The sequence below is a fragment of the Taurulus bubalis genome, assembly GCF_910589615.1.
Source record: "Taurulus bubalis genome assembly, chromosome: 11".
NCBI classification, from domain to species: Eukaryota; Metazoa; Chordata; class Actinopteri; order Perciformes; family Cottidae; genus Taurulus; species Taurulus bubalis.
In genome coordinates this window covers 24446460-24517179 of record NC_136599.1, presented here as the reverse complement: position 1 = coordinate 24517179, position 70720 = coordinate 24446460, and the positions used below count along the sequence as shown (strand labels likewise).

At 44.4% G+C, this 70720-nt stretch overlaps 7 protein-coding genes across 8 annotated transcripts in view; 1 reads left to right on the top strand and 6 right to left on the bottom strand.

Annotated features, from left to right (window-relative positions):
* Window positions 1-184, bottom strand: part of sars1 (seryl-tRNA synthetase 1) — a gene marked incomplete at its 5' end in the record, with an annotated part of 7429 nt that extends 7245 nt beyond the window's left edge. The window contains one exon of the mRNA XM_079226386.1: window positions 49-184. Coding sequence (XP_079082512.1) covers window positions 49-184 — 136 coding nt within the window. The remainder of the gene's footprint in view (window positions 1-48) is intronic.
* Window positions 185-10670: 10486 nt separating this feature from the next.
* Window positions 10671-22156, bottom strand: LOC306743276 (interleukin-17 receptor D; the record flags this gene model as incomplete). Its single annotated transcript, XM_079225781.1, has 12 exons — window positions 10671-12655; window positions 13363-13535; window positions 13710-13859; window positions 13998-14064; window positions 14645-14719; window positions 14841-14986; window positions 15086-15124; window positions 15200-15323; window positions 15853-15971; window positions 16358-16516; window positions 17777-17861; window positions 22034-22156. The coding sequence occupies 12 exons, from the start codon at window positions 22154-22156 to the stop codon at window positions 12104-12106; spliced, it is 1812 nt and encodes a 603-aa protein (XP_079081907.1). The 3' UTR covers window positions 10671-12103.
* A 391-nt stretch (window positions 22157-22547) lies between these two features.
* Window positions 22548-33712, bottom strand: fam50a (family with sequence similarity 50 member A). Of its 2 annotated transcripts, none has more exons than XM_079226146.1 (13): window positions 33488-33712; window positions 33137-33221; window positions 32729-32828; window positions 31705-31844; window positions 31396-31472; window positions 30468-30534; window positions 30315-30376; window positions 30124-30200; window positions 29095-29149; window positions 26524-26572; window positions 26271-26341; window positions 25337-25447; window positions 22548-22834 (listed from the first exon to the last, which is right to left on the bottom strand). In XM_079226146.1, exons 1-13 carry the CDS (start codon window positions 33596-33598, stop codon window positions 22826-22828), a joined length of 1014 nt encoding a protein of 337 aa, XP_079082272.1. In that variant the 5' UTR covers window positions 33599-33712; the 3' UTR covers window positions 22548-22825. The 2 variants fall into 2 exon arrangements, with proteins under 2 accessions (XP_079082272.1, XP_079082273.1); XM_079226147.1 differs by having other exon boundaries at window positions 30468-30531.
* Window positions 33713-34126: 414 nt separating this feature from the next.
* Window positions 34127-36316, bottom strand: cav4b (caveolin 4b; the record flags this gene model as incomplete). The annotated part of the gene is made up of 3 exons (XM_079226487.1): window positions 34127-34511; window positions 34927-35114; window positions 36074-36316. The coding sequence occupies 3 exons, from the start codon at window positions 36314-36316 to the stop codon at window positions 34328-34330; spliced, it is 615 nt and encodes a 204-aa protein (XP_079082613.1). The 3' UTR covers window positions 34127-34327.
* Window positions 36317-38816: 2500 nt separating this feature from the next.
* On the bottom strand, window positions 38817-56721 carry arhgap4b (Rho GTPase activating protein 4b; the record flags this gene model as incomplete). The annotated part of the gene is made up of 23 exons (XM_079226377.1): window positions 38817-40526; window positions 41272-41374; window positions 42165-42272; window positions 42513-42602; window positions 43652-43823; window positions 44020-44075; window positions 45384-45611; window positions 45697-45802; window positions 47469-47597; window positions 47749-47826; window positions 47920-47980; window positions 49344-49440; window positions 49709-49736; window positions 50844-50928; window positions 51070-51255; window positions 51365-51466; window positions 52067-52288; window positions 52527-52655; window positions 52905-53078; window positions 53172-53234; window positions 54601-54763; window positions 54888-55059; window positions 56652-56721. The coding sequence occupies 23 exons, from the start codon at window positions 56719-56721 to the stop codon at window positions 40311-40313; spliced, it is 2838 nt and encodes a 945-aa protein (XP_079082503.1). The 3' UTR covers window positions 38817-40310.
* Window positions 56722-65165: 8444 nt separating this feature from the next.
* On the bottom strand, window positions 65166-70172 carry LOC306743112 (U8 snoRNA-decapping enzyme). The gene is made up of 5 exons (XM_079225595.1): window positions 70113-70172; window positions 69348-69479; window positions 69059-69099; window positions 65565-65799; window positions 65166-65491 (listed from the first exon to the last, which is right to left on the bottom strand). The coding sequence occupies exons 2-5, from the start codon at window positions 69477-69479 to the stop codon at window positions 65255-65257; spliced, it is 645 nt and encodes a 214-aa protein (XP_079081721.1). The 5' UTR covers window positions 70113-70172; the 3' UTR covers window positions 65166-65254.
* A 207-nt stretch (window positions 70173-70379) lies between these two features.
* Window positions 70380-70720, top strand: part of gss (glutathione synthetase) — a 10484-nt gene continuing 10143 nt past the window's right edge. Inside the window, exon 1 of the mRNA XM_079225601.1 lies at window positions 70380-70482. The gene's annotated coding sequence lies outside the window, so the exon portion shown is untranslated. The remainder of the gene's footprint in view (window positions 70483-70720) is intronic.

Genomic DNA, 70720 nt, shown 5'->3' with positions numbered 1-70720 from the left:
CATCGTTAGCATCGTTAGCCGCCGTGACAGACACGAAGGGGCTCTTACATTTCCTCCACTCCGTATCGGCGGCGACCAGTTTGTCGACGAGCGTCACATCTTTGAACCGCTTCCTTTGGGTCTCGCGGATGGCTTCGGGGTCGCCACCTTTGTCGGTGCGAAACTGGTCCAAGTCGAGCACCATCTTTAGTCCACGCTGACTGTCAGAGAGAGCGAGCCTGACTGCGCTCACCGTGACGACTCCTCCAGCCGGGTTGCCAGGTCTCGTTGCTCTGGTCACTAACCCGTAATCTCAATTGTAGTTATTAATGATACATAAATGCAAGGTTCGTTATAAAGAAACCAAACAGTCGGTTAGAACGACAATTAAATTGTATTCAGATAAAGTTTAACCTATTTTTAATTTGTTATATTACTCTTTTAGATACAAAAATACGGGAGCTTTTCCACTTGCCTGGCAACCCACAGCATCAGCAATACCTGCAAACCTCATTCACTCAACAGAATCATACGAAAATCTTTTAATTTACAGTTTATCAAAGCATCTTCTTTACGTGAGCAGCACAATCATCACGTGCTGTTTGATGAGGCATATAACAAAATAAATAAAAAAGGTTCACACCCTATAATTCACCAGCTGACTGTTTCAAATTATAGGTCTAGTTTGAGAATTACCTAATGAGTTTTAAAGTGGTTTATTGGTGACAGTCTAAAGCTGTACCAATCAGTATTTTCATATTGATGACATGTCAAATGACTTCAGGTAGTCTGCAGTTGGCCTCAGTCAGCACTTTTTGAGAGATTTTCTTTGGCCTCGGTTTGCCCTGAATTATATTGCTTCATTTCATATAATAATCATCACATTCATTTTATTTCACTTATATACAGTGTTCAGATTTTGAAGTGAACGATTTGAATAGTTCTCCCCTCACCGACTGCCACACTTTTGACTCCCATCAATCATTTCATCCAACTGAATTGCACAACATTTGATTATTCAATCATCCCAACCATATTCCTCCCTGGCATAAATCCCTGAAACATCTGTTTAACAGGAAGTGTGAGGGGTGCAATGTTTGGATCTCTGAAATGGTTTGTAACACTTTCAAGCTGAAACATTCAAATGTATATTCTGGAGCAGGGGTGCCCAATACGTCGATCGGAGGTAGTGCGGTAGATCGTATTCCATAAAGAAAAGAAGAACAAATTATCGACAAAACCCAGCTCCCAGTGTACAAATTAATGTCAATTGCAATGGTCGGCCGCTTGAATGGATGTATTGCCAAGTGCAGGGAGAACGATGTTTTCCCCGACTTCCTTAATTACCACTGCATAATACACTAACAAGCATTATGCGCTACAATGCTAAACATGAAAGAGATCACGGATGTGGCAACGAAGATCTAATCGCTCTGTCCGGAGATAAAGGAGTTTCTCCATGTTGTTAAACATGCAGAATACAACCAACTAAATGACGATCAGTGGTGAGCATCTGTCCTCAAAGCTGCAGCGCCATTCAATTCAATTAAGTTTATTTTATATAGCCCAACATCACAAATACAAGTTTGCCTCAGAGGGCTTTACAATCTGTACACATGACATTCCTGTCCCGGGACCTCACATCGGATCAGGAAAAACTCCCCCAATAAAGATAGTAAAACCCTTTTCACAGGGAAAAAAGGGGAAGAAGAGAAGATCCCTCTCCCCGGATGGACAGAAGCAATATATGTCATGTGGCCAGAATGAATAACGTAACAGAGTTACAGCACATTCAATGAACATGACAGAAATTATTCATATAATGAGTAGTAAGCATGGTCCATGATCCAGATAGCCACGATCCATTAAGCAGAAGGAGGTAGAGAGGAGGGGCATCAGCAGGGCCATGGCAGGACCGGTTCCAGTCATCCACGATCCATGGCAGGGGGGGAACCGGGGTCCTCCCCCTGGTTCCAAGCAGCCACGAATCAATGGAAAAAGAAAGTAGAACGTAGAGTTAGCCATGGTTTGGGCAACTTCCAAAACCTGGCGTCAGAGCTGGAGACGCAACGGAAGGTGTGTGCGCAACTTGACACAGAGCAGCTTGACAAGTGTCTGCCAGAGTTTATTTATGTGAGTCACCGTTCCACCATGACTGATGACCATTTGGAAGTCTGCCTGAGGCTGGCTACCAGCAGCTACTGTCCGGACTATTCAACCCTGCTGGTTCCATTCAGTGAAGTCATCAGAGTAAAATGTAATAAGCAAAAATGTACAAAATTGTATTGTGTCATAAGGGTTTATGCAGTTATGCAAAGTACGCCAAAATTGTAAACATAAAGTATACTCGGTATATTTATCCATTAATAATATTTTATATATATGTTTAGCATTATTAATGTAGGTAGATCTTTTTGACTTGGCCATTTTAAAAGTAGCACGCAAGCCAAAAAAGTGTGGGTTCTGGAGGTATATAACCAATTAATGTCAGGGATTTTTATATTTAACATGTATATCTGCAGTTCACCTTTGATCCACACGAGGGAACCTGAATGTCAGAATCAGAATCAGCTTTATTGGCCATGTGTGTGTACACATACATGGAATTTGACTCTGGTTACACTTTGCTCTCCTCGTGCATATAGACATATTATATACAATAAACAAGATACAAGATACATATCAAAAAAGACATTAAAGACAACAGATTAGTCATAGAAGTGCAGATGGAGGAGTCTGATTAACTGTTCACCAGTGGGAAGAAGCTGTTCCTGTGCCTGGTGGTTTTGGCGTACAGAGCTCTGTAGCGCCTACCAGAGGGAGGAGTTGAACAGCTTGTGTGAAGGGTGTGAGGGGTCTGCAGTGATTTTTCCAGCCCGCTTCCTGACTCTGGAGGTGTGCAAGTCCAGGATGGAGGGCAGGCTGGAACCAGTAGTTCTCTCTGCAGACCTGACTATTCATTGTAGTTTGTCTCTGTCCTGTTTGATGGTCGAGCCAAACCACACAGTGATGGAAGAGCAGAGGACAGACTGGATGATAGTGGAGTAGAACAGGATCAGGATCTGAGGCAGGTTGTACTTCTTGAGCTGGCTCAGGAAGTACAACCTCTGCTGGGCCTTTTTGCGGATGGTGTTGATGTTAGAGGCCCACTTCAGGTCCCGGGAGATTGTGGATCCCAGAAACCTGAAGGTCTCCACCGCAGACATAGTGTTGTGCAGTGTTGGGGGGCTCCTCCTGAAGTATACTGTCATCTCCACAGTTTTTGTTCAGCTCCAGGTGGTTCTCACCACACCAGAGGACCAGCCGTTCATCCTCCCGTCTGTACGCAGACTCGTCGCCGTCCCTGATGAGGCCGATGACCGTTTTGTCGTCTGCGGACTTCAGGAGTTTAACAGACGGGTCCCCTGAGGTGCAGTCGTTGGTAGAGGGAGAAGAGCAGAGGGGAGAGCACACATCCCTGGGGGGCGCCAGTGCTTATGGTCCGGGTGCTGGATGTGATTTTTCCCCGCCTCACCTGCTGCGTCCTGTCTGTCAGGAAGTTTACCTCCGGGATGATGGTGTTGAATGCCGAGCTGAAGTCCACAAACAAAACCCTTGCATATGTCCTTGGGGAGTCGAGGTGTTGCAGTAAATGGTGTGGTCCCATATTAACTGCATCATCCACTGACCTGTTTGCACAGTAGGCAAACTGCATGGGGGCCAGCTGGTCAGCACAGACTTTCAGGCAGGAGGGGGGGACACCGTCTGGGCCCGGAGTGTAGGTGGTGTAGTTTGTGAGTACTTCCAGGCCTCTCCAAACTGACTAATTATGGTGTTTATTCTATTTTATTGGGAGTATTATTCAATAACTTGACTTTTGTAAAATGTTGTGTTTCCAAAATCCCTTCGAGCCTCAACGGTCTCTTACTGGTTTTACTGCAACTCTTAAGTTTGTTAAACAAAAAGATATGTTGCGAACATTTTCTCAAAATAAGTGTCGTAGAAGGGGGCAGCCTTAATGGACAGCTGTGGTCAATGCGTAAGTAATAATAATAATAATAATACATACATTTTATATAGCGCTTTTCAAAATGCTCAAAGATGCTTTTCACGGGACAGAGACAAACAGAAAAAAAGAAAAGAAAAAAAAGGACAATAGAGCAAACAAACAGAACATCCCCGGCACAAAATAAAACTGGAGAAGCTGTGCAGAATGAGTCCTGTAGTGGAGGGTATGGAACAGGGGCTAGCAGGTGAAGGGTAAGGAGCAGCGGTTAGCAGGTGAAGGGTAAGGAGCAGGGGCTAGCAGGTGAAGGGTAAGGAGCAGGGGTTAGCAGGTGAAGGGTATGGAGCAGGGGTTAGCAGGTGAAGGGTAAGGAGCAGGGGTTAGCAGGTGAAGGGTAAGGAGCAGGGGCTAGCAGGTGAAGGGTATGGAGCATGGGTTAACAGGTGAAGGCTAAGGAGCAGGGGTTAGCAGGTGAAGGGTAAGGAGCAGGGGCTAGCAGGTGAAGGGTAAGGAGCAGGGGCTAGCAGGTGAAGGGTATGGAGCAGGGGTTAGCAGGTGAAGGGTATGGAGCAGGGGTTAGCAGGTGAAGGGTAAGGAGCAGGGGTTAGCAGGTGAAGGGTAAGGAGCAGGGGCTAGCAGGTGAAGGGTATGGAGCATGGGTTAACAGGTGAAGGCTAAGGAGCAGGGGTTAGCAGGTGAAGGGTAAGGAGCAGGGGCTAGCAGGTGAAGGGTAAGGAGCAGGGGTTAGCAGGTGAAGGGTATGGAGCAGGGGCTAGCAGGTGAAGGGCATGGAGCTGTCACGGTTCAGCGCCACACGTTTCTCTATTAGTTGTTTTCATCCTGTCTGTTTACGAACTGTCCTGTCATTTCAGATCCTGCTGCACGCCCCCTTCATCAGTCACTCCCTCCTCGTCAGCCCTCATTCCTTGCACCTGGCCCATCCCTGTCTCACCTGTAGCACATCCCCTCATTAGTCTTCACTACTTAGGTCCCCTCACTTTCCCCCTGCCAGATTGTCTTGTGTTTTTGAACCTAGCTCTCCCTGTGTGTTACCTGTAGTTACCTGTTCAGTAAAATAATTATATTCTTTATCTCTGTCTTCCGGAGTCGTGCTTTTGGGTCCTTGCGTAATCGGACCATTACAGGAGCAGGGGCTAGCAGGTGAAGGGTAAGGAGCAGGGGCTAGCAGGTGAAGGGTATGGAGCAGGGGCTAGCAGGTGAAGGGTAAGGAGCAGGGGCTAGCAGGTGAAGGCGAGTTTGAAGAGGTGGGCCTTGAGGGCCTGTCCGATTGAAGACATGGTGGTCTCCAGAGTGCTCTGTGGCTGCAACGGGGCCGACGGAGAAGTCCAAGTGCCCCGATGGCCGAGACGAACAGAGGAGCAAAGAAGCTGTTGAGCTGCAGGAGCCGCGAGGTGGAGTACTGCAGAACCATGCTAGCCCACAGTGTCCAGGAGGGAGCCGGTTGGCTCGTCGACAGCCGTCGGCCAGCGAGAGACCACCGGCCAGCGAGAGACCACCGGCCAGCGAGAGACCACCGGCCAGCAAGAGACCACCGGCCAGCGAGAGACCACCGGCCAGCCAGCTAGTTGTCCAGGGAGTAGACGGTAGCCATGAAGCGCAGGTGAAGCGACAGGCACGTCAAGACAATCCACAGCAGGCAGGTGATCGGAGCAGGACAGTCGAGAGGCCATCCATGCAACGCGCCTGAGAGCAGTAGCATGGACATGGTATCAGCAGGGAGCCGGCTGGCTTGTCGGTAACCACCAGCTAGCGAGAGACCGTCAGTTAGCCAGTTAGTAGAAGGAAGTAGACGGTAGCAGATTAGAGCAGGTGCAAGCAGGTAAGCAAACAAATGCAGGACGAAACGTGGCAGTAGAGAGTAGAGTGCGTTGAATGATTTTAACTACACTGATGAATAAATAATACGGTACAAAACAAACAAAAACGGTGCCAGACAGAGCGGCGTTAGACTCGCCAGCGCACCCGTTACCTAGCAACTAGTAAGTGTCCTACAACATGCATTCTCTCTACTGACCAGCAGGGGGCGACTCCTCTGATTTAAAAAACAAGTCTGGCTGTATAGAAGTCAATAGAAAATGACTCTACTTCTCTCTTGATTTATTCCCTCTATAAACATTGTAAACATGAGTTTATGTCTCAATCACTAGTTTCAAGTCTTCAATACAGCATGAAGTTCATTTAGTAAATTATGGTCATTTAGAGTCAAATAGACCATAAAGCAGAGGATGCTTTAGGGCGGGCTTACTGGGATTGACACTACCAGAGCCATATGGCGACGTCCATAACCCAAGATGGCGACGGCAAAATCGCAGAACTCCAGGCTTTAAAACGTCAGTCCACAAACCAATGACGTTTCAGGTCCGCCTAGAAAAAAAATCACTTTCAGAATGATTATTTCTTTGAAATGATGCAGCTGTAAGGTCTCTCTAACACAATATGTGAACATTCTCTCTGCAAAGGTTGACTTTGATAAAGTGAAGCAGAACAAAGTTAGAGAGGGTTTAGTACAGAGAACATTCAGGCGAGGTCTCCAAAATTTGCATTGGGGCACATTTGCGCACATTTGTGACATTTTATTTTTTTTATGTACTAAACCATATATTTCATTTCTGGTGTTCAATACATCGGAATACAGCAGTTTGGGGCTTTTTTTCATAAAGCAAGCTATGATTTACAGTTTTACATAACAATCGCTCAGTCTTCCCCCATAGGGAGGGATTGGATTTTAAAAGGTTAAAAATTAAGTTAAGGATCGCTTATCCCAATAAAAGAAAAATCACAAAGTATCTGAAAGCATGTATTTTTTTCTGCAGTGAGAGTTGTAGTAAAACCAGGAGGAGTTAATTGATGCATGAAGTGATTGTGTTCACACGTGACAGTAAAGTTATTGAACATGTTTTTCTTTTCAGCGTTGCACTTTGTAGACGGTCCCTGGGCACTCCTCTCACAGCTGACAGAAACCAGAATTATTAGTCATTTTGATGGAGTATTAGGGCGTAGTTTGTTGTGACATTGTTTGTGTTTTAACAACATGTCGCTGATGAGTTATTGATCCGGTAAATTCCAAATGTTTGAAAAATCTTTCCAATCTTTTCTCATCGTTACTCGATCCATGGTCTCATAATTACCAGATCTTTTCTCACGTATTCTTGTAATTACAAGACGATGATAGCAAATAGACAAAGTGGATGCATTTATTTTTAATTTGCAGTAAAAATGGCCAGGAGCGTTCATTTACACACAATTTCCTTATGGTTTATAAATAAGGACTGTTGTGAATTGAGTTGAGATGATTTATGATTTGATTTTATAAATTGGGTCCCCAGAAAGAAACGTTTGCTTTACGTTGACTCTGTACCTCTGTGAGCTTCAGTGAGCCAATGGCTGCAGAAATAAAACCTGCACTCCCACATGGAGGCCTAAAGGGAAGCACCGCCCCATTCTGGAGCTGTTATTATTATTATACATCAACGGTATACTATTATTATATATTCATGATGTATGAATTAAGCATAATAATAGTGATAGAGATTAAAATGTCATGCAGTCACACTGTGTAGACAGTTAATTTTTACTGGAATAAGCTTTCCTCAACAAAAATAACACAATATAAAACAATTAGACCATAAATTTCATAGAAAACAAGATACAAAATAAAATGATAATGTGACAAAAAATAACAATAAATAAATATCAAATTAGAAGATCAATTATAACACTGTACACTGACCATGAAGAATATGATATGAAATGGAAAGACAGAATTTAAATTACAATGTAACTCTTTGCCTGAGTACGTTTTAATAAAAATGTGATCACAGAAAAAATACATGAAAAAAATCCAGAGCATGAGAGATCATTTCATAGATTACAGAAAGTATTAACGTCAGTGATTAGCATTAGGTCATAAACTAATTACAGAGGTGTTATTATGGACAGCTGATCCTGTAATAAGTGTAAAGATGATATGGATCAATATAATATTCCAATCAGAGGAGGCTTTAAACATTATAGTTTTCACTTCTAGTGGTTCTCTTCCCAACATAACGGAGGTCGTGCGGTGTACGATGGAGGCATGCGCTGCTGCAGGTCCTGAATTATGAATCTTCATCTTTGTACATTTCTGACAATTTTGAGTCGATAGAAAACCAGACACGCCTCAATACATGAACAAAAAAAAACATGTAGAAGTAAAAAAAAGCCCCTGAATAATTGGTGTCATCCATTTGGCAAAATATAAATTTACACATTGACATATGTTGACCTTCTGCAAAAAAAAACTGGAAAGATGATGGCCGGAAAGCTGAACTCTTCTGATCTGAAAACATCAAACTTGTTGAATTTAAAGGTGAACAAGTATCAGAATACGTGATGGCCTGTTTGGTAAAACACAGATTGGGTGATACTCAACATTTTTCTCGGTATGAAATGAATAGTTGTGGGTTTGAATGTATGAAGGCATAAATAAATGAAGAAATACATACGGACACATAAATACAGACAGAAATAAATGAAGAAATAGATTTATTTAATGATGTCCTGTTTAGGTATCAACTTATATTAATTTATTCCTGTATTTATTTATTTAAGCATTTATTAATTTATTCCTGTATTTATGTATTTATTTATACATTTATTTAAGCATGTATTCGTTCATTCCTGTATTTATTCTTGCATTTATTTATTTATACTTAAGTAATTTTCTGTCCTCCATAGTATCATCTTGTGTCCTTAAATTGGACTTTTGTGTTTTTAATCGACTATAAAAGGGAATATTTCGAACTAGTTTTTTTCCTGCATTCTGTGATATCCTGTACTATCTCAGGTTCAAACTGCAACATCTTTTCATTAAATCAATTTGAGAAGTTGAACATTTTCCTCGATTTGGGTGGCGGCTTGTCATTCAGGGGTGATGGTGAGTCAGCAGCCAGACCAGTTGAGAACCACTGTGCTAAAGGACACAGGGCTCGTAAAACCTTCAGTGATGCGGAACGAGGTGCGAGCCAAAAATACACGCGAAGGACACCAGGGTGTGGTGAAGTGCAAAGAGTGCGCTCGCCAGTCGGTGTAGTGGCCTGGACTCAGCCAGCAACTGAACAAAATGGTGCTCAACTGCAGGACATGCATAAAGGAGCGAGACGATCACAAGAAGCCACTCATGTCATCCAAACGCCCTGAAAGACCATGGCAAAAGTTGGGGGTGGACCTGTTTGTTCTGGGAGGAAAATCTTATCTGCTTGTCGCTGATTATTTCTCCAGATATGTTGATAGTTAGCTGGAACTGTGCTTCAGATCCACTCCACTCCGAGGTCGTACTTGGTGGATCTACCTCAGGGGGTGGTGAGACGCAACCATCAACACTTGATACCTCTACACACATCTGCACGAGACAGATGGTCTCCATCACAGCAACGCACTCTAGAGCCTACTTCTGAGCACACTCCTGTGTCACTTGCTGTGAAACCCCAAGTCACACCTACAGAGACTCCTACACTCAGATCTAGGTATGGGAGAGCCATAGTTAAACCTACTAGGCTTAACCTGTGGACTTGTAAATGAAAAAGAAAAGCAGTATGGTTGGTACAAGTATTGTTTAAAGAAAATAGATCTATCCTCTGCGTGACCATTAACATGCGCTGTAATTGGTCAGTGGTGCAGCGTGACTTCTGTCAACGGAATAAGCTTCTCGTTAGAAGCTAGAAGCTACCTAGAAGCTACCCAGAAGCTACCCAGAAGCTACCTATAAGCTACCCAGAAGCTACCTAGAAGCTACCTAGAAGCTACCCAGAAGCTACCTATAAGCTACCCAGAAGCTACCTAGAAGCTACCTAGAAGCTACCCAGAAGCTACCTAGAAGCTACCTAGAAGCTACCTAGAAGCTACCCAGAAGCTACCTAGAAGCTACCCCGAAGCTACCCAGAAGCTACCTAGAAGCTACCCAGAAGCTACCTAGAAGCAACCCAGAAGCTACCTAGAAGCTACCTAGAAGCTACCCAGAAGCTACCCAGAAGCTACCCAGAAGCTACCTAGAAGCTACCCCGAAGCTACCTAGAAGCTACCCAGAAGCTACCTAGAAGCTACCTAGAAGCTACCTAGAAGCTACCCCGAAGCTACCTAGAAGCTACCCAGAAGCTACCTAGAAGCTACCCAGAAGCTACCTAGAAGCTACCCCGAAGCTACCTAGAAGCTACCCAGAAGCTACCTAGAAGCTACCCAGAAGCTACCTAGAAGCTACCTAGAAGCTACCCAGAAGCTACCCAGAAGCTACCCAGAAGCTACCCAGAAGCTACCCAGAAGCTACCTAGAAGCTACCCAGAAGCTACCTAGAAGCTACCCAGAAGCTACCCAGAAGCTACCCAGAAGCTACCTAGAATCTCAGGCCGAAGCCTGAGAAAAGGACTTGCTGGTGGATTTACTGATGACGCTTTTCGCACAGAGGTTTACGGGCATCTGGTGAGTGAACTGCTGGTTGTGTTACTGTTTTTACATCTGCAGTCATTTTTAATCATAAACAGACCACAGCACTGTTGTTGCTGCTGGTCGAGCCGAGGCTAGTGGGAGAGGGGAGAGAGCAAGTTTCTAACTTGAATAGAAGGTGACCTTATGAAATACTCGTTTATTAATTTACAAGCACTTATAAAAGAAAGATCATGCACCCTTTCATTTCTTTGTTTATTTTATTGGGGTGAAGATATCTTGAGATACAGGTATGAAGATCATTAATAACATTATCAAAAGAGTCGTATTATTAGTAGCTAATGCATTAATATTTATCTTATCTATCTCACATTGTTATGTTTGTATGAAGACGAGGCCGGGGAGCGTCAACAAAGTATATGTTCTTAATTCAGACTACAATAGCTGGCATGAAGTTGTGATAAGCTACAGATCGCCTAAGATTCTGTATGCTGATATGATATTAAATATTCCTGACTTGTTTTGGATGTCAGGCCAGGACTCTGGTGTCTCCTGGGGAATTTGGTCCTGTGCTGTATTTCTTGCAACTTTGTTTGGCGTTGAATTCAATAAAATGTAACATGATCCAGCGTCCTGTGAGATGCTTCAGCCCCAGTGATGTTGGGTGAACTTGAAGCTTTTCAAAGCTTCTACTCCTTTAAAAGTTAGGCTGGATAGATCAGACCCCGTTTTATTTCTGCCCAAAGTAACCTTTTTTGATTAGATAAACGATAGAAAACCCATATTCCTGAAAAATACAATAATAAAAAAAATAATAAATAAAAAATGACTTATTAATCCATTCCTAAGTATATGAGATAAGCACATACATAAATAAACTACAGGCGAGACTTTAATATGCACATATTAAACAATGAGAACTTCAAGGCAAACATTCTCACAGAAGAACTTCAATAACGAGTGTATGAGATAGTTAATAGTAAATATAGTGAATATACAGTATGTACGATGCTTATATTACAAATATACTTATTTTTACATGACATAGTGAGAAAACAAAGAGGAAATGTCCAGCTAGTGCATTGGTAAGGCTTCATTTCCCATTGAACACATAACTGGACATCCTTTTTGTATTTTTTACAAATCCTTCCAGTACGCACACATGTGGCATGTCAACTTTCTCCTACACTGGGTTGAGAACCACCTCAACCCAGGAGCTACTACCCATACAGCGGGCTCTGAGCGCGGAGATGTCAGAGTAGCTAACGGTGCTAAAGGCGCTAACATCAGTGCTGCCAGAGCTGACCTGGGAGGTAGGGAACCGTAGGGGCGGACGTTGAGCGTGATTCATGCATCAGTGACGTCACACCATCAGGCACGGCCCCTCGTTTCGGGGGAAATGGACAACTCCTGAGGAAGTTTAAGAATGCGCGGTGTATAAAAGATGCAAACGTTTCCCCGTCACGATTCCAAGTCAGGTCATGTCCGCGAGACCGTCTGAGCGGAAAAGTATAACCGATGTTTTTGCGCTTCAACGGCGTGGTTAACAACGGTAACCGCTGTAGGAGCGCTGTATGAGTGCTATGCGGCGATATGCTAGCCCGTATGACACACTCAGTATCCATGCATATGTTGGGTAACAAATAAAGTATTAGTATCGCTATCACCTTAAGAGTATATTGGTACAGGCGTCTTCATTTTCTAAACAACACCCGCAGAGTGACGCCTCTTTGCCGTCATTGCCAGCCGAGCCTCACAGATAGCCCACTGGAGAGCTGCTCCGGCTGGCAACTCAGTGTACCCTTCATCTGATATATGGTTTATCTTCAGGTAGCGCCCCGGCCCGTGCAGAGCCACTGTATGGAGGTGCGAGAAGAGCAGATGCAAGTCCCTGGTCAGTGTGTAGTGAGACACCAGCCTCAGCTCAGTGGGGATGTCCGCTTCATCGGAGTAATCAAAAATGGCCGCCATGTACTTGGACAGGTCCCGTCCCCAGGCTTTGGCTCGGTACACCTCCTCGCCGATAAGCTGGACAGCTGCGGCGGAGCTGAAGGCGTTGGACCCGAAGTGAAGCCCTCCATCTGCCTCCTCGTCTTCGGCGCCGCTGTCGTCACCATCTGGAGGCTTCGGCCTATGGCGGAGGCCCCGAGAGCAGATCACCAAGATGAAGTCGCTCTCCCGGATCTGCCGGCAGTGCCAGGCCATGGCTCCCTCCTCGGCCACGCTCAGAGAGTCCCAAAGGTCCATGCACACCTAGGGGGGGCAAAAAAATAAAGACTTACAACCATAGACTGTAAGAAGTGGACGTAGTCACCGTGACGTCCCCCATTGTTTTGTGGACTGCTGCTTTCAAGCCACAAGTCTGGCAATTTTGCCCTCTTGGATTGCGGCCGTTGCCATGTTGTTGTTTTTTGTAGCCTATGAACCAAAGTCACCATATTTGAATGTACAGGAGTGACGTAGAGACGCCCTATACGGCTCTGGTAGCAGCGATCTGCCAATCACAGTAAGCCCGCCCTAAAGCAAACCCTGCTTCATGGGCTGTTTGACTCTAAATGAACCATAATGTACGAAATGAACATCATGCTGTACTGAAGAAGACTTGAAACTAGAGATTGAGACATAAACTCATGTTTACTGAGGGAATAAATCAAGAGAGAAGTAGAGTCATTTTCTTATAGACTTCTATACAATCAGACTTCTTTTTACAACCGGAGGAGTCGCCCCCTGCTGGTCAGTAGAGAGAATGCACATTTTAAGACACTTCCACATCGGCTGCACTCGGCAGAACCGGAGGTTGCCGCCTGGTCCCAACAAAACGATCTAATAACATCAACAACATATTAAAGAATGAAAGGAATGAACAATATAGTATAGTAAGATCTGTTTTCTGGCTGTCCGTTTCAACTAAAAACAGAACACATGTAGCACAATGCATCATGAAATGTCGTGTCCACTACCTGAGTAGCCATGTGCTGTTGTATGAAGCCCCCCAACTGCATGATGGCTTTGACGTGTGCGGGGCCATCGCAGCTGCTGTAGCAGATCAGAAGACGAGGAGGGGTCAGCCTCTTACTGGGCAATGACATCACTTCCTCCTGAGTCCCGCTCTCCTGATGCTGCTTGATAACATCTGAATGGATGACAAACAGAAATCTGGTTGCTTGGTGATGACGAAGAGGAAAACACCGGAGGTAAAAAGAACGGGTTCTCTGTCAAATGGTGTAAAAAAAACAACAACGACGTATTCCGTTAGCTTTCATGAGACGCAAACAGGGGATTTTACACGAAGCACTTGTCTCTGCACCTGGTTCAATGTCAGGTTTCTTCATCCAGAGCTCAAGCCTCCGTCTGGTGAGAGCAGCCAATAAGCCAATAAGAAATATGGCTGCCCCAGCCAGGCATAGTGGAAGAATCAGAGCCAAGGAGGGAGTGGCCGAGAGTGGCGGGGAACCTCCTGAGGATGTGGGAGTTGTGATTACGTGACAATTCAGTGACAATGCCATTTTTGGGAAATGTGCTTATCTTTATATCTCCACAACAAAAAGATTGATACATGGTGAGGATTTGCAGCAACCAAAGCAACCTCCCCTACCTTTTTGAATTTTCAAAACCCGAACATTGAATGTTTTCCTCACTGCATCCACTTCGTCCGCTGCAATCTGTGACACGGAACATTTTTTATTATGGACCTTAGACGCTGTAGTTTGACAAAATGATCTTAAACCTGCATTTAATGGATTATCTTTGGCCACATTATCTTTTGTAACACAACACTGACTTTAATACCACCTGAAGTGCTAGCAAACGGGTAACGATTAATCCAGCAGATGCAAAGCAACAATAGTCTTTTGACGTTACGCTCGTCATTTTATCGATAGTTAACACAAACATTTTGATTAGTGCAGCTTTAGCTCAAGGTCCACTTCTGGCGCCGTCAACCATATCTCATAAAAGATGACATTGTGTCAACCGGGACATCACCATGACACTTGAGGAAACTCCATCCACTGATGAAGTCCATAAAATGTGGTGGAAAAATCCAGAAAAAAAAAAGTGGACCTTGAGTTAAGATTATTTTGTCGAAAACGAAATAATAAACACATGAATTGGCATAACTTATATAAAACATATACAGTATGACCAGTATTTTAACATCACATGTTTAATACAAGGCCCCCTGAGCTTTTGAAATAATATGCAAATAATGTCAAGCATTGATTAAGTTATAATTCATTTTACCTCGCAGGTGTAATTGGTTCCTTCTTCGAGGTCATTCAGCTGATAGCTGTGGTGAGTTTGGTTTTGGCTGGAATTCTAAGAAAATCAAATTCATACCAAATACAATTATTAGGTTCACGTGGTAATCAAAGTATGAATGCGGTGAACGGAGACAAAAGAGGCAAGTTATCAAGCTGCGAAAGTTGAAACCACTGACAGGTGTGATGCCTGTGTATTTCTTCATGCCGTTGGCGTAACACAGGGAGAAGTAGCCTCTGATGCCCAGGTTTGGGGGAGCCAGGTTAAAGGTCACAGTGATGGTGGTCCCTTCCTGCTGGACCTCAACATGTTTGGGGTACCAGTCTACAACAACCAGGCCGTGACATAATGGCAGATGTGTCAGCACAAGATGGCCTTGTTGTACCAGTTTAATTGGGAACAATGAGAAACATGTTATCTTACCCTTTTTGCACTGCTCAAGACCATTCTTCTCGGCACACGCTGTAAAACCACAAAGGACACGTTGTTATAGATCTGACGTTGTTCTGGCAATAGTCTCAGAGCTGGTTGTCTTACAGCGGGTGGAGAAGATCTTGCTGCGGTAAAACCTCTCCCACTCCTCAGGCACTGGCAGAGCTATGACGGTAACGGCATACTCGGACCCAAGGGAGAGGCCGGGGAAAGGGTCTGACTTGTACACCTGCAGAAAGCAGAGGAAACCGTGACCTTGGATTCATTCAAACCCGCAGCACACTTTTAAGATAAAATAAGATAATTCTGTAGTCGTCCCACAGGGGGGTAGTTGCAGGATTACTTGCAGGATTTGATCCGATAATGTGAGATGTAGTCTATAATGTGAGATATAGTCTATAATTCAACTATTTGGTCTCATTCGACTAAGATTTCCTTAGTTCGATTAGTGCTTTCGTTAAAGCCGTTTTCAAGGTATTCAACATCCTTGAGTGAAAATGGACAAATTACCGCGCCAATAAAATCGCAAAAAAAAAAAAATCATTCTTCAGGGGGATTCTTTTTTTTACGGCAGTGGGAAAGATTAAGAATCCACTCTGAATTCATATAAAAAAAATACGATTTTAGTGTTTAAAATGAGTGTTTAAATAGTGTTGAAAAATAGCTGTGAACATTCTTGTGCGTAAAAACAATGGGAACTCTTGTTTGTAGCAATGTGTGTGAAAAACAACATGCCAAGCAAGCGGGGCCCTACCTACCCTTTGAGCATGTGAAGCCGGGAGGGAGAGGTTTCGGTGGAAGAGAAAGAGCTGGCAGGCAACACTGGTCCCTCCCAGAGCCCGGAGGGACACCTGAAAGCCTCGCAGGAAGGCAATCCCTGCACAAACACACAAAACGGACAGAGTGAAATCTGACTACACGTCCTTCCAACAGGTCAAGTCACGGTCTATTGAGCTTTCGACATGAAAGTCTGTCACCTGTCAAAGCCCCAGTCATACAATGAATAATCAAAAGAGCTGTCGCTCACGCGTTGAAGCGTTCTCATGAATATTTTAGTTCCCTTTAGTGATAACTCATCTGACATGAATCTTGTCCGTGTCACCCTGACATGGGCAATTACATCGGGGGAGGCAACCAGTCTCCGACATGATAAATTACTTTAAAACTTTAAAACCAACCGAACCACCTCATGACGTCTGTGTAAAGACACGCTGCGCGTCAACGGCATGCATCAATTAGCTTTGTCGAGCCATAACAACACACCGTAGTAGCTGGGCTTCCAGGAGACAACAACGGTGTCCGACTTGGGCTCCAGCTCATTTCCAAACTCGACCTCGACATCATTCGGCGCTTGGACGTAGTGCTGACAGAGTTCTCGGTCTTCTTTTCCAAGCAACTCGAAACACGGCCAGGGAATGCAACCTGAGGAGGAAAGATAACTATGAAGACATTCAACGTCTCAGTATATCGAAAGCAAAAGTAGTCTGCAGCCATGCTAGCTGCTCTTTGAGGCTGTGCTTAGTTGCTACGGCCACAATCACAATGCTAACATGCTAATTCTTTAGCAGGAAACATTTACCTTGTTCAGTTACGTTTGCCTAGAGAATTAGCATGCTAACAATAGCTATTTAGAACTGTACACAAATTACAGCCTAGGCTGATATGAATGACTTTTTCTTAAAATATATAAATAGACAAGTGAATATTTTGACCTTGCTAGCGTGGCTCGATGAAACGTCTGGGGATCGTCAAAGTTGAATTTAAACAAAAGTCTGAACCAAAGGGGTGGAACGACCATATACGGACATTGCCATCCTGAGAGCTACACCGCTAGCTTGGCTAAAAATAATTGTGGGGTTGGTTAACTTTAATCCGTTGGACCAAATGTTGTTGATCTTTGCATACAAATAAAATACTAGCACGGACTAGTTGCCAATGCCAGCAGCAGGCGACAACCTCCTGATGTGAAAAGTGATGCCGATGCGGAAGGGACTTAAACTTGCATTCTTTCTACTGGCCATCAGGGGGCGACTCCTCTGGTTGCAAAAATAAGTCAGATTGTATAGAAGTCTACTTGACTCTACTTGTTTCTTGATTTATTCCCTCAGTAAACATTGTTTATGGTCTTAATCTCTAGTTTCAAGTCTTCTTCAATACAGCATGATGTTCATTTTGTAAATTATGGTCATTTAGAGTCAAACAGACCATAAAGTAGTATGAGTATGCTTTAAGGCGGGGCTACCTTGTAATTGACAGGTCGCTAGCTCGGCTTTGTCTTGATTTTGTATTCCTTTTTTTTTTTAGACAACTTTAACCGTTTCAGTGTATTTTCAGTTCATGAAATTGAATTGAACCTTTTTGGTCGCCTGGTCTTATTCGGCGTTTGGTTGTACTGAGCCCCACTCTCAAATTTCTGGTTGCAAAACAACTGCGATGGCGAAAATGCCAAAATCAAAGCTGCGCTCCGACTCGCATACTTTTAGCCTAGTTAGGTTAGCCTAGTGTTCAAATCCTACTATGAACTCGGGCAAACAACGGGGCATCTGCTCATCATGATGCGGCGAAGTGTCGCTTCAGGTTCAGGACATGAACAAAGAAAGCTCCTCAAAATCGTTTCCCTGCAGTCACAGATTGCAGATATTTCGGCTGCGAGTTCCAGTGCACCCGGTCGGAATCACTTACTTCCAAACCCTTTGATGGAGTTAAGACCCACAGCCGTCTTTACATCAGCTCTGGTTATTCTGCAGTATTCACACCCAGGTCCTCCCTGCAAAGGAGAAAGCAATAATTAATTCAGACTTCGGACTTTCAACAGCATTTTTTACCGATGCATTTTGTATGTTGTTTGCAAATCGTGCCAGTTTCAAGCCAGGTGAAGAGCCTAGAGGAGGGATTCCCAAAGTGTGGGGGTGCGCGAGCTGCCTCTAGGGGGTGCGTGAGAGGAAAAATGTAATGGTGGTCTAATGGTGTAATAATTCAAATTAAACATCATTTAAAAAAAATTAAGTAGGATTTTTTAATTATAAAAATTCCCTTTGTAAGATTTAAATTTAAAATTAAAAACGTACAATTTAATAAATAGATGCACTTCCGGTCCGGCCGCCAGACCGGACCGGAAGTGCATTTTACGTACACACTAGCTAGCTAGCACTAGCCTAGCTTGTGCACCTAACGTCATTTCATTCATTCAGCAACATCCATGAAAATATGTTAAACTGGCTGAAATCGGGGAAGCTGTCAGGTGGGACATCTGAAGCTATCAGTAATAAAAGAGGAGAGGGACAGAGAGAGAGGGAGGAACCGGAGGGAGAGAAACGGAGAGGTGCGTTGGGGAGAGACCGGGAGAAGAAATCGACCGGGAGTCGGAGAAAGAGGAGACGGAGCGGGAGCACAGAGGCCCATCGTGGAGTCAAGGTGAAACAAGAGGAAACGAGAGTGAGCATCAGACTGGGGGAAAAAAGAGGAAATATGATGACAATTATCTGGGTCTGGGCTTCACTTGGATTGGAATGCAGATTGCCCGAAGCCACAGTGCGTGTTGTGCAGTGAGGTTCTGGCTAACAGCTGTCTGAAGCCTCTTATTTGCGCCGCCACCTGAACACCAGCATGCCAGTGCAAGTCAGAAGCCCCTTACATTTTTTAGATCAAAATTGGAAGACTTACAAAACAGCCAAAAACAATTGCAGAATCATTCATGTGTTGGGTCTACACAAAACGCACTGCGGGCTTCATATCTGCTCAGTTACCGAATAGCAAGGAAGGGTCTACCTCACACAATCGGTGAAGACGTGTGCTGCCAGCTGCTAAAGAGATGCTGGAATGTATGATTGGAGAGAAAGAAGCTAAAAAGTTGGACATGATCCCGGTGTCCAACAACACTGATCGATGCTTTGTCCGAAGACATCCTGCAACGTTAGTCGGTCGCGTGAAGAAGAGAGAGTTTCACTCTCTGCAAGTAGACTTGACAGGCTGAGCCACCTGCGCTGCACGTGAACATCCTCATATGGACTCCTCCTTTATTATTTATATCCGTTTCTGAGCCTATGCATGTGCCACTCTTTGTTCTTTACGTGGCTTACTGTGTTTAAGTAAATACATGTGAAATGCAGTCTGCCTCTGAGCCTGTGCGCGTGTCCTCGCCATCCTTATTGCTCTTTAAAAGTGACGCCTTGTGTAACTGAAATGTATACAGCGGACTAAATCTTGTAACAAACGCCACGCGCGAGCAAACAGTTCTCGCATTGGTCCGATTTTATGCGGCTATAAATAGGCTCTGTTGCGTTTTTTTTGGGGGTTGCGTGAACCCGGTCGGGATGTAGAAGGGGGTGCGTGGCCTAAAATGGTTGGGAACCGCTGGCCTAGAGGAACCAAAATCCACACAGCAACAAAATATATATATATATATATATATATTATGCACACAGTCGTACGCATCAGCAAAAATAAGATAACTTTTTTATTTAAATTAAACATCACCTTTTATTCGATGCCCGATCAACATAGTTTTAGGACGGAGCACATTCTTGTTCAGCTGCCAAGAGGAAGGAGGACTGGACTGGAGGTAATAATGTGGAAAGAAAATACACTGCTATAGCCAAAGAGGAAATCATAAATTCACAGCAGAAAAACTACTAAACCATAAACTATCAAATAAAAGTAGAGTAGATTTTATACTAGATTGATAAATAGTATTACAGGTAAGTTTGAAAATATGTATTTTCGATTTAGGGGTGAAACTGTTTAAGACTCTTTAGTTTAAGACGTTGATCGGCGCCAAAAACATTAGCAGTCTTGTTTCTCGACTCATAAATAAGTGAATTCAACAAAGCATTTGAAGAGGGACAGACACACACTGGTCTGAGCTCTCGGTTTACATCCATCAGTAAGACCTCATGATTAATAGAGGTGAAGCCTCAGGAGACAACGACCGGCAGGAAAGTAAATGCTAGCTAGCGATCCCGATTTGTTGTTTGACCGAATGACGAGAGCTGTTTGGAGCACATTGACGCTTTGAAGCCTCTTATCCTCCCTTTCACAGCAGCCATTTGACATGTCATTGCAGGGTAAACAGGTGTATTTAACAATATTAATTAAGACTCTGTTCCATTTAGGTTTGGATCAAAAGCACCATCGTTTACCCTGCAATGACGGGTCAGCTGCTATGCCACAAGGCTGGGCTGCGTTCAAGCGTCACATGCCAACATGGTAAGCACAATGGGAAATTCAGAATGCACTGCTTAGTTTGTGGATTTTGTGAGAAACGCCGTGCCATATACCACATTAGCAAGAATCTTTAAATTATTTCACTTTGCTTTTTTCCCCCTTAGGTTTTCCACAGTCTTTTCGTCTGTGTGCGGTTAAAGAAACTTGAACCCCACAGGAATGTCCTGTAGGAGTCAAGTACAGACCCAAAAAAAGGTTCTTTGGTTACGGGGACATATAGACCATTGTAATGACAATACTGACCTTTTTTTTATATAATAAATTGTTTTTGAATTGTAATGCTCTACAGCTTTTGTGGTTCAAATTCACATTATCAGGTTTCTGTTGGAACAACTGTCGTAACCTGAACCAAAGCAAAAGGCAAGAACCACAAACCAGAACATGATTCAGTAATGTCAAACTGTTTGAGGAAGGAAACCTTTCATCTAACAGAGTAAATATTATTAATAGACATGTATATTGCCGACTCGCCCTGCAGGTTATGAGATGCCATAGCATACCATTAGCATACCTTTAACCAAGTGACAGATGAAGAAGATTAAAGAGGCAGATATACTGCCGTAGGCGACAGAGAGTGTGTGTGTGTGTGTGTGTGTGTGGTTGATAGTCAGGTTGGGTACTAACTGTCAGAAAGGATAGTAGCCTGATTGCAGGCTTGCACGCAAGCCGAGAACACAAAAAACATTCTTAGCGTGTAGGGCGCAAACGAGTACCTCTCCCCGCGTGGGTGGTACTCTCAACTAACACGACATGCACGGACGGGTGGGTCTGAAGCAAAGGGATCTCCTCACATGTGTGCACCATCTACGAGGGGAAACATGTATATACACACACACAAAATGATGACTGGAAAAGGCTTTTAATATAAAACTCGTTCATAGAAATCTGATGTGCGACCAACATCAGATTTCAACCTCATGTACTTTTCTTCATCCGTTTTCTTCCCATGAACGCAAAGATGAATTATGAGATCGTGAAAGAGGTTTCTTCTGCTCTGCAACGCTCGTGGTCCTTCAGAGTTATCCCTTGGGGGGCCCTGACCCCTAGGTTGGAAACCACTGCTTTGGGTTATGAACGAGTTGACCAAAGAGTTTGTCCTCCCTCTTTCGCTCTCCCTTTGTGTTATTGGAATAAATCGGGTAAAACGTTCCGACAAGTCAAATGAAAGTTTTGAAGATGGTCTCAGAAAGCGCGGCTCTATAAATGGTCACATGAGTCGATGTATGATCTGTATGATGATGCACTTGTTATCGCTTTCAGGTTTCTGGTTACAATTTAAACTGCCGAGTTGGAGCAAAGACAATCTGAGGCTCGCGTTCGTCGGGACCACAAGCAAATTACCCATTTATGTATTTATCAAAAGTATTGCGCAAGACACCGGTTGACAGACAATAATAACACAAATCAGCCGGGAACGCCACAAATGGATCCACTCCGTTAAGTCACTAACCTTTAGAGCACAAACAAAGTCCTAGCTGTCTGAGCAGGACGGCGGATCAGAGAAATATGTCCACAGCTGGAGGCGAAGACGCGCAGTCTCAGAAAGTAGAATACACCTGGACCGCGCTGTAATTATTTATTATTAGCAGTATAACATTTACCCGGATCGTGGCTGCAAGAGAAGACGCAGTCTGCCCGTGTCAGCGCTGTAACACGAAACTTACACTTAAGAGTAAGTACACAGCAGGGAGGGGGAGGGAGGATTATCCAGTTTACCTGTCGCACACAGTCCAGACCGCAGTCCTGGGGAGTGATGATGGCGGCAGGGACGTTATCCTCAGCCCGGATCGGCTGACCCAGTGCCAAGAGCTGGTACAAAACGAGAGTCGTCCTCCACATGCTGCTACAGCCAGCGTGGTGCGCTCCAACCGGAAGCACCAAACCTCTTAAAGCCCCGACCGACCCACCCACCCACCCACAAACATACCAAGTGGACTAGAAGCCACACAGCCGGTGGCGAAAAGGTGAACTCTAGAGTCGGTGTGTGAGAGCGAGTGATATAAACCTGGGAGGAAGCAGAAGAGACGATGAGGGGAGTGGTGTCTTCAGGCTATGGGTGGTATTTAAGCCGGCACATGTTTTCTTTTTTTTTAAGTTACGCTGCCGGACTCGTTTGTTCTGTGCCGCGGAGGAGGAGGAGGAGGAGGAGGAGGAGGCCGGGCTGTCACGGAGGAGAGCTCTCATTTGGCCTAAAAGCGTGCGGCAATGACAAACATCCTTTCAACGGGAGCCAAGAGGATCCTCAGCCTGGTTCATGTTTATTAAGCATGGCTGCTGCGACACGTTCATGAGCTGTACACATGTGTTTTCACAGGAAACATTGCAGTGGCAGTTCAAATACATTTTTCGGGCGTAAAACTAGTATTTCAAATACCAAGTAAAAAAAAAAGAAAAGAAAAAAGGAATCAATACTTTTATCAAATCCTGATAAACGCATCGATGAAATATGTTAAAAGTAAAACAAAAAGGTTTGCAACAGGGGACTCCAGAGGCCAGAGGACAGCCGTTTCACCGGATCTGAAAAACAAAAACAAACGCAACATGAGGGCTGAAGCATATCATGTTCAAAAGTATATAATACATCGAGATATATCTGACCTATTGGTCAATTTCAGAACCGTTTTTGGGGACGTTTCAGCGGCTGGATTATTGTAGCCAAATTGGTGCCAGCCCCAAGCAGGTTTGGAACTGATGGTGGATTTCAAAATGATTTTATACACTAGCTTCAACATTGTACTGACGCATATCCTACAAGTTTTGTTAATTTTGTCTTTATTTTTTTCATAGGTCAAAATCTTCCAAACGCAAAGCCATGCCACGGAGCTTTTAATAGCTCGGTCCAGTAAAGACCCACGGGAAGATTTGGTCCAAATTTGACGTACTTCTGTGTTTGTAAATGCTGGAAAACCTAGTCATGCTACCTTCCCCATCTTGGGGGCCATATTTCTTGGGCAGCACTTGCTCACGACTTCCAAATCATTGCGATGCACCGACTCACAGCTCCAACGCGTCTGAAGGGAAAGCGAGAATGATCTCCATCGGCGCAGACGCAATGGAGCGACGACGCCCTGTGATTAACCCGACATACCTCTGAGTGACGTTCCTCACCCAACCCTCACCCTCCCCTTGAAATCATCCGAATTAACCTGCCATGTGATGCGAAATTAATTCTTCACCAATTGTCGGCGATAGAAGAACAGCGTATGTGTGTGTGCCAGGAATCTGGATGCCGTTGGTATGCTATAAGCGGGTGCATGCCAGAAGAAGTGGGCAGCTCCACCACGCTGGGGAACAATCGCACAGCACGAGTAGCCACACAGGGCTGTTGATCCAGTTTACCTGACGGGATCTTTAAAGTTTACTCTCCCAATTCTATTCTCTTTCTCTCTCCCCCGAACACAAACACATGTCTTGCGTGTTGATTTATTTCAGCGTGGCAATCAAAAACACATGCCTTTTTAAGGAAACATGTCCTCAAAGTTCTTTCCAATATAGTCATTCACGAGATTTCAGACGCTGCCTGAAATCACAATGTTTTATTCTGGCTGACGGAAAATAAATATAGAGCCCACTTGAGACAGGCTTCAAGGGGGAGTTATGGCTGTTTTGAAGTTGGGATTTGATAATATAAGTCCTTATATTCTGCAGATTACTCTTCATGTCTATTAAAGTTCAGGATAGCGAGGTCAGTATGACACAGCTATGCAGCTGGAGTTGGTTGTGTCTATGAAATGTCCCGTTCTCAAGGGAAGTCAGTCACACCCGTTTATCAGTATGTTGACATTAGAGAAGCAGACTGGTCGTTGCACGTTCCAGTCTTGTGAGAGAAGATGAGGACACGATTCTCCTCCTCTTAGACAAGTTAGAGCCAATAGAAATGTTAGATGTTCATGACGGAAAACCGTGTGTTAAAGAGCCGACCTTCCGGCTGTTCGGGTGTTTTTAGGACGTCAACCTGCGTGTTGACTGGACGACTCCCTGCGATCGCAGCATTTGTTACCTTACTTAAGTTGTTTGACTGAGTTCCTCCGGACGCTACACCACGCATCCAATAAATGTAGCACGCTAACAGATATATGGAGGTACTTCAGAGCCAATGTATTAATAACAACTGCAGATAGAGGAGAATCAGAATGGTACAGAAGTACCAACACGGGAGCAGAACAATGTACTACCTACACACCTCAAAAACAACCTGTATCAGTTTAAATATGTTCTGCGTTGAGAATATTTTCAATGCTTAACGTGGCCGACGGACTGAAGACAATAATACGAAGAAAATAGCCGCCACACCACAAGACTCCTTTGACAAAAACAGTCATTTTCACCTCGCGAACACGGGAATTGTTGGGTCCACCGCTGCTTCAAGCCGTGAGTTAGTGTGTGTTACCGTGTGAAGCCACAGAGGTTTTAGCTCCCTGATCTTAAAGGCTGTCTGTCAGCAAAGTAAACAGTGTACACCAACTGATATAGATTCATTTAGGCGTCTAACATACGTCCACATCAGAACCATTACTTTGCTCCCGTGCTGGTTCTCGGCAATTTATGGCGTAATTGAATTGCTTCTGTTTATGCGATTGATCAAATCTTCATCGTCACGAACAGGTGACACCAACCAGGTTGAACATTTGTGCATTGTATTTTTTTAATGACTTTTGGATAGTTTAATAAAGTGAAGATAGAAAGCTTAGTCATGGACAACTCTGAGATTGGTAACGGTTTCTAAATCCAAGTACCACGTTGAACACAAAATCAAAAACACATATTTTTCCTCTCACCCAAAAGCGGCGTAATCTCTAAATGGGGTGAGACCTGTTGAAGCCTGCTGGAGGAGCAGCGACATGCTTCACAGCAGAAGGCCAGCTGCCTTCGACGCGCTACTTCAGTGTCGAGCAATACATTCACAAGGAAAATACTTTTGAGCGAAAGATCGGATTTAAGATTAGATGGAACTGGACTGATCCTCGAGGGGCCGCTGGGGAAGGAATGCTGACATTTGGCAGAACCAGATTCTCTCACCGTATATTTGTCCCATTTCTTCTCGGGATCGTACGGCTCCCAGCGACTCGCGGGGAAGATGTGCTTGTTCTTCTCGTACCAGCTCCTCAGCACCACTTTACCTGCATGAGACTTCAAATAACACGACCGGGTGAGCTTTTCAAACGCTGAACAACATATGGCAACAAAGAAAACATCCCTCATAATACAAATAGTTGAGCTGCGAATGTAGACATTGAAAAACATATCAATCTCAGATCAGGAAATGTATGAAAAGAAAACAAACAAATTCCTGAATTGACTAAGAAATCCATCCAGCAATAAATAAAGCAGATATATTGTAAATCACTGAAGCTTTCAAGCCTTTAAAACCAAAAACAGCCCGTCTATGCGATTTATGATCTCAGCATGGAGCCGTTGTCACGCTTGTCTTTTTAAAGACTGCGCTGTGATCAGATGAGTCAGTGTCCACACGCATATACACCATATGTTGTGGTCAGAGAAACGGCAGATAAACCCATTTCATTTCCAATAACATCCCCGCCCAATTATTTTGGCCAACTTCACCTCCTCCCTGCAGCATTTAGTCTACTTGCTTTAGGGAAGAAGCTTCGCTAATTTGGTGATAAATCTGATAAAACCCCATAAATCACAATAAAAGCTTTTGTTTTGACCCACGTTTGATGAATTGACCAGATTGTGTCCAGATGCTGTGCACATCTCCACTTGATCCTAAATCAATGTGAGCCAGGCACGCTCGGCACTTGGTCTGGCTGATCGGATCCCGACGCGAGCGAGATCGGATGACAAATATTGAAAAGACGAAGCGCAACAACGGCCTTTGTTAATCATTTCACTTTCTTCTGAGATGCAGGTCGGCGCGGGTTCAGATCGACCGCAGAACTCCGTTTCCTACAGCGATCTCTCATTTCTGCTGTAGAATAAAAGTGGTCACCTCGTCTTTCTCCACGGTGGCGTCGTTCACCAGTCGGATGTCATCGTGGACGTCGAAGCTGAAGAGCGGCCCTGCGGGGGAAATAAAGCTGAACTTGGAGAAAAGGCCGGAAACACAACTTCACGGTGTTCCATGTATATAGTACAGAAACAAATACTCATGGTGCAATGCTTTTTTGTTCTTTAAAAACATAATATATAAAAACAAATCTAGGTGGAGGAAGTGAATGGGCTGAAAGCGGTCGTTGACTCACCAGATTTGCCTCTGGCTTTGGTGACAATGAAGTCGTAAAAACTGTGGTGCTGAATGAGGAAGAGTGAAAAAAGACCGATTAATATCCTCATATATCTGGAATAAACAACAACATCCATACAGAGCATGTCTTGAGATATGTCGCCCTCCAAATTTCCAAATGCTGCGTTGCCCTGCCACCTCCAGCCTGAACCCTAATGCTACGTTCACACCCAAACTCTGTGGATTTTCTATGTAAAAACAGTTACTATTTCTGCCATTCAGCATTGAAATAACCACTAGTTCTGCTTTATACTTGTTGTGGAAGTCCCACACACGTGGGAACATCAACCGCGAATTTTCCGCCCGAGTTGAAATATTTCTGCGAAATTTCTGTGAAATATTTCTGCGGTGGAGATGAAGGGGTCATTTGACTTGTTCGAAAAGAAAATGGCCGATTGTTGTATTGGTCACGTCCAACAACTGTGGCATTGTCAAGCTGCTGTTTGGTGTAAATCAAGGCGGACCTCGGGACTTGAAGCGTCAACCCATGATAATGCTGCCTATTCATCATCCAAAGTATCTGACATACCACGTGAAATAAGCAATAGAAACTCCATATCGTTTATGACGCACCAATATTACGAGGTGTCCTGGATAGCTCTGTGTGTGTGTGCGTGTGTGTGTGCGCTTTCCAGGCACGAGATGTTTTGGCTTCACTTGTGGAGAGTCGTCATTCAGCCTGACAGAAACTTCCCTGAATGTTGCGCCAGAGTAGTAGAAGTGTTCGTCACTCGTTTCAACAGCGAGCAGACGGGCAAAACGAAAACAACTGCACAAGTCTTATTTTGATGCAAAGATCTGTTCATTAGCAGGAAGGGAGTGAAAGCCGAGCTTCGTGGATTTGTTTTGGGGTAAAAACACGTTTCGGTACTTTACATCGAGGAGATGAACTGTGAAGAAGGAGCCAGTCTCATTTTCTGAAATAATAATAATAAGTAAAGCTAATTCATTATTTGTAGCGCTATCGTTTTTGAAAGTTTTTTTATATAAATGTATCTATTTTATGTAGTTTCTCCACGTTGTGCCGGTAGAGACACAGGCTGGAGGAGAAGGAGGTGGACATTGGGTCGAGGTGGTCTGTGTTTGTTCATACTGTTGCTCAACCTTCTTCGAGAATAATAAAAAACATTTAAAAATGCAATACATATCTATACACCCATCTGGAATATATAAATTAGGGCTGGGCAAAGGTGAAAACATTTAACTGATTAATCGCATTATGTGCCAAATTCAGTAATAAAGTAAAAACTACTGTATTGCGCACTTTCTTTTCAAAGTAATGTTATCAGAACAATATAACAGGCCCTCTGGAGCAACAGCAAGTTAACAACAGTATCAGGGAACAACATAAACAGTCCGTTCAGTAGTAAGGGTCCCTGTGAGGGACAAGCCACTCCTTCTTTTGTCATGTTCAGTAGTAAGGGTCCCTGTGAGGGACAAGCCACTCCTTCTTTTGTCATGTTCAGTAGTAAGGGTCCCTGTGAGGGACAAGCCACTCCTTCTTTTGTCATGTTCAGTAGTAAGGGTCCCTGTGAGGGACAAGCCACTCCTTCTTTTGTCATGTTCAGTAGTAAGGGTCCCTGTGAGGGACAAGCCACTCCTTCTTTTGTCATGTTCAGTAGTAAGGGTCCCTGTGAGGGACAAGCCACTCCTTCTTTTGTCATGTTCAGTAGTAAGGGTCCCTGTGAGGGACAAGCCACTCCTTCTTTTGTCATGTTCAGTAGTAAGGGTCCCTGTGAGGGACAAGCCACTCCTTCTTTTGTCATGTTCAGTTTGTTGCTTACCTTAAATATGTATGTTAAACACCATTAATTGATTAACTTTATACAAAAGCAATAAGTGCTTTTGATCTTGTTCAGTTTTTCTTACTCAGTGAGAAAAGTCCAGTCTGTGTTGCTTGAACAAGTGCTGAAGTCTGGTTGAAATGAAGTGGAGATGTGAAGGACAGCTGACAGGTATCTCAGCGGCGGCTTTGCGCGATTAATGTTCACTCTGGACTTGGAGACTGCAGCGTGAGGCTCCTGTGAGACTGCAACTACATAACAATACGTGCTTTCAGGTTGAGAACAGAAACTACAGAACAAAACGTGCTTCAGTCCGTTGGCAACAAGCCGGTCGCTGACGTAAATCGCCTTCAAAGTAAAAGCGGTGCCGTTGTATTGCATTCATGGCGTGCACCTTATTTATTGCTTTTTCTCTTTTGATTGACCTCACGGACTGTGAGACACGTAAGATGCACAGGTCTGAACTACGCCGTCTGGGAGAGATTTAAAGTGCAGCACCTGAGTTAAGACCCTCCTAATGCAAAAAATAAATAAAATGCAGTTAACGCATGATCAAATAATTAACACCGTTAAAGGATTGCTGCGTTAACGCATTTTTAACACAAGAATTTCGCCAAGGGGATTAATAAAGGATACTTTCTTTCTTCTTTAAAGTCTCCCTTTGCAAACAGAGAGAGTGATTCTTGGAGTGTGAACTCAAAAGCGAATCAAAACAGTCACGCAACAGCTGAGCCGTCAGAGCTTACGTGGGGGATGATCAGATCCTCTTTGATGTACATCAGCTGCTCCACTCCTGCAGACCTGCACCCAGAGGAGATAAAGTCACGTTTATTCACACTTTCAACCGACAGCATTTTCACGTGTTTAAAGCCTCCGTGTGTGTGGCAGACAGCAATGCTTGATGCTATCATTGCATCGGGAGAAGGCAGACGCGTGTGTGTACGTGTGTGTGTGTGTGTCACTCGGCCACACACTGTTCCATCATGCGTGTCCATCTAGCTCGGTTATACAAGGTTTTTTTCTTTCCAAATAAGAGCTTTCAATTGTACAACGCATTTATAAATGACATTGGAAGGCCAGCAGCGCCTCAAAGCTAACACAGGTATGTTATCTTCTTAACAGAAAAGGGAAATAGACCCAACACAAAAAGACACAAAAGTGTAAAAGAACATTAACCTTATGGCATCAAGCCCTGGTTTCCGAAAAGCCGAATGGTTAATATACCCATACTAAATTCTGATTATCTCCTCAACCACAAGGCCTATTTGAATAATTAAAAAAGGTATAATATACAGAAAACCCTTGGGAGCATAGATAATACGTTAATATATGTGTTATTACTGGTGGTTTTATTAAATAAAAAAGGCAAAAAATATATATTTAGCAAAACAATTATAATTATTAAAAGTTGTATTTTCTTATCGTGACTATATTTGAATTGAATATATAACATAGTTCTATATGTTAAGAGTATCTGTGCGAAGTTTGGCGTTGATTGAGTGAAGTTAAGTGTTTTTAATAATTATTGATGGTGATTCAATTCAATTCAGTTTATTTCATATAGCCCAACATCACAAATACAAGTTTGCCTTGGAGGGCTTTACAATCTGTAACATAACATCCTGTCCCGGGTTATGACATACAGCAAAGAATCCCGGCGGGAATCGAACCGACGAGATGTGTGTGTATGTGTGTGTGTGTGTGTGTGTGTGTGTGTGTGTGTGTGTGTGTGTGTGTGTGTGTGTGTGGTCGGTTGGGACTCCTCGTCTGCTCACCTGAGCTCGCTGAAGTCCTTTCTGAGGACCTCCAGCGCCCTCTGCAGGAAGTTCTGGATGGTATTTCCCTTCTTCATCTGCAGGTGAAAAATACAAGTATTTTTTTAAGTATCTTACAAGTAAGTTTTCAGTTTGTAGACGGCCACCTTCTGTGGCCGTCTACAAACTGAAAACAGTGAACAACGCTTTACCTTGACAGTCTTTCGATGTCCAGAGCCGTCCCAGTAGCTGAACGTGATCTCAATCTCCTCACCTGCAGGAACGAAGAAAAACGTGCCGTTATTTTTGGGGAAACGGCTTCACAGCGGACACGTTTGACCCAAAGTGGGAGACGCTCAACTCACTCTTAATCTTCTCCTGTTTGAGCTCCCACTCCTGCCTGAGTTCCTCTCTGAGACGATTCTCCTCCTCCTGAACACAAAGAGCAGATTAAAAAGCAGCGTTAGTGCGTTTTTTAGAGGAGCATTAATGGAACATTAGAGACAGGAATCGTAGCAAATGAGCAGGACAACAGTTTAAAAATGAAAACTTTAACACTTTATTGGCAACCGAGTGTTTTGGTTTTAGTCTTCTTCATTAACTTGTACTTTGTAGTCACAGGATTTTAACTGCCATTGAGTAATTAATATCCCAATGTCTTTGCCGCCTGACCAACAAACACAAATAGTGGCCTACTATTTTTTCCTAACCGCAAATCAAAATGAAACTACCTCAATGTATAATTTCAAAGTCAGAGGCGGAAGTATTCGCTTCCACTGTCTCTCATCATTTTGTTCTTTACTGGACAAATCCGCTACAAAAGTCTAACATTTCCTGTTGTTATGGTGCATTTTCCCCTTAACAACGCAGCATTTAGTTTGATGAGACGATGGCAGCGAAATTAAAAAAAAAAGTCTATTTATTTAACCGTTGAAAGCTCTGATCGGAGCACCCCGAGTAAGGTTTTGTAAATCTGAGCTTTTTGTTAAAATGATTCAGAAGTCGTGTTGTTTAGTAAAAGTAGACTGTTTTTTTTACGACGTATTTTCTGCCCAAAATCATGGCCTGGTTTGGTTTGTGCGTGGTGTTCTTGTTTTTTAGCTTGCCGGATGAAAAGTGACCTTTAAATCCTCCCGGTCTTCACAGTTCCATGAATTAAAACACTCCCGTAGTTGCAACAATTTTATTTCAGAAAGAAGACATGAGAGCCAAGTAGGACGGTTTCCCTCTCAAAATAAATAGATAAGTAAATAAAAGAAAATGAAGCAGAAGAGTAATTCACAGTCGTCTCACCTCTCTGTCTCGATCCGGAAGGAAACTTGTGTCGACGTCTGGATTTTTCCCCAAATACTTCTTCCTCGCTGGAGAGTCTATGAGACAAAGTCAAACATCAATCAGACGGTTTACAAGGAAGAAATCATCAAATCTGGGTTGGAGATCTTCCAGAACGTTTAGGTTACTTTAGCTGATCTTGCCGTTACATTCCGACAGAATCAATAAATCAAATGCTCTGACAAATCAATAGAAAAAAGCTCTGAATCTGGTCCCCCTGCGCTCCACGAGTGCTCTGTGCTTCAACATTCTCACAACACAAATACTCACAGTCCAGCTCATCATCCTCGTCGTTCTCCTCATCTTCCTCCTCCTCCCCTTCTCCCTCGTCCGCCGGGTTGAACGATAAACTGGCGATCTTCCTCTTCTGCTCCTCCTTCCGCTTCTTCTCCTTCTGCTTCTCGAGCTTGCTGCGCACAGAAAAAGCACGAGGATGTTGATTAACGACCAAAATAAAAAGAGAGAAGTACCACAAAAATAAAAAAATTAGACGATGGACTCACAATCATAGCCAAAGATCAAAAGGGGTGCTTTGTCTGCTCTGAGGTTGTGAAAATGTAATTTTCAATTATAAACAGTCTTACAGGATAATGTATACAAAAGTTCTATAGAAAAGCATTTTAAAAGATGTATTGAATTCGTCCTCAGTGGAAAAATAGAACCTGTTCTTTGTGTACAGTGTCTCACAACATTATGATTTCTTTCTGATTTGTTTTTATGTTCCATCTCTAATCCTTAATGTTTCTGTATAGATGTAATATTCCAGGCTGAACGGCCCATGTGCAGTCCTCTTCGTTTACCTTTTTCCTTTTGGGCAAAGTGGGGTTCATAAAAGTGCTTAAAATGTCTGCGCGAGAGTCCTCAAACCATCGATGATTTGACAGAAGGACATCCCTCAACCCTCACAGATTTCACGTGCCTCAAGGAGTCTGAGTGAGGCGACTGGGACGGGCGCTGGTGTTCCTGTGGGTGCCGTGACCTCAGAACCCCAGAGGAGGGATGCCGGAAAGAGCTGCCCGGTATATTTAGCTTTCACAATGAGAGGGTTCTTTCCATGATATTGACACAACCCGAGTCTGTCAGTGGCCACAACAACAAGCGCTTTTCCTGAACGCAACGTTATGGCGACGCTGCCCCTAAACAATCGTGTCCCCATGTGACGGCTACAGCTGACATCTGTTTTAGATACAATCTGCATCCTTTTTTTATTTTTTGGTGTGCTATTGTTTTCACCCTGCTCCCAGCAATTCCAAAATATATCTGACCAAACAATAGCTTTCGCGAGCCAACTCACAGCTGGAGCTCCTTGGACTGCTCCTTCTTGGCCAGCTGTTTCTCCCTCTCCTTCACCAGCGCCTCCTGCTTGGCCTTCATATCATTCAGCGTCACCAGACCTGACAGGGACACAAACACAAAACAGTCAGAACATCCTCATATGCGTGTGTGTGTGTCTGTGAGTGAGTGTGTGTGTGTGTGAGAGAGTGTATGCGTGTCTGTGTGAGAGTGTATGTGCGAGTGAGTGTTTGTGTGTGTGAGAGTGAGTGTTTGTGAATGTGTGTGTGCGAATGTGTGTCTGTGATATAACTGTCAGAGCCAGCAACTTAAGAGGCGCATAGTGTACATTAATAATACAAATATGAGTACACGTGCGGCTGTACGTCACACGACGTAAGGGCCCACGTGACTTGCAGCAACAGCTCACCAACAGTGCTGGACTTGAGCTCGGCCTCGACCGCGTCGTAGTGAGCGGAGAACTTCTTGTCGATGTTGGACTTGACCATGTTGTCCTGCGGAGGGGACAGAGAGCAGGCAGGTGGGTTATTGTTGTCCCGCAGCCAGAGTGACTGTGCGGCAATAGTACATGAACTTTATTTAACAAAACGGGCCAGAGTCTGTTATTATTGTCAACTCGACTAAAATGTTGAGTGTTTTACGTAACGTAGGAGTTCGGAAACACGGCGTCCCCTTCACGGACGCAGGTCACCGGCTAGCTAGCGCTAATTGTTTAGACAAAAGTCCAAACAATTCAGGGTACAATTATTACGTTACAAACCTCTGCAATCTTCTGCTTTAGCTGTACGAGTTGCTCTCTTTCTTTTTCTCGCTTTTTCATCAGCTGCATGGCTCTCCCAGCCTCGCTGGCAGCGCCTTTGTACTGCGCCATGTTGCTTTCTCTGCTCTCGGCGCTCGCGGGTATGAAGATTTATTCCACAAACAACAAAGAAAAGGGGTTAAATTCTGAAATAAAGCAAATGTTCTTCTTCCCAGAACTGTGAAAGCAGACCTCCCGGCACACCACAACAAGAAAAATGGCGGCGACGGAGTGCATGACGGGTAGTTATGGGGTAAATATATATGATGCCTTCAGGATACCTCAGGAAACCTCGGAATTGTGCCGCCCCACAGCAACAACCAGACGTATTGATGTAAAATTGAGAGAGAGAAGAAGATATGTATATTTGGATTGTTCAAATTACCAATTACATATGCAACAGTGGAAAGACAGCCTTATAGCTTAGAAGTCTTTTAAAAAAATTTTTATACAGTTTAATTTAAATGTTAAATAAAAACCAGAATTATACATTCCCGATACATTTTCTGCTGATTGGCAAAATTTGAAAAAAAAAGCATTTTTAGCAGTCATTGATTGATTAAATCAACTTTATTACCATATTTGCAAACATCTGTCAAATCCATTCACGTAATAGGACACAGTAATAACAACAACAACAACAACAGTAATAATCAGAATAATACAAATAATGTGTATGAATTGGCTTCATATAGAAAACATTTATTGAACATATTATGCATAACTATGACAATTAAAAATCTAAAAAAGACACATTAACTTCACTCACTCACTCACGATAGCGCTCGATATGTCTCACATTCATACAGTCTCTTTCTCTCTCGTTTGATGCCAGTCCTTGTTCGACTGTGAAATGGCGATCTGACTGCAGCAGAGAGCGAGAGACTCACAGAAGGGAGAGATGAAAGCATTCACAGTGCACATGCACAGGGACCGTACGCAGGGAAGGAAGGTGTTGCTCAGCTGTAGGCAAGGCACCACAAACCTGTAGAGCGAGAGAGGGAGAGAATATGTCAAGGAATCTGTCAGGACGTACAGAGGAAATAAGATAGAAATATTTATTACTTATTATTTTGAAGATAAACTACAGTGAGGCCCTTGTCACCTAACGTCAGGGAGGGACTAGCGAGCGAATCTAGCGCGGCCAAGTTCAACCAACTTTTGTAGAGATTCATTCTGAATTCGATGTGAATCTTCACTGTTTTCTGATATCTTTTATTTCTAAACTATTTTATTTCGGACACATCAGTCGAACAACGAACATAATCATTGATAGCAGGCCCGCTCATAACCTGCAGCCGTACGCGACTGCAAGAATGCATTGCCAAAGACGTTGGGAACCACTTAGCAACCACAGTATGTAGCTATATACTGTATTTAATGGGTGAGCACCGGCGTACCAGACGTGTAGACAGGCGAGAACGGCCAGGAAAACACCGCACAGGAGTGCGAAGGGCACGGCGAGCAGCAGGGAGAGGCAGCGGTACGTCCAGATACGAGTGGTCTCGAAGCCAGCAACGCTGTGAAGCCACACCTGGTCGATGCTGCGCAGCGTGGCCGGCTCCGCCAGCACGTCACTGACCTCCACCTACAGACGAGGAGCGAGAGAGGGTCAAGTCAAGGCAGTCTATTTGGAAAGCAAGTGTTGACTGAAGTGGATGACCGTTAGTTTGTGTATTGTCCTAAGTTAGCTTTTTTTTTTATAGCATTCACGCTTAGAAAATCATCAAAGCGGTGTTCATTTGTGAAGATTATTTTGCTGAACAAAACTTGTGAGTATCATACAATTGTATTTACCACAGAGGTTAATTTTCTGCAATAGTCCAAAATCCAATGGGGAAAATCCCTATTGTGGATGCAGACACCTGAAGACGGAGCCCCAAGAAAGTTGGCCACACAGCTAGTGGAATCTAAGCAACCGGTGATTAAGACCTTGTTCATTTTGGCCGTTGACGTCTTCAAGATAACTCAGAAGCGACTGAAGATCGTGTGTTTTGCTTGATAAATAAAGCAGCTTGTCATGAACTTAGCTAAAATAAGGGATGGTATACTTTCCCAAAAGAGACTCCAGTCGGAGCATAAATCTAAATAAAACAGGGCCTAAAATGGAACCCTGGGGTACACCCAACACAGCCTCATACCTAAACGGCTCCCAGAACACGACAGACATGACATTAAGATTGTGAAACGGATACTGGGTTAGATTGAGGGAAAGATCGGGGGTTAGGTTGTACGTTTGTTTGTGACGTAGTTATTACGTTACGTGACACAGTACATGACGCAGTGCATGGCGTGGTTACGTACTAACGTACTTACTTAGTACACAACTTGTATTAATTATTAGGACGAATCGAGCTCGCCACCTAACAAAAAAACGTAAACATGAGTTGTAATAAGCTGCTTGCAGAGACGACCTATACCTTGTGGACGTTATTTTTGTTGAAGCTCAAACGCATGAGAAAGCGGCCGAAGTATATTATTTAATATATTATTATACATTATAGCTGCCAATGCTACAGAGAGAGGGTAGAAAAGGGGGAAGCGAACCTTGAGATGCTGGTTGATGCCATACGGGTCCCTGTTGGCAGGACGGGTGGGCGTGGCCGTGGGTGTGGGCGAGGGCGCAGCAGGGGCCATGGGAGGGGTCATGGGAAGGGCCGGAGGTTCGGGCGCTGGGGTCGAGGCTTTGGACGCAAACTCCGGGGGAGGAGGAGGCGTGTTTATCTGCTCTTCATCGCTGTCATCGTCGATCTTGCACTCCACCAGGCAATCGTCGCTCACCATCATCATCCTCGCCGAGAGAAGAGAAGAGGCACAGGTTTGTTCCCGCGCGCAGAGAGACGGCGCCACAGACAGTTAGACACACGGGCCGACCTGCAGTCGCCCTATCCTGGTCTGGTCTGACATTGACACACACACATTCATACTGTAGACCAATGCACACACACACACACACACACACACAAATATCCTCCTGCAGCAGGCCTGTAGCGTGTAGCAGTGAGCCGAGCGCTGCCACCTGTTCTTTAGCCCCCCCAATAAAGAAGCCGCACCAAAATCTGTAAATAGCTGCTGGTCGTTTTCAAAGCAAAATGAGGTTATTTTTTTTATCTTGAGACATGATTCACAGTTTTAGCAACTTGCTTGAAAGACTTTTAGTCAACTCTCATGCATCTGATTTGATACCAAATGTGCATGGACCGAGGTGTAAAAGTGTAGTTGCAACAGTGGAACGGGACGGCGACAGTAGAAAGGATGAATGGTGTCTGACTTACCTTCCTGCTATCTTAATCCCGTGTCGGTGACAGAGGCCTAAGCACAGACACAAGGCAGGGGAGCCCTGCAGGGAGTGCTAATCTGAAATGTCAATGAGATCAGTTCAACCGCTTAATCACAAATGTCTCTCAGAGCTGAGCTGGCTCATGAGAGCTCATACAGAAACACACACACACACACACACACACACACACATACACACACACACACACACACACCAGAAGTGTGAAAGTGTTTCAGTGCTTCTTATTCTGTGTGTGTGTGTGTGTGTGTGTGTGTGTGTGTGTGTGTGTGTGTGTGTGTGTGTGTGTGTGTGTGTGTGTGTGTTGGGTTGGGTGGAAGGAGTTATTTTAGGAGGAGGAGCAGTTGGGCCAGAAAAGATCGCGTTACAGCACTCGGGGTGCCATCGCAACACAGACATTTAAAACAATTACACACACACTCCAACAATACAGGAAACAAGTGGGAATTGAGATAACATTCAAGATGTGTTATAATGTCGGTCCATGTTTTTGAGGAGTAGAGGTAGAGTCACTTGGAAGTGTATTTACTTAAATATTTTATTTTTTTCAGAAAATATTCGATCTCGTTGCAATTATATTGCTGCTTTGTCTCGGCAAGATCTTCACCAAAATCCATTCGCTTATAATAAGCGGTCCCAAAAGTTAGAAACAGAGCCATCTCTACTCGTCCCAGCTCGGCCTGGTCCATGGTTGCACCGCATGACTCCTGAGCAGTTCAAATCAGAGTGTGTGTTCCCTTCTTAGATTGTGTCATTTGAAGAGTTTTAGGAAAGTGGGCAAAACTGTTCAGCCTTTTGCAATAAAGAAGCAAAGAGTTGAGAAAAAAACATCTAGATTTTCTTATTATTAAATATGCTAATCATCTCGAGATCTCTCAGATTTACCATCAAACATAATCACTTCAGACCATAGACTGTAGAACTCGTCACAGTGACGTCGCCCACTGGTTTGTAGACTGCTGTTCGGATGCCTCGACTTCTGTCCTCGACCTGTCAATCACCTTGTAGCCCCGCCCTAAATCATCCTCTGCTTTATGGTCTATTTGACTCTAAATGACCATAATTTACTAAAAGAACATCATGCTGTATTGAAGAAGACTTGAAACTAGAGATTGAGACATAAACTCATGTTTACAATGTTTACTGAGGGAATAAATCAAGAGAGAAGTAGAGTCATTTTCTATACACATCTATACAATTAGATATTTTGTCGCCCCCTGCTGGCCATTAGGGAAAATGCAAGTTTACGGAACTTCCGCATTGGCTTTACTTTTATGAACCTGCGGTTGACGCCTCGTTCAAACGCGACAACTTTAACATTGCAACTGCGCACCTGCAGCTCCTGCTGGTGTTAACTAAGATCGTCTGTGTTCCACATCACTTGATAACCGTGAGGAACTGAAGTGACGCAAAGAAAGTTCAGGAATCATCACCAGCTCTGATGTCGCAGGACTGAACTCGATTGAGATAATGAACATGCATAAATGTTTGTTCTAATAAAAGTACATTTCTCGTCAAAAGAAAGACATGACAATAGTGCTACATAACTTGCTGACACACAATATATGTACCTTGTGTTTAGTGCGCATGAGAAATTAAAAGACAAACTTTCAGTCCTGTCTAAAACATGGGTTGTGCTGCCATTTAGCCTTGTGGCCCAAAATGAGTATTACAACAACAAACACCTGAAAAAGAAAAGAAAATCATCTACCACAACTTTATTTTTCTCCTCCTGTTTTCACTGAATGATAAATAAGGAAAGATTATCTAGGAAAACCCTTTTTCTTCACCAGATTTTCATCACATTTGAGATCAGCCTGAGGAAATGGATCACCAGATTTATTTGTCAACTGAGCCGTGAGAAAGGGCCCGAAGCCAAACTTGGCCCCCTGCTCTCCGCTCCTGGAATACACTTGTGAAAGCAGTTTAAATACACCGACAACCCTTAATCATTCATCACTTATCATCTTTATTGGATTCATTTTTATTTTTTTTACCACCACATATACAATTGGACACAGTAAATTTAGTGACATCATCAAACAGTGATCCAGAATAACAGGGTGTTTTAATCATAGAGGCAGAATCAATAAAATAAAAATAAAAACAGATTCTACTTCTTTGTTTCCAGTACTGAAACACGACAGAGGGGGAGATGCCATGAGAACAATTCAAACGCTTTCGGAGTCAGAGTAAATAAATACAGCTCTGAAACAATGAGGCCCGGGGCCGGTGCTACAGATCGAGAGCAGAGTGGGGCCAACATGTGCGGATGAAGGAGACGAGAGTTTCACAGTTTAAACCAGAGGAAGTCGCTGAATCCTCTCTGGTGTGGGGGCCATTTTGTTTTGGCTCTTGAGGCTCGGGCACGTGTTTCCAGTCGAAGAGCGAGTCAACCAAAGCCCTGAGCGTAGAAAGTCCTACTTTCTCATGTTTTAAGCCAAACCTGAGCTAGCCCGGCGCTAACTCTGCAAGAAAAGCCCTGAGTTTTGGCCTGCGTATCAGGCCGCGCATCACATATGAAGGGGAATGTGTTTTGTGTGTGTGTGTGTGTGTGTGTGCGTGTGTGTGTGCGAACGCTGCATGCGGCTATAAGGTACTGACCCAACTGCTTAGGGTCTTCCCAGCTAGCAGCTCTACGGGGCGCCAAAATCTTCAATATTAAATGAAATAAATATCCACACGAATAAACTGTGTAAGAAATATAAATAAAACAATCATCTGTGATATCATGATTAAGAAATTATTATTATTATCGTTATGATCAAATGTAATTTCACCAGAAGTGAGTTTTAGAGATTTTTAATTTCATTAAAGTCTATTTCATTTCATAATGCCAGTTTTCCCAATTACGCTTTTATATCACTTGTCTTCTTTTTATCAATGTCACTTTTTGTCACTTTATTTTACATAGTTTATTCATATATGCTTATTCATTGCATATTGTCTTATTGAATATTGAACACCAGACTTATATTTTACATAATACGCAGAGCTCAAACCTACCGGATCTTTTCAAGTGAAACAACTGTGAGGAGTAAAGGCGTGAAGGCACTCAGGCCCTGGATCAGTTTCCTTTTTCTTTTTTCAATGAAGCAACCACCATATAAGGGGGGAGCTGATCTCAGAAACTGCCACTAGGGGGCAGTTTAAGTACTTTGTTGCTGCTCTAAGTATCACGGCAACCACTTTAAAAAGTCAGTCTCATCACATCCCTGATTCTCCCCAAAACATTTAAAATAAAAACCCACATAAGCCTGGAGAACAAATTAAACAGACCGGAACATAAAAGCAGCTGGAGGACGGACACACTGGACGCACAGTAACACGGCACCGGGACGAGTGGCACTATGAGATGGCGGCGACGCAAATATCATACACATGTCAATAAAAATAAATCAAGATCTTCACCAAATGTATCGTCGGCATCATCATCATCAACCGACGTTAAACAACCAATCAGCGATTCCAGCCTCCACCCCTCTCTTACTCCACCGGCCGGAAAAGGGCCCGTCCTCTGATGCCGAAGCCGACTTTTTTGGCAGCGGGAGCAGCTTGAGGAAGAGAGGAGGAGGAGGAGGAAGAGGAGGAGGAGGAGGAAGAGGGAGCAGTGGGGGTTGCAGGAGCGGCGGCCGGCGGCATGGTGGGCTGACGAGAGAGGAGCTCCTTGAACACCGAGTTCATCTGACGGCTGATAATTTCCTGAGAGGGAGAGAGAGAGAGAGAGAGAGAGAGAGAGAGAGAGAGAGAGAGAGAGGGAGAGAGAGAGAGAGAGAGAGAGAGAGGAGGTGAAGCAAATAGTCAGGAGGAGACACGTGGAGGATAACAAATGTAGGGCATCAAAGCATTTATTTTAAAGTAAAAAGTACAAACTTCTTCTTTTAAAAAAATATTTTTTTACTGTATTTTCCACCAATTACTGTCAATTGCTGCCAGCATGACAACACAGTGCTGCTGTGGCTCCATTTTGAATGATTGAACTATAACAAAAGTCTCCAAGTTATGATATCTTGGACAAAAGCTCGGGGTTGATGAAGAACAGAAGTTGTAAAAACTGATGCATAATTATGACATCTTGATAACAAATTAAAGGACTTGTTATGGGCAGAGCCTCGAGACTTTTTCCCTTCGTTTATCAACCTGGTATTAAACATTGTTTGAGATTAATTATGTCCTTGTTTCTTATGGAAGTGATAAAAAAAAGTTGTTAAAAAAAATTCTGATCCCAACAGTTTCTCTCTCCTGTGTTTATAAATTAAAAACAGATGAACAAAAAGGTAAAGGTTGTTGTTGTAATAGGACTACAAGCAGCTGTGTGAAAAGCATTCAGGTTTTTATTCATATCGCTATTTTCCAAGCTACTGGACTCTATATGAAAAGGTTCCAAGGGCCAACAGAATATTTCAGTTTCTCAGGAGCCGAGGGCCTCAAGGCCCGAACTACCAACCTTGTCGGCTGCCGGTCTCTCCGCCTGACCAAACGGAGGTCTGTCCGGGGGTCTGAAGCTGCCCTGTCTCACAGTGTCCAAAGTGTGTCTTCGCTCCTGAGACCTAAAATACAAGAAGGGACACAGGTCGGACAACACCCATAAGATGGATGGAGGTAAATGAAGAACATGATCTGAACTTCATTTCATGTCTTGGCGAGAGACGCTTTTCTCCGTCTTCTCTCACTACAAAGGTAACTTGCACATCAGATCTTGGCGCCTGTTCAAATTTCAGTCAAACATTGGATGCAGAATGTCTTTTTACTGTATTTGTTCCTCTGTAACAGCTTAATTGGCACTTGGCAAGACTAAAGCTCTGTTTACGCTCTCGCTCGGCGGCGAGGCGCGAGCCTCCGAGCACGAACGGAGGCGTTCACACTCGCTGCGGTGTGCGCTGCAGTATTCCAAGAAACAGCCAAACAAACAAAATAAACTGTGAGGAATCAAAAAGACAACGGCTGTAACCCATAGACTGTAGGGGTCACCAGCAAAAAGCCATCAAGCAGCCTCCACAATGCAGAGGAGGGATTGTAACTATACTTATTTCTCATATGCATGGACTATTATTGCCTTAGTAGAAGCCGTGTAAAGAAAGAAGTCAAGTATTTGATGCATATTAAAGAAACAAAGGTTACATATCCTGGAAGCTATTTGATTTGGCTGCAAAATATTTACTGAAATAAAGATTTTTTTTAGGACCTGGGCTACTGAGGTGCTTTTCCCTCTGGATAGATCTGGCTGACGCACTCCTCCTATCTCTCTCTCTATATATTCCCATACGTAAGTGCCTATGAACCTCATTGCACAGTGTCATGCAGCACGTGCGTTGCCTCCAAGGTGTGTGTCAGTCTTACACTGGCAGGTGTCGCGTGGCGGGAGACGTCGGCGGCTTTTGACCGGGGCTCCCCTCGCTTCCTCTCTGTCTCCCGGGCAACGAAGCGCTGTCGCTGTTCACCCGCATCCTGTCGAGACGCGCACAGAAACTTAGCAAATACTCGCGTGTGTGTCCGGGAAAAAGTGAGTATTACTGTTCGTTTGTGTGTGTGTGTGTGTGTGTGTGTGTTTTTCTGTCTATCTATTGTGCCTAAATACATTCATATATTGCAGTGTGCGTTCAAGTATGTGTGTGTGCGTATGCATGAGTGTGTGTGTGTGTAGGTGTGTGTGCGTGTGTGTGTGTGTGTGCGTGTGTGTGTGTGTACCGGGTTGTGTTCTCCGTCTGGGGATCGTCTGCTGTCAGGCTTCCAGTGCTGCCTCCGCCTCCCCCGTCCTCTCTTTTCCCTCGCTCTGATCTGAGGGAGGAGGCGATGGGAGACACATATTCAGAATATAGTTCACGAAGGAAAAAATGGGATTAAGGTTGAGTGACAAAATGGCCGTACGAGGAAGCGGCAGGGATATTAAACGTGACCGGATTTTTTTCGATAGAACATTCTGAAGATGATGCAGAAATCTATAGCGATTGGACAAAAAAAAAAACGCCAAATATAATACAATGTAACACAATTCTACAAAACTTTTAAATTTGTTAATTCCTCCCTCCCTTGTGAATGCATCCTGCTCTTTTTTCTGTACAACCCAGAGTGTATGAGAAGTGGACGTAGTCATTGTGACGTCACCCGTTGGTTTGTGGACTGATGTTATGAAGCCATTTCACCGTCGCCATCTTGGATTACGGACGTTGTCATTTAGTTTTTTTTGCGACCAATGAACAGAAGTTACCATATTTGGAATGCGAAGCAGTGACAGGGTTTGCTTTAGGGCGGGCTTACAGGTCACTGCCGCTACCAGAGACGTAGACGGCGTCTCTACGTCACTCCTCTGGATTCAAAATAGGGAAACTTCTGTTCGCCAGATACAAAAAAACAACATGGCGACTGCAAAACCGTCAAACTCAAGGCTCCATGACAGCAGTCCACACATGTCACAATGACTACGTCCCCTTTTTATATACAGTCTATGGTTAGCCCGCTACAACGGTCGCGATGGTAACGGTATACACAAAATGGCCGCCGCCCCTCTGACCATCCTGCTCGGTTCATTTGAATGAATTGTTAGCTTCCGCACCAGGTCTTCGCGGATGAAACGTGTGACGCGTTTGTCTGCAAATGAGATCCGACCCAATTTTAAGTACAATTTCAAGTTCAGACTCCGGTCCGAGTGGCGAACGCAGCGAACCCTCGGAGCCAAAGACTCAAATGAAATGTCGTGTCTCAAATTTGGAAAGAGGCGTCCTAGATCCACTCCAAGACCCGCCACCCCGTCTGAAAGGAAGAGGGCTTTGGATGCGGTGGTGCTGCGGTGGTTGCCTGAACGGTTCTGAAGTGGAAAGGTCACTCACCCTTCCAGCACGCTGATGTACTTGTGAGGGATGAGACCCTTAACCCCTCCCACTTCGCCTCTCCACCAATCACAGGAGGCCTTGCTGTGGAGGATGAGAAGCTCCCCTTGCTTGAAGGACAGCTCCGCAGGAGATCTCGCCGTGTAGTCAAACATGGCCACCGCCTCCCACTCTGCACACACATGCACAGTTGCAATATAGACATGTCTGATTACCAATCATGATCTCAAAACATCAAAAATGTAATAAGTGGTTTGTTGTACATCTATGTGAAGTATAGTGAGTGATACATAGCCTATGTCTAATGGAAGCCAGCCTCTAGTGTGTGTGTGTGTGTGTGTGTGTGTGTGTGTGCTGTACATCCTCACCGTCCTCACTGGGCAGATGCTCGGTCTCTCCATCTCCCTCCTCTGTGATTGGTTCACTGCAGATGACAAGAAAAACGAAAGTTCGTGGTCATTGCTCAGTTCCTCTTGTGTTCGACACGCAAGACCTCCCGTTACGTAACATTTCATACCACCGTGAGATTTCTCAAAGGACAAGTAACACCTTCAAATCACTGATAGTATATTAATGTCCGTGAAGAAAAAAGCCCCGAGAGCTGATTTTTGGCGCCCATGGACACTGTCGACAGCCCGGAGGGTGGCGTTCAGCAGTGAGCAATCAGCTTAATAGTGTTAAGCTGTCTTTGCACAAAGAACTGCAAGCTGGACAGAAATGCCTTTGGCGTGGTGTGAAATCCTGGTTCAAGAGGATGAGGAAGCTGCTCTACGCACTTGGAACCATCTTTGTCTTAAACTCATGACATGACCCACAAATCTCCGGGGCAACGTGAGGCAGTCCTCTTGTTCACAACGAGCGGACTGAAATAAATAAGTGGAGATGACGTTCAAGACCATTTTCGTACCAAACCCCGGAACTGACTAAATGTAGCTAGAGATGATTTAGTTAAAAATATAACAAACAAATGAATCGACAAAAAAAAAGAAATAACCTTGAATCTGTTGGTTCAAAAGCAAAACGCTCTTAATAATGTTCTTGCTACTATCAGTTGCTAAATTAATAAATATTAAAACACTTTTAGCCTTAGCTTGCCAGCTGAAATAATTAGTAGCTATGCTTTTTATTTATTTTATTAATGTTGTAATTTATTTTATAAAAAAAAAAAAATGTTGGCCATTTTAATTATTTATAGATCTATTCAATTATATTGTTCTATATAAAAATATTTTTACTAAATGTCAATTGTGAGGCTCCATTCATTTTGGCAGAATATTGGCAACAAACAATGTTGCATTGGCATTTCATTTATATATATATAAAATATATATATATATATTTTATATATATATATATATATATATAATATATATATATATATATATATATAAATATATTTTATATATATATATAATATATATATACATATATATATATATATATATATATATATATATATATATATACACATACTTCATACACTACACTACACATACTTAGCATTTTTGCACTTTCTCTATTGTTTAAATTTAATGTTTGTACTTTCTCTATTGTTTAAATGTATGTTCCCAAATGAATACTCTCTGTGCTGTATACAGTATATCTTTCATCCCTGTAAGTTTTATTTTTGTGTCTGTAAGCTGCTACTTCGACAATACATTTCCCCTTGAGGATGAATAAAGTAGATCCATCCATCCAACAAATACCACATCAATGACTACCCATCACTCACCAGTACTCCTGCTCCAGAGTCATGTGCTTCTCGTAGACGGGGCCCGGCAGCTCCGATTGGCCGGGGTAGATGATGTCGTGCTGGAGGATCATGGTTTTGACAAGATCGTTGACCTGCGGCTGCTGGGCCACAGCGTCATCGGAGTCCAACCCCCTCAGCAGGCTCGGACCGAAGCAAACGGCCAGGTTGTAGGGCTGCATCATGTTCTCGTCGCTGTACTGAGACACACTGGGGGAACGTGGATTATACATCATTTTATTTGTTTTACATTTTCACAAGCACAGCAGAGAGCGCATGTAACGCTGTAGCTTACTGATTGAGGAAAGCGAACAGGTAGCGCATCACGATGAGGAGGGGCCGCGGGAAGGTGGAGATGATCGCTTTGATCTGGACATCTTTCTCCGACACCCCTTCGATTTCTGATCATGAGGAGAGGAGTGGGAGGAGGAAAGATGCAGCGGTTACCATAAGCTGTGTTTGTAGCAAACTTCACAGTTTGTCCATCCCCCGCGAGCAGCTACAAACTGTGTCACATATGCATAAACCCCTCAAAGTTCTGACTTAAAGCAAATACCTAAACTACTGAGGTTGCCAGGGCTAGGCTGATTCACTATGCAGCTGACGGGAAACACAAGCATTTATGGGGAGTAAACAACCAGCGGGCAGGTTCACAACCCTGATTAGCTGTGCCCATTCTGACTCAGACGCTCAGAATTGGGCCTACAGCAGTGGCATTCTCTGCTGGCCCAAACAGAATCACAAAGTTTAAATGTAAATGTTCTATATATATATTTTTAATAATTAAAAGTTATAGCTAGCTGGCCAGCGCCCAGCTGTTAAACAGCTGATTCGAGACTCAGACGGCACTGGCCTACAGGAATAACAGGGAGGCAGTGAGAGAAGCAGAGACAGTGCAAACAAGACAGTGAGATGCACCAGTAGACAGAGTAGACGTTGCACCATCTTGCATCAACAGTCTGTATTTTGCAGGAGAGAATTCAAGGCCGGAGGTTTGGTCTCAGCATTGGTAGGGACACTAAAATGGCAATATACAGTAACAGTATATTCTATATCCAAAATATATATTAAAAACTTGTCCCAGTTGTGCGGTGAAAAAAATTAAAAAAATTAAAATAAATCTATTCTGCAGCACGTCTTATTTAAATACACTGCTGCTTCCTAAACCTGTACTACATCTGCAGTGGATTTCTGAGTTTCCTGACTGCATTTCAAAATAATGCAGGTTTGCACTGTGTGGGTAGTTAGCCTACTACTAGCTACGAAAAATCATTTTTGGGGATTTGTGTGTTCTCCTATGAACCCGAACCCGGTTTAGGAAAACATGGCGGTTTATGTTAAAATAAGTACGCCTCAGTGGTGTCCCCATCTAAGAATGTAAATAGAAGGGTAAATGGACTCTCTAGTGTTCCGACCACTCAAATCGTTTATTCACACACTTTCAAACACCGATGTCAGAGGCTCCCACTGCAAGGTGCCACCTGCACATAAGGAGCACCTAGTGTCTTGGCCCAAGGACACTTTGACATGGACCGGAGGAGCCGGGGAACGAACCGGCTACTGCGCGGCCGTACTTGGGGTACATTACATTTAGCTGACGCTTTTATCCAAAGCGACTTATATTTTTGCTCTATACACCGTAGACACAGCAACAGGGGAGCAATTCAGGGTTAAGTGTCTTGCTCAAGGACACATCAACGTTATTATTATAATAATTTTTTACATAAAGTAAGTAAATCGTACTTAAAAACGCGTTGCCACTGATTTGACTGACACGGACAGGACAATACAGTTGTGTGGGGAAAAAAAGAAACAGACAGTAGATGACGGGCGTTCCTGTAAACCAATGAACCAGGAGACAGGCAGACCCGTCTCAAGCTCCATCAGTATGAGCAGGATCATTCATTCAAAGGTACGACTGTACACGAGGAGGCGGATCAGCTCCATCGAGGCAGAACATGCGGCCTAAAGAACTGAGCAACCCAAGAAGCGGATACGAAAAAACCTGCAGGATCTGAGAGCTGAAACACACACAGTTGTATATTACGGGGTTGGAGAGAGACTTACGGACACACTCCAGCAGCTGAGAGTAGCTGTCGTAAGGGAAGAGAGGAGGCTCAAGGCCCCTGAAGTACAGCTTTAGCACACCGGCCACCGAGTCCAGGTCACACTCGCTGTCCGACAGAGGGTCCTCTCCTACGGGGAGGGAAACGGATACTTGAATGTGTTGATGGAGCAACACACACTTGTGTGCACATAAAAAGGACTGCAGGACAACATAAATGTGATTAAAATGAACCGTTCTCCATCAGAGGAAAAAGTGATGCTCTATGAGGAGCTCACTCACCTCTCTCAAAAGCATCTCTGATGTGGTTGACCTCCCTCTGTGACCCAGGAACTCGGAATATCCCTTCGTGGTGGAGGCCTGAGGCACACAACACATTGCATGTTCGTAGGTTCCATACAGGAGAAAACACACAGGGCTGCTCTCTGAGCTTCAGCATGAGGACGGACTCACCGTGAAGGTTGATGAAACGGATGCAGCTCTCAACCACCACAGGAATCTGCTGCCCAGAGCTCTGGAGACAGGAGATGAGTGGAGAGAGGGAGAGATGAGATGCCGATAAAGACGACGGCAAGGTCGACGTAATAATCAACAGCCGTAACAGCAAGAAGGGAACACACATTTAAAGCAATACACATTGAGGTGTTTATTGTACTATTTTGCATATACAATGTTTTTTATGTATGTAATCAACAGGGGAAATGTCCTGGTGATATCTGTTCGTTAAATCTTTTTGACCCAATTCTTTATCTTGCAAAATGTATCTAATTTTCTAAATGAGTTTTTTCTCAGACTCTGACATACACCAGTTTCATTCCTCTATAATCTGAAGGTTTTTACAGAGGGTTTGTTCATATATAATTTATAGCCTCATTTTTAGGACATTTTTTATTTATTTTTTAAATGGATGTTCACTATTTTTTTGTTCAGTATTTTTTATATTTTTTTATTCCAATAGAAATGATGATGACATGAAATGGTGATATCTGTTAATAAAAGTGTTTTAATCACCTGGGGGTGTCTCCCCTAAATGTGTATATGTGTATTTTATATTTTATTCATATGTGTATTTATATTCTTTTCTTTTTCGTTTTGTAGATTAAGGGGAGACACCCCAGGTGATATATACACATGGCTCTATAAATAAATATATAAATAAATATATATATAGCCAAGCTAGCTGTTCCCCCCAGCTTTCAGTCTTTGTGCTAAGCTAGGCTAAACAGCTTATTTATCGTACCCCCCTCTGGGTTGCTAAACCCAACGTTCCCAGAACAAACAGCCCAGGGCCTCTAAGCAGTCACAGTTGGGGTTCGCTACCTGCGTCCGAGACATTTTCCTTCTTCTCCTGCAACCGAGCCAAGCGCGGCAGAGAGAGAGAAAGAGAGAAAAGAAGAAGCACGGATCATAAAAAAAGGCAGAGTATGAAATAAGGGGGAATAAAGATTGAGAAGCAGTGGGAAGAGGCGCACAATAAGCACACACGCTCTCAGAAGAGGAGCCGAGAGAGGAGGCAACAAAGAGGCCAGTGCATTTTAATCCCCTTCACAAGAGAGGAAGAGATAAAAGGGAGGAAGAGGAGAGAGGAGAAGGAGGCTTGGGGGGGTGGGGTGGGGATTTAAAGGAGGGAAAAGCCAGCAATAAACTATAAGCATCACCATACACATGAAGGCACACCGCGTGCATGTGCTGCAAGAAGCCCCCGCCAATTCCTCTGCTTCGGTGTGACAGGATTTACAAAATCACTCCCTTCTGAGGGGTTGAACAGCAGTGCAGCGCAGCAAGCCAATCAGAAACCAGGTAAAGACAAGGGATGTTTATTTAGTTTTCTTATTTGCATGTGTGTGTGCGTGATAGTGTGTGTGAGTGTGTGTTACCTGTATGTAGGAGAGTATGTCTGTGGTGAAGAGTGTGTGGCAGAATTGGGAAACAGGTCTGGACTTCCGAACGCGCACTGACCGAGCACATTGCATTCTGGGAAATATAATGATAATAAAATGCAGAATGCCATTTGACATCTTACATGCAATGATGTTTGCTCATCATCAGTTACTCTACACTTCACAAATCAGCTTTATATATTTGTTTTGCATAATTGGAAAAATTGGACAAAATGGCATTCATGGTTCAGATTTGGTTTCATCTCTTTCCTCTCCTCCTTGTCCTCTCTGCTACCTCCATGTCTCTACGCCTCTCTCAGTCACACTGGGTCTATTCCAAGCTACGAGAAGACACTGTTTACCTGGAGGGGTCACTGTCGACAGCCTCGGCTGGAGGAGAGAGACAGAAAAACAGGCAACAGAGTGAGGTCTGGTTCAGGGTCCTGGTGCAAACAATATCCCGATATTACACATCAAAGTTGAAATAAACGTCCTTGAGTGATGTCACTTGAGTCTCCGTCGGTCGTGCGTTAAGACTAGTTGAGACGGCCGTCGCCATTTTGTTTTTATCGCAACCAATCAGTGGCGGGCCATCAGTGATATCTATTTTATAATGTATGTATTATAATATGTTTTCCCTATTAGCTTATTTTCTCATTGCACAGCTCAATGCTGCTTGGCACCAGCGCATCACCTCTGTTTCTCTCTATGGTAGAGAAGGTTAAATTAGCTGGGCTCTCACACTCCGGTACACTGGGTGGCGCTATGCACCTAGTTAAGTTGGTCCGCCATTAAACTGAAGAAGAAGAAGCAGCAGCTGTAGACTTTTCCTGTGGACAGTACCTTACAGGATAACACTTGGACCTGCTGTCCTCCCAGCCCTGCCTGGCAGCCCGAGGCGCGATGGAAAGCAGGTCTGCGTTAGCTCGCTGTTAGCTCGCTGTTAGCTCGCTGTTTGCTCGCTGTTAGCTCGCTGTTAGCTCGCTGTTAGTTCGAAATATTTAAAAGACGTTTTTTCTAGTTGTGCTGGAATTATTTTTGATATCCGGTCACTTCCCTGCACATTCCTTCATACTTCATATTTAAATACACATGTCACTTTAACATGTCACTTTAACTTCAACACACACTTACAGTACACTTGTTTACAGTACTGTTATCTGTTTGTCTGTGCACTTTATTTGAAATTTGATATTCTATTGTAAATGTAATATGTTTCTATTGCGCTGTGTTGATTGCTGATTGTTGTTGTTTGTTTAATGTATGCACCACCCGCCAAGACAAATTCTTCATATGTGTAATACCTAGTAAATAAATTGTTCTGATTCTGATTTTTAACAAATGACTCTGACGATATCATAGTGTAGCGCTACATCGGTGGAGTACACTGGCTTCATGTGTGAGAACCGATCACAGATTCAAACAGCGGCATTCAAACATTGGAAGACATTTGCCCCGCCCATCATCTGCCGTCATATAATCGCAGTATAATAGTACCTTTCTGTATGGCATCTTGTAGAAGGTCGTGTTTGGCTTGAAGTTTGAAGGTCAAAGAACTGCTGATGAGGAAGTCCTTCACTTTCTAGGCACAAAAAAAATGAAGAAAGTATTAGGGTTGTAGTTATCCCTCGACTATTTCAACAGTTTCTGAAACTATGCTACAATTCAACATGTTATACATGTAGTGCAACATGTCCACCTTTAGCCAACTGCAGTGACTCACTGTAAAGTAGTAGGTCTCTGTCTCCTGCTGATTGGCTCGGCGCTTGGCGAGGGTAAGTTTTGGGGCGGCGTTTCCTCCAGGCGGCTCATGCGATAGGCTGCTGGGAACGTCGGGGGAGGGGTTACCGTCGCTTTCTCCCATGTTGTCCAGCAGGGCGGCGAGCGTGGCTTTAAGCGTTTTACTGACCTGAGAGAGGGACGAGAAATGTCGTTTGGTTTGTTCAGTTAATTATTTTTTTCTGGTGTCTTTCTAGTTTTCTAGTTTAGTTTCAGGAAGTGAGAATAATTCTGCTGACCTCCTCTGTTTCCAAGGTAACGGCAGCGAGACGAGACTGAAGCTGCTGGAACCTGGTCTCCAGCTCGTATCTCACCTGGCTCTCCGCACTCACCTCGCACACCTGAAATACACAATTTAAACAATGAAATATTCCCTTCCAAGTTCAAACCACTGGGATGTTGTTCTGAGAGAGGCGGGAGGGGTAGAGGTTTGGGATTCTTCAAAAATCTGTTCTGGTCAACTTTAAAAAACACCAATGATTTAGAGGGATAGTTTGAATTTATTTTGTGCGTGGGGTTGTAAAAAATAAATAGCAGTTTAAGTAGTGTACACTATATTTAGAATATTTTCACCAGACATCCCTCTGAAGTCGTCATCCATGCTCTGACAAAAACAGTAATTTGACCTCGCAGAAAGCAGCAGTTACTCGTGTACCGCTGCCTCCATCGGTTAGTTTGTAGGTGTAGTCGAGTGACTTTGGTGAATCTGAGCTAACCCTTTAAAACACCAAAGTCACACAATAAGACAGACAGACTAACCGGTCGGGGCAGCGGTACACCAGCAACCTCTGTGCTCTGCGAGGGAAAAACACAGTTTCTGTCAATGAAGTCTGGCATAGATGATCCCTTTTCTTTTGGTGTTTTTAGTCCTTTGGTGTTTTTGCTGCAGGGGTTCCCCCCTCCAGTCTGTGATTGCTACACGATAGCTCTTATGGCTCCACCTGGTCTCCCTCGTGCGGATGGTAGCTGAATCTGAACGGCAGACAGAAGGCGGAGTCGTGTTGCTGCAGCAACGCATCTCTGTCTCCACTATGGTCCAGGGACGTCACGGCCGCCTCCAGCTGCTTAAGGCCCGTCTCCTCCGTCTTCTGGATGCGCCCCCTGCTGGACAGGTAGCAATTCATCACCCTCTCCACGGACAGATGGAAGCCCAGGTCGCAGCACTGCCGGGAGGGAACGAAAAGAGGGATGGAAGGCGATGGTGAGAAGACAGTAAATGATGAAGAAGGGAAGTAAAAACAGAGGCAAAAGTGAGATATATATATATTTTTAACTGTGGTGTGAGACAAAGAGAGAAATCTCTTTTATTCAGATAATAACAGGTGAGGGTGGCACAAAAAGGAGTCACTCTCAACCACTGAAGGGTCACATTATACACAGACAACCGCATGTTCCCCTCACGTCGATGAGTGTGCTGATGTCCTGCAGGTAGTACTTGTTCATGGCCGCGTTGGCCGCTGCCAGATTCAGCAGGTAGTCGTTACGAGCCTTGGTGCACTTCAGCTGGTTCTCCTGCACTCTGCCGTGCCTCTGTGCACACACACACACACACACACACACACACACACACACACACACACACACACACACACACACACACACACACGTACACGCAGGAGGAAAGTAAAGAGAAGATAAGATCACATCTGTTAAAGCAGACGCGTATTCACAGAATTTTGAAGTCGATACACACTCAGACAAAACAACAGGAAATGCTTTGTTCTGTAGCAGAGGGAAAAAAACCTACTTCAAGACTTCCTGTGACAGAAACACACTCACTTTCTCCATCAATCGCTCCATCTTCTTGACGGAGCTCCGCCTCTGCCCTCCCGATAGGCCGAGGCCGAGCTCGGCTGACTTGCCGGTGTGTCTCTCCTCCAACCGCTCGGCTTCCTTCAGCTTCCCCTCGGCTATCAGGCAGTCGGTGTGGTACTGGTTGTACGTCTTCAGGGCCTTCAGTGGCACACAAAATGGAGACTCCACGTCAGCTTTGTCTTTATTTTTTTGCATTACTCCATGCCAAGATGACAATATCGACACGCTCACCGTCTGCATTTCAGTGGTGACCTTCAGCAGCTCATCCTGCATCTGGATCCCAACTTCTTTGCTCTGCAACAATAATAAAAAAGAAATACATTTGAGACTTGCAAATTGCTATTACTTTAAAGCACAGTTGTTCAAAGTCAGAAACATTTACTTAGTTGTTACTTTGGAGTAAAATGAGTTGGGATAGTGCAGTACCGGGACAGATAAGAATACTTCATTGTGTTCAGCTATGTGTCAACTTCTACAGCGTATTTGGGGAGTCTGTTAACTTTCCAAGGCTGGCAACTAACAACTGAGGTCATTTAAGCGTGCCATGTTTCAAAATGAATTTGGCAGCTGTGAAAGAAATCCATCTTAACCAATTCATGCATTGATATGCTTTGGCATACAAGAAATAGAGCTGACAGAGTGGAGTGATTTCATTTGTTAATTAGTGTAGCGTGATAACAGTGTAGCGAGTAGTACAGTAAAATACATTTTCTTAAAAAACATTGATGTTTATACACTTAGATTCAGATAATATCCTGTTTGAAACTGCATCTAGTAGGTTTACAGTAAAGTGGTGTACACAGGCGGTCTGAGGGGGCCGAGTCGAAAACATACAAGGCTTTCTGCACGCTGGTGCCCTTTTCTAGCATGTAGGGCATGCTAGATGTTACTGCACCTTGTTTTCTCCAGTGGAAGGGCACCCTAAAGGGCACACAAATCATGTTTTCTCCATTGGTAGGGTAGCCGGCCTAGAGGGCACTTTATCATGTTTTCGCAACTGGAAAGGTGAGGGACCTTCATCATGATTTATCTACTATAGGGGCTTTCAAGAAGGCCCGTCATCACCTAAAGATCACTGCATCATGTTTTCTCCACTGGAATAGCACCCTAAAGATCACTGCATCATGTTTTCTCCACTGGAATAGCACCCTAAAGATCACTGCATCATGTTTTCTCCACTGGAATAGCACCCTAAAGATCACTGCATCATGTTTTCTCCACTGGAATAGCACCCTAAAGATCACTGCATCATGTTTTCTCCACTGGAATAGCACCCTACAGATCATTTCATCATGTTTTCTCCACTGGAATAGCACCCTAAAGATCACTGCATCATGTTTTCTCCACTGGAATAGCACCCTAAAGTTCACTTCTCCATGTTTTCTCCACTGGAATAGCACCCTACAGATCATTTCATCATGTTTTCTCCACTGGAATAGCACCCTAAAGTTCACTTTTCCATGTTTTCTCCACTGGAAGGGCAGAGGGCACTTCATCATGTTTTATCTACCAGAGGGGCATATGAGAGGGCACTTTTGCTGTGTTTCTTTCAACTCAGTTGACCTCCAAGGACAGGAGTAGCAACCCTTCAAAGTAGGTCTTACATGTCTAGTGCGTCTGTTTCTGCGAGCATGGGACCCTCCACCAAAGATCCACTCACCCGTTTGTGCAGACGGTGTGTATCCTCCGTGCTGTGAGCCAACCGCTGTGTGAGTGTGTTGCAGCAGGTGTCCCCCAGCGCTGCATGTTCCCGGCTCTCCAGACGAGTCTGTGTCAGCAAAACAGACCAGACCTGACACACGGACTGACCCCACTGCTCCTTCCTGCAGAAAAAACAGACCACCGTAGTGAATTACAGCTTAACGAAACACTGGAAGGGTCTCCTGAGAGATAGAAGAGATAGAAGAGACACGTGCCCACTCACTGACATGCTGTGTACACGCTTACTTCTTAGTCTTGTGGGTGAATCGCTCGGTGAGTTTGTCGAGGGCGCGCGCATATTCAGCCTCGATGTCGCCTCGGCGCCGGAGAAACTCAGAGAGGTCTGAGAGCTGCTGCTGTTTCACCTCCACCTGAGAGTCTAAAATCTTGATCTGGTCTGTCAGCTGGGTCCGCAGGTCTGACACAGATAGGGACAGACAGAGAAGACACACGGAGAGAAAGAGGACAGTTATTCGAGTAAATACGTTCATAAGCCTGGAGACATTTAACGTGAAAGCAAGGAATCTGTGTCCTTCGGATATCACGAAAGCTGTTCATCCAATCTACTTCACACTTGGCAGGCGTCAGTGGCGGCTGGTGGCAATTTTTTTTGGTGGGGCCATCTAATCACAGTATGATTCAATGCAAAAAAAGGTATCACGCACATAATAAGGACATCTTATTAACACATTTCAGTATATTATAATTAGGGATGGGCATCGTTTGGGTTTTTTCTGATACCGGTGGTGGATTTGGTGCAATACGGACGGCAATAAACATTGGATAAACAAGCGAACGGCGAATATAATTTTCTATTTCTGCAAATAGATCCCCCTAAACTCCACACATTGGACCTTTAAGTAGGATTTTGAATGCAGGACTTACTACTTTCTACTCAAGATCTGAGTGCTTCTATCAGCAATCCTCATTGGGAGTTGGGAGTGTATGACACATGTGGGTATTCATGTGTATGTATGCATTTATATGTATTTAACACATATTTAGCACGTGTGTATTTCCTGTCTCGCTTGTTTACAAATATGAGAAGAAGAAAAAAGATGCATGCATATCACACCTGCCTATGCTGTCAGACATAAGGCGCCTGGATGAAGTCTACAAATGAAACACATGCAGTCCATAACTCATGCTGCTGTTTTCCTACACCTGTGGTCACCCACGGCTCCACAAGGGAACAGAAGCTATTGTTTGAGAAGTGTCTTTTCTAATCCCGCATTTTCCAACCAGGGAACGACAGTTCCTAAAAATAATCATTTTAAAACGGCGTTCGTGCTGTCGTTTGCTGCTTATTTACTGAGACGGCAACGTATAGGTTAGTACACACAGCTTGTAAGAACCCAAGCATACATGCATGTGAGTGTGTGTGTTCAACACAAGGCCATGCATTGTACACAGAAGCTGCACTTCGGTATGAAAAGGCCAATACAAACATCGCTCTCTCAAATAACCCCAGCTTCGCTTTGCTCTCTCTCTCTCTCTCTGTCCTACCTGTTCTCTGGCTCTCTCGTTCTTTTCTTCCCTCACTCCCCCAGCCCACCCAGCCCTCCTCCCGCTCCCCGCTCTCCTCCCTATTTACTCGTCTTCTCCCGTCTCTGTGTGAGCACACGGCCCGGGGCTGACTGGATGTGAGGAGACAGCATCACTAATACTGGCTATAAATACACCCTTGTAGTACAGTACAGAGAGCCACCCAGCCACGGCATGCACCCGACAAAAAAACAAACACACACACACACTGCTGTTGTCATGTGAGAAATCTTGTAACGCCAACATCGGTCACGCTCATGTGTCTTTGCTGTGATTAAGGGACGCCGCTCTCTCCTGTTGGCGTGAGGAGACTCTGCATGGCCTTCGTTTCACACATAGGCTGAGCGTGCGGAGCAGCCGTGAACACCCATGCATGCTATTTCCTATGCATTCATGCATGTGGGTGAATGCAATAAAGGGCACAGACGAAAACACAGAGACAAACACACTCACACACTCACTCACCTTTCATCTGCGATTCGTACTCGGCCAGGCTGCCCTTCTCCCTCCTCAGCTTTACATGTGCCGTCATCATCTTTGACCCACGCACGGATACCGGCCTCCCCGATGGCCCGGTTCCCCTCGTAGTCTGCCCCTCCCCGCAGAGACCTTTTCGACCTCAGGGTGCTCGCTCCGGTGCTGTCCGCCTGTGACCTTCTTCACCCCTGACCCTCTCGGCCCCTTCGCTGCTCTACGGCTCTACGTGCAGCACATCGGGGTCGCCCGGCTGCACTCCGTGGGGGTGTCGGTCGGGTCGATGCACTCGATGAATCCCTGAGCTTTCTGCCGAGGACGCTGATCCATAGGTGGACTGGTCTGAGCAGCAGACAGAGGGTTAGAGGACGAAAGAGGTGGGGAGAGATGAGAAGAGGACAGCAATGGGTTAAAAAAAAAAGGTTTATTGAGATCAGGGTGAAAATGAGAGAGCCAGGGGACAAATGAGGCTGGAGCGACGAGACAGAAAGGGACAGTGTCACCAGAGAAGGGAGGTTTAACAGGAGGGACAGCGCCGAATGGACAGCGAGAGGGCAAAGTGGTGTGGACAGGAGGGGAGGAAGGATGGGGGATGGGAAGATGAGAGGTGATGAGTAACAGCAGCGGTGAAGGCTATTCAACGCTTCGAGGGGTCGGGGGTTTGCGACGTCCATAAAGGTAACAGTCAAGCACGCAGGCCAATGTCTGTAATTATGCTATTTTACACAAACTGCTCCAAGGTCAAAGAGTCACAGTGGGATGTCATCAGGGCTCTTTTGTGAGCCACCTAAAACTGGCCCGCGATCAACGTTGGGTCCGGATTTCTCGATATAATAACAGTTTGTCACAGTTTGTGCCTTGTGGGTGATTGTATCACAGGTCAGTCATATTGATCCATTTTCAAATAAGGAAATAAAAGACTGTCATTTTATGGATTAAAACAAATCTTATCATTAGTAGTTTCAATGATTTATTATACTAGCTAGAGTAAGGAGATCATTAAAGGAAAACGTGCTTTGATTCTCTGCCCAAATCTGATTGGGCAAGACTCGAGCCAGGCTGTAACTTTTCAAAATTCCCACGGGCTTGAATCCAGTTTCCCAGGATTCTTTCCGGGCGCTGTGTGGACCACTTAGTAGGAGAAGGCTGTAGCTTGTAAAATTATTAAAACATATTATTACTTTTATTCTTTGGATCTTCCCTCACGGTTCGGTACGCATGTGAACCGTCAATTAATGACACAGTTTAACGTTCACCATCACAGTGTGAAATAAAGTTTTACTGGCGATCGTTATCCGCCAATATTCTGTAAAATCAGGATTTCAGCATGCATGCTTTTCTAGTCTCAGATCTCTGATAATGTTACATTGTTAACAACTAATCTGTGTTTAAATCAACAGCAGGAGAGCTAATAACCCTAGCAGCGCCGCTAACGAACAACGGTTCTGTTACATTACGATGCGTTGTTCAGTGAAATGTAAATTATAATGTTATCATGATCTGTTCAAATATAATCTTCTAAAATGTAGTGTTGGTAAGAAACTTGAATAAATAAATAGACACTAGTGATGAATTATGAGCTGGTCAACTTCCTAACACTAGCTCAACATAGAAACAACTAGATATTTTGTAACATACTTGTTCATCTTTTGCGCTGACTGTGTGTTCAGACTAAATGTCATGGTCAATCTAGAGGCAGCGCAATTGCATCATGTGTGAAGACACATCCATGCAAGTTAAAAATACTTCAACGCCAAAGTTTGCATGTATCCCTGGTCTTTATAAAAGTACAGAGGGAAGAAGGAATCACAAAACAGGTTCACTTTCACAGACAGGGCCGAGGCCTCTGCTAGCTAGCTTACAGTTAGCATCTGATGAGTCGGTGTGTAACATTGTCTGGGGAGAAGATTAACGGGACTTTTTATGACCCGAACCAGGGGGCCGCCCAAAATAGTTAAGTGCAATTCGCAACTCCATGGGACCTGTAAATGTAAAACATGCGTGGAAAAGACATTGGTGTTCTCCGGGCAAGGAGGGTGTCATGACAGTAGACATTGAGATGCATTATGGGAAGCGTGGTCTCAAGCAGGTTTATCAAATCAGTTCTACACATGACTAAATGCATTGCATTCGTAACAGGCATTTGCATGGTTGTTTATTAGTCAGCGTAAACTGTACCGAGAAGGACACACACACACACACACACACACCACATCCTGTGTCAGTTTCTCAACGGGTTTCAGCACTCCGAATGCCAAAGTGTGTCGCTTTCACTCGAAACATTGTTCCTCAATCAGCCTCAAGCAATAACTGTGGTTTAGTTAAAACCCAAAACGGCATCTGGAGCGAAAACACAGTCACTCCAATGCCAGCCAGATTGAAAGTGGCCTAACTCCCCTGTATAAGCCTCGGAGGGGTGGGAAAAAACGTAATATTGTGGGAATTGTTTAACAGGTCTCCACCGTCAGGACGTTATTGTATCACAACTAAAGTTCCAAACACCGTGAGGTGGATGTGGTTCAGACACACAGCGGTTTCAGAGGGAACTAAGACTAAATAGAGAAGTGCAGCAGAGATGTTTTCCGAAAATGAGACAGCGAGACCCTCGGAGGCCTCCATCGGCGCGCAACTTCATCAGCGTGCGACCTTAATCTGCGCAGAACAAAGCGAATGTAAATGATCTGAGGAGCGGAGAGGAGGGGGTTTGTGAGAGCTTCAGCAGAAGACCGGGGAAGAAGGCTGATTGGGATGTGGGGGCGGGGGCAAAAAGGGCAGCGGGGGCAGAGAGTTGGAGGTTATCTGGGAACAGTGTTTCATACTTAAAAGTCAAGGGCATTGACAGAAAGAGGTCGTGTGGCGCACATAATGAATATAAAGAAGATTGACGACAAGTGCTAAGGGGATTTTCTGCTAATTTCCTCTGAAGGAAAAAGAAAACGGAGCATGGCCGATGCCGTGTGGGGATTTCCTGAGAGCCAACCCCGCTGTGCTACTTTGAGCCGGTCACGGTGCAGGACGTTATCTCGCATCATGTGTCTTGCACAAATGCATTTTTATTCTTTTCTTCAAATTATTGCAGCTGCATATTGCAGCAGCTTCTCAACAGCTGGGAAGAGAACCGTCCCCGATCCCCGCGGAACCCAGGGGCCAAGGCCCAAACGTTGCTCACACGTGGGTGTCAACGGGACCCCTCAGCCTCAGCCAGATGATCTCACATCCTGAACAGTTTTACTTTTTGGGGGGGAAATACTGAGCTGTGACAGCACACGGGTGCTGAAAGTATCATCCTTATCAGCGTGGCGCGATCACAGATAAAGCGGTGAAATGAAAAAAAAAAAAAAAGGGGGTGCGAGTGCTGAGCGTCTGTGTTCACTGCTATGAACACGAGTCAGGTAAAGTCAGGTGTGACGCTCGTCTGAACGCCGGACTGACTGGAGAGGCTCCGGCAGGCAAAAACTTGATTGGGAGAAGATGCATGTTGCCACTCATGCAGCAGGAAGAAGCAGGGAGATAAACAACAGTTGGAAGAATACGATGAAATAGGACGAGATTAATCTCATTTGAGAAGTGCTGAACACAAAACGTCCTTAAATAACCAAGAAGACGAGATGATAAATGAATGAAAGAACTAGAAGGGCTCTCAGGCCGTTTCCATTCATGGAAAATAATGTGTTTCTGCCACAAATATAAATGAAAAAAATGAGCAGTTTGACTAGAACAAAAGAAAATGGCGCTTGTTGTCGGTTGTTAGGGTGACGACACGTCAGTGGGGGCCACAAAGTTAGCTAGGTAGCTTCTTTCCGGAGCGACGCGGAGCGAGGTGAAGGGAACCCCTGTTAGACCCACAGCTGTCCGACATCTTTTCTCTAACAGTGCGCAGCATTAAAGCATTAAAGCTAGCTAACAGGTTCATAGTTGTATTTGGGGTTTTCTACTAATACATGTTTACGCGCTTCAATGTTAAAAAAACACATTTTTCTCATCCCGTCTGTCAGAACAAACCTGTCGTCAGTCTTTGTCTGACACGCTCCGTTTTAGCGCCTGTCTCTTTCAGCTCTCATCCTAAAACAAAGCCCAGATTGATCTTATTGGCTTGCGAGAAAAATGTGGCGCATTTATCTGAACGTCTTGTTGAATGACATTCTCTGAACTAGGCAGCCAACAAAAAACTGACTTGGTTGTCTTATTTTTTGTGTTAGTTTGTGGGTTAGGCAATCCAAATCCCCCTTCAAAAAGAAGTTAAAGGTGCTCTCCACCTATTTTACAAATCAAGGCCAGAGCACCCGTCTTGAGAAATACCACACTGATTGTAAAAGAAAGTTGTGTTAAGCCAAAGGGTGCAATGAAAATTGAGAATTAGGCCGGTTATTTTTAGACGGGTTTTTTCTACCTCAACCGTGATGTTTTTCCTAAACTAAAAGTGTTTATATTGCCTTAACCTAAGTTGATGTACTTATTTTAAGCCCATGATGTTTTTCTTTAACCGAACCAAGGGTTTGAATTCCCAACGTTAACCGCGTTACCATGATCTGGTGCCGGGCCACCCAGCGGGTTGGAAAGCAACTCCAGCCCTCACCGTGACACAGCGTCAGTATCGCGACGAGGTGGAACGAGAAAGTGTTGAAAACACACGACTGATCAGATTCTAACACTGACTCTGATCCACTTTGAAACCCCGGGAAGCTGGGAACTGAATCGTCAGCTCACTCATCGGCTGCCAGACTGCAAAGCAAATCTGAAAACGCAGCTTCCAACCCGACTCCTACTACAACAGGCCAGCCCCGGGTTTCGTTGAGAACCCGTCGTGAGACTTGAGGCCGATGCAAGATTAGCTACGCAAAGTGGCCAAATCCAAACTCGTCACACCACAAAGTCTCTCTGCACTCACACACTTCTCAGCAGCCGCCATAGAAAAACAGGAAACTAAATCGTTGCACGCTGCCACAGGTTGTTTTTTTAACCCGCGGACCAGAATTACTCTGAACCTGCAAATCTCCCGGAAGGTTTTCAGCAGCGGCTCAGTCCCGGTTCCGTCACTGCCAAAACACAGGCACACAGACTGCTTTCAAGGTGGCAACGTGATGCATCACGAAGAAGTGTGGCCACCACCTGACATTTAAAATGTAAAAAAAGGGTGGGAATTAATAGCATTTGGCAGTGTGGTGGATAAGGTGCCTTTCAGATTCTGGCATGCTACCTAATTGCAAGAGCACCGAAGGCAGGTTTGTATCACACAGGCTGCAAAGAAATAAAACGATGTAGAGGATCATATACAGGTAATGCTTGCAGAATGCATACCTGGCAGAGAGCATGAATGGGGAAAACAGAAAGAAAGAAGTAAAGTTGGGCGCCGTGAGGGTCGAGGGGCCGCCAGGTTGCCCACATGCCCGGCTGAAAGCTCCACTGCTCCACCAGCACGTCCCTGTGACGATGCCTTCTACTGTCAATTCTGTGAATACTGTTGTACTTTTACTTCAGGTAATGTGATGCTGCTTCATACTGTTACTCCGCGACACATATCTGATGGCTTTAGTTGCCAGATACTTGACAGGTACTGATAAAAAAAAGACATTAAAGTGCTGTAAAAGTACTATAAAACCCTAGTATGCATTACCCATCGTACATAAGGAGTACTGTCACTTTAGTTTAGATGCTAATACGTATGTTCTTATTATAGCAACAAAACATGGTGGTGTTTCCACAGTGTTATTTCTGTTTTTAATGTAAGAGAAGTGAGTACTTCTCCCCCCACACACACAACCATTACTGGATGAAAATAAATCTCAAATCTCTGCTCATGTTGGTTCAACTTTTATGTTTTAAAGGATCGCGTCATTACAACATTATCTTTTATCACATCATCTTGAATTATGAAGAAAACATTTTTCATCACATTTTCTTGAAGCAAAACGGTATTTGAAACACTCTGGACTCTTGCGGAAGAGTCGGACGCCTCCGGCTGTTTAATGTGGAAGTGATTTTGGATTTTTTTTGTTGGAAGGTTTTTGCGACGATGCAGGTGTTTGAGACGCATGCGAGACACCGGGTGCACAAGTCTTGGATTCAGATTCACATGTGCAGGGTCAACAACATTATAATTATGCACATGAAATACACACTTTTTTTTATCCTCGCTGGTACAAAGAGGATTCTGCATCTTTTGTTGGCTTTTGTCTTTGTAAAAACAACAACAACTGGTTTCTATGTTGTTTTCATGTTGAGGTCAAGGGGTCTGCATCGCGGACCCTCAGACTGGTTTTGCTTTTCTAAAAGGGGGAATGTTTTTAAGTACACTATATCAAACCTCTAAGCTGCATTTCCTACGAATCAGATCTAGTACGCACACAATCTATGCACAAGTATCTGTGTTTGTTTTTAAAACACCTCTGAGAGCTTTTTTAAAAGGACTGTCCCTCAGACCGGGGGGCTCTGTTTCCATCGCAGCTCGTCGCGCCGTTAAAACCGGCGGCACGAAGGAGACACTTTGCAGAAAAAGCCTCAGAGAAGGCTGCTCTCCATTATATAACAAGGGAACGTGAATTAGCTGTCAGTGAGAAGGGGGGTTGAGTTCTACCCCCTCACCCCACCCCCCCTAAACACCCCATATGGTCAAGGCGCTCCACACAATGGCCAAGCAAACACCTCAGCGTGTAAACACACACACACACACGCACACACACACACACACACGCACATAGAGCATCACCAGAAATGGTGCACACATATTACATAATTGATAACAGTCTGCAGCCATTTGTCCACTTAGAAACCCAACACACACACAAGACAACACAACGCGCTTGTAACAAAACTATATATAAACACTAGTACCCACTAGTATGCACACACTTTTACAACACACACACACACACACACACACAGCAGGCTATATGGACACACACAGGTTGTTATTGGATTCACGAGCAGCGTGGCAGCCGTACGTACCTCACTTTGTGGTCCTCTGCTGTCTCTTTCTATCTGTTCCTCCTCCTCTCCTCTCATCCCTCGCTCTCTCTTTTCTCTCTCTCTCTCACACACACACGCACACAGAGAGCAGTGTGTTTGAATCTGACAGATTTCTCTAAGCTCAGTACCCTGCTCCCTCCCTCCCTCTCTCTCATTTCTCAGGCAAACACACACACTCATAAACAGCCCTCCCTCCTCCCTTTCTTCTCTCTCCTGCCAAATAGGCTCTCTCTCTGTATCTCTCTCTCTCTGTATCTCTCTCTCTCTGTATCTCTCTCTCTCTCTCTCTCTCTCTCTCTCTCGTGGAGCAGCAGTGCGAGAGTTGCGGCCCAAGCCACGCCCCCTCTGCTCTCCCCTCTCCTCGGGCGGCTATAAATACCGCTGCTGCTATGAATACACCGCCTTTTCTCCCTCAGCATCCCTGGCTCCCACTCTCCCCCTCCCTTCCTCCAGCCTTCCATCCATCCCTCCCTCTCGCAATGTTTTTCCTGATGACCTTGTATTCTTCGCCTCCTTCACAACGCATCCTGCAAGGTTGCCATGCGCGCAACAAGACCCACAGACTGGCAATTTAAACACAACAAAGGAAGTGCATTTCGCTAATACCCGGTCTCCTAACTGCTTCCTGTCTGTTGAGGCGGATGTGGTGCCTTTTTTTATTAAATTTTTTACCTTTTGACAGCTGTGAAGAAACACAGACTGATCGAGAAACACGCGTCCCTTCTCTCCCTTCACTCCTTCTCCGCCTGCATCACTGCATCATTCTATCAACGTCTGCTGTCCCTGAGATGAATGAGGAATATACCTGTCCCTGTTAAGTCCATAATAAAGCTATTATATAATAACACGCTGGATATTAGGTGCATTCTGCATCCCGTTTATCAGACGCCGAGGGTTGATTTGTCACACTGAACGTAAGTGTGATGGATCAAATATAAACCGTGTTTTGCATTTATTCTCTGCAACACGTCGGGTTGATTCACCTGCAACTACAACAACAAACTAAAGCGTGTCCGTTGTGCACCAACAGTCGGTGTGCTCTGCTCTCTGCCCGGCTATATTGCCCGGGAACGAGGTTAGGAACATCTGGTGCAGGCGCGTATACGTGCACCCGGGGGTGCACTTAAAAGGGAATCGAATCTTCGCCCGCAGGCCGTCTACCATGTCACGGATGGAATTAATCCTCGTATAGCACGGGCCGCCAATACAGCTTCAGAAATGCAACTGAGCGGCACAGAGACGGACCTCGAGCTGATCCGGAGAGGAACGCCGCCCTCTTCTGATCCTCGTCGCTATGGAACGGGTAGCACGAGGTGCACAAGCGTTACCGGCTCTCACATGGCTGTGCTCCTGTTTTTATTGTTGCCTGCCATTTTGCATATGCATCTAAATCCCTAGTGGAATCATCAAAGAGTAATTAAAGAAGGAGTGTTGATACGGTTGCTTTCACCTCGTATGATGTATATATATTTATTTATTTTCTTTTTGAAAATCAGTAACAGAAGTTAAAATGATGGGGAGGGGGGCGGAATGTCACGGAAAGTTTTATTTGCATTAATGGTGGAGCAAAAGAGTGTTATGCGCCAAACTGCTGTGATGTGCTGCCGGGTGCACGTGCAGGTGGCGTTTCAAAGCGGCTTCCTCTTCGCCTGCGCTTGCGCCGGCAGCCCGTCTGCGGCGCGCGCCCGTATCTGCAGGGCGCGCGCGAGGGCGTCACGCAGCTCCTCCGGGGCGACCAGGTGGAGGCGCAGCAGGGAGGCGGTCAGCTGGGAGCGGGCGTTGCCGACGAACGAGTGCGACAGGAACGGAGCGAGGCCTCCCCCGTCTTCCATGGTGTAGAGAGGGACTCGGACCATCCCGAGGACCTGGGGGGTGAGACAACAGGTGATGAGGAATCAGATTAACGGCTGCACTCGGTCATTCTAGCACGCGCACTACCTCCTGTCCGTAATCCGTTGCCGTGGTCACGGCGGCTCTCTCCAACTCCCGAATCTGCTCCTCCTCCATCTTCTTCGCGTAGAAGTGAGTGATGAGACTGGGGGAGGAGGCGGAGGAAGCAGGGCCATAGCAGGAGTCCAAGTGATCTTCCTCCTGTATAGAAAGGGCTACGCCCAGCTCCTCCGACAGTTCCCTGTTGAGCCCCGCCTCCAGGGACTCCGCCAGGTCGACGAACCTGAGGCGTCGGAGTGGAGGGGTCAAAGGTCGGGACCAGAGATGAGGAGACAAACGATGTCAGCTGCATTGCTTCTCAGAGACTACTCCAGCCGATTCAAAAGATCCTTCAATTTTAAAACCCACAACGAGTTGGCTGAGCTGTCGAGTCACGAGAACGACGCCGCATCTCAACTTCAAGTTAGTGACTCTACTTCTCTGTTGATTTATTCCCCCAGTAAACATTGTAAAGATGAGTTTCTGTCTCAATCTCTAGTTTCAAGTCTTCTTCAATACAGCATGATGTTCATTTATTAAATGATGGTCCATTTAGAATCAAACAGACCATAAAGCAGAAGATGCTTTAAGGCGGGGCTACAAGGTGCAGCTACCAGAGACGTATACGCCGTCTCTACGTCTCTCCTCCGCAGTCCAAATATGGAAACTGTCAGGTGTGGGGGAAGGAGAGGACCCAAATGCTGTTGCAACAGTTGAAAGTAAATTTACTGTCCAAAACAGAACTCAGGTCAGGCTTAAAACAGGCCGAGGAACGAATCCAAAACAATCCAAAACAGGCAGCGAAAAACAGGGAACAAAATCAGGGAGCGAAAAACAGAGAGCAGAAAAACAGGGATGAGGAATGACCAGAAAACACACAGGCATCAAGACAGGCGACTTACAGGACATCTAACGGGGGAAACTGACGGGAACAACCAGTACAATCCGACAAGGGGACAGGAGACACAGGGTACATCCCAAGTCTCTAAATTGTCGTTTCCTCGCTCCTCGATTGAACCGGAAGTTGTTCTGCGCCGCCATCTTGACGGCCGTCCCAAAGCTCTTATTCTGCTCGGAGGAGCGAGGAGCGAGGATCGAGGAGGGAAATCGGAGGAGCATGATCGAGGATCCCCGAGAGCGAGCTTCCAGGAAGTGTTTCAACGCTGGACACGCCCCCTCGCTGTTCATCTGTTATGTGATTGGACGCTGCAGCTGAGCGGACTGATCGCTGGAGTTTCATACCAGAGACGATCACAGATTAAACTCAAGTTATATATTTAATCTGTTTTCTTATTCACCATCTGGTTAAATATGTTCATTGTAGGTCTGAACAACAAAAGGACCACAAACTACTGTCTTCAAAGATTTTAACTGTCGTTTCCCTCAACAACTTGTATTATGTATGTCATTAAAATCAGAGAGCTGGAGAGAGGAAACACTTTTTACAACACGTAATGAAGAGAAAACATATCTATATTGTGGGTTATTTTATAATGATGTCACAATCAGAATTTCAAAACATACCGACGTAAATAATAAATAAATAAGACGCATTCCGCCGGTAGAAATGGATCCTGCGCGTCTAAGCAGGACACATCACAGTATATAAATACTCAATGCAGATTATTAAACGGTAACAGACGACAGAGAAAACATCTCCACTCTGACACTCATGATAACTGTGTCTTTATTAATGTAAGTAGTAGTTTTACACCATTAAATCAACTGAAAACATACGATAATTGTTATCAATATTTTAAGTGCATTTTTATTGGAATGTTCGCTGACAGCTGATCAGATGTGATGGGATGCAATTTAGAGACTTGGGATTCACCCAAACAGGGTTTAACTACAAGAGGAAGGTAACAAGGAACAGGTGGAAACAATGAGGGCAGCACAGGTGAAAGGAATACACAATCAGGGAACAGGGCAGACAGACAATCACGGGGACAGGAAGTGCAGGAACACAGAGGACGCACAAGACAAGGACTTCACAATAAAACAAGAAACCAAACACACTGACATCATAACAGAAACGTCTTTTCATGGGTTGCAACAAAAGATGGGGACGGACAAATTGCTGAATTCAAGGCTTCAAAACATCAGTCCACAAACCAATGGGTGACGTCACGATGACTACGTTCACTAAACGAGGCTGTAAAGGCCGACTAGTCACCGTGATGACATTAGGTAGTCTCATTTAGCAACTTGTTAGAAACCGCTTCTTTTAAAGACACGTTGTGATGTCACCAGTTGCTTCGTGGACTGCCGGAATAAAACCTTAAATTTGGCGATTTGGCCGTCGCCATCTTGGATTACGGCCATAGCCATGTTGTTGTTTTTTGCAACCAATGGGAAGTTACCATATTTGGAATGCGGAGGAGTGACGTAGTGCCACCGTATACCTGGTATATCTGGTAACGGCAGCTACCTGTCAATCACAGTAAGCCCGCCCTAAAGCATACCCTGCTTTATGGTCTGTTTGACTCTAAATGGACCATCATTTAGTAAATGAACATCATGCTGTATTGAAGAAGACTTGAAACTAGAGATTGAGACATAAACTCATGTTTACATTGTTTACTGAGGGAATAAATCAAGAGAGAAGTAGAGTCATTTTCTCATAGAAATCTATACAATTCAAAAAAATAAAAAATAAATCCCATTGGCTTTTTGTCAAAGGGGAACCAGTGTGAGGCTAACTTCATCCCTGTACCGCTCTATTACCACAATGCAGCTGAGGCTGATGGGAATCCAAGTATGTAAAATGTGATGACATTAATCCTGAAAGGAAACCACGAGTGTCTGAACCAAAATGTTCACCATGATCCATCCATTGCATCCTCAGCTTTTTGCTCTTTATTTGTGATGGTCACCTGGAAGTGACGTTCCAAATGATTAACACGCATTAGCGCACGTATTGCTTTCCTGGAAGTATAAAAGTGTGCACATGTTGTTCTATACTAACTGCAAACCCATTATATTTATACAATTAGTACATATAATATACTGTATATGATAAGTAGTGCACTTAAATTGGTATAGTGCTGCTTCTGACTATTCTTTTGCATATGCCGTAGTTTTTTTTCTTCTCTCCGCATTACATAATTTTGCCGCGTTGGCGAATTTCTGGCAGCGATTACTGTAAATCGCAGACACAAAATGCACAAGTGATTCATATTGAGCTGCATACTAATAAAGCAGTATGTGTCTGGCGGTTACGGTTCTTTTTAGTGTATTTTTTTGATAGCAAGATAAAGGCATCTTACAGAAGAACCTGTCAAGCGTATTTTCTCATACGTTCACTTGCCCCTTGTTATTTGAGTGCTCAGGTGACAATGGGTGAATGTTTGGTCTGCGCTGCGCAGCTTTATATCTGTTTGACGGAGCTCGTCTGAGAAGAAAGGGAGAGACTAAGAAACCTGCTCGATATATAGCTGTCCTCATGAAAGGAACAACTTAGTAAATAACAAATGTTTAAAGCGACACAGGGAAAGACTCACCCTCCAGGGAAACCCAGCAGACCGTCAAAGCGCATTTGCATCTGTGGGAAGTGACAGAGGCTGTTACACACACACACACACACACACACACACACACACACACACACACACACACACACACACACACACACACAGAGAGAGATGCTGAGACACAAACAGGAGTGGGGTTTTCTACAAATAACCAGAAACACAGTACATCACTACTTGTGCATGCAGGGATTCTTGGTCATCCCCATCCAGACACACACACACACACACACACACACACACACACACACACACATATCACCAGTATGATATGCCGGATGGGGAGGTTTCCAAACAGCTGAGTTTCCGTGTCACAGTAGAGCATCACGTGGCACGCGTGCCTGCAGCCCGGGCACGCCAACGCCTCGGCCCTCGACAGCTGTCCGCTCGCCATCTACGAGCACGTGGACAAACAACAGTGCAAAGTTTCACAGTTCAGTGCTTGCTGATCACTCTGGCCACCCCCCTTGTCATGTGCTGCTAATGTGACATCCGGCTAGATACACTTGATCTCTCTGTTTATTCACCCCTTCATATGCTGGGTTAACAGACCTGACGGTGGGCTTGTATGCAATAAAGCTTATGGAAAGCTGTGCTGAACCAGGAAGCTCACAGGAAGAACCGAGAGACGTGCATTAATAATGCAACAGCGCCCTCTGCTGGCTTGGAGTGAGCTGACAACTCCCTGCCCCGGAAGGAACTATTTTCGTTGGCTTTTGAAGGATATTAACCTATTGCATACATGTTTTTACAATAATTAATGTATTTACTGCATACATTTTCATTCATGCATATATATATATATATATATATATATATATATTTATTATCTTTCATGTGGACACACTTGTTTTGGAGCTTGTCCTCATAACGTTATGGTTACTTTCCTTGGAAACATTTGACAGGTAGCCTATATATTTACTTTAACATTTCTCATTATTTTCACGGATGTTTATGTTTTTTTGTGATTTGTTTAGAACAAACCCGACGTTATATAATGCATCTCTTTATCACCTCGGCACGTTACCTGACACAGAAACGGCTCTTTCTTTGTCTCGTCTCAGGTGAAGTCCAAAATAATGCTGCCTCATTCTTCAGTCAGCATTTTCAGCACAACACATTCAGTTCCAGGGGGCGTCTACGTTTATTTTATTTGTGACGTACTGAGCACTGATTGGCTGAACAAAGTCCGACTAGCCAATAGCAGGCACGCTTCCTGACTAATAAGCACCGGAGGTCCGCGTATGTATGTGGTGGTGCAGATCTATACATTACAGGTGACTAAGTTGCATAGTTCACTTTGAAAGGTGACATATCTGGTGAGGTGAACCGACACGTTGTGCTCGTGAGACCCGTCGCGCGGAACACACGGACTGGAGACAGCTGCTCGCGTGAAGGTAGATACCGCTAGCTGCAGACTACCACCAGACTACCGAGCAGCAGCCGCACGCTTCTGTCCGACGGTGGTGGCTCGTAAGCCGGGTGTTGGACCTGAGACGTTCGCGTCCTGGTTAGTGGAGCTTTGTAGTGACGCAGGCGTTACACAGGAAGTGATCTCATGCACCGGCTTCTGTTCGTTTGTTCATTCACTGATGTTCTCTTCACTGTCATGATGTCGAATTTCTTATTTATTTA

Excerpts from the sequence above, each read along its gene's own strand:
- LOC306743112 (XM_079225595.1), bottom strand. The coding sequence starts at position 69,479 with ATGGCGAGCGGACAGCTGTCGAGGGCCGAGGCGTTGGCGTGCCCGGGC. Across the intron at positions 65,800-69,058 it reads CTGCTGGGTTTCCCTGGAGG|GTTCGTCGACCTGGCGGAGT; the intron begins GTGAGTCTTTCC and ends CCGACGCCTCAG. Across the intron at positions 65,492-65,564 it reads CAACGGATTACGGACAGGAG|GTCCTCGGGATGGTCCGAGT; the intron begins GTAGTGCGCGTG and ends CTCACCCCCCAG.
- fam50a (XM_079226146.1), bottom strand. The coding sequence starts at position 33,598 with ATGGCGCAGTACAAAGGCGCTGCCAGCGAGGCTGGGAGAGCCATGCAG. Across the intron at positions 30,201-30,314 it reads GACATCGAAAGACTGTCAAG|ATGAAGAAGGGAAATACCAT; the intron begins GTAAAGCGTTGT and ends TTTCACCTGCAG. Across the intron at positions 26,573-29,094 it reads AGGATCTGATCATCCCCCAC|CACCACAGTTTTTACGACTT; the intron begins GTAAGCTCTGAC and ends TTCCTCATTCAG.